The 62,131-nt window shown below is 34.0% G+C and overlaps 7 protein-coding genes across 7 annotated transcripts; 4 read left to right on the plus strand and 3 right to left on the minus strand.

The window, feature by feature from the left end:
• Nucleotides 1-756: 756 nt before the first annotated feature.
• Nucleotides 757-1,545, plus strand: LOTGIDRAFT_108170 (hypothetical protein; the record flags this gene model as incomplete). Its single annotated transcript, XM_009066913.1, has 1 exon — nt 757-1,545. A coding segment is annotated over one exon (789 nt), but the record flags the coding sequence as incomplete, so codon positions are not given.
• Nucleotides 1,546-1,550: 5 nt separating this feature from the next.
• On the minus strand, nt 1,551-3,506 carry LOTGIDRAFT_108399 (hypothetical protein; the record flags this gene model as incomplete). The annotated part of the gene is made up of 2 exons (XM_009066914.1): nt 1,551-1,873; nt 2,915-3,506. Coding segments are annotated over 2 exons (915 nt in total), but the record flags the coding sequence as incomplete, so codon positions are not given.
• Nucleotides 3,507-9,462: 5,956 nt separating this feature from the next.
• LOTGIDRAFT_155350 (hypothetical protein) lies at nt 9,463-15,824 on the plus strand (the record flags this gene model as incomplete). The annotated part of the gene is made up of 10 exons (XM_009066915.1): nt 9,463-9,514; nt 10,248-10,598; nt 11,564-11,908; nt 12,259-12,330; nt 12,713-13,045; nt 13,613-13,957; nt 14,221-14,520; nt 14,670-14,693; nt 15,183-15,288; nt 15,797-15,824. 10 exons carry the CDS (start codon nt 9,463-9,465, stop codon nt 15,822-15,824), a joined length of 1,956 nt encoding a protein of 651 aa, XP_009065163.1.
• A 981-nt stretch (nt 15,825-16,805) lies between these two features.
• LOTGIDRAFT_108465 (hypothetical protein) lies at nt 16,806-17,087 on the minus strand (the record flags this gene model as incomplete). The annotated part of the gene is made up of 1 exon (XM_009066916.1): nt 16,806-17,087. One exon carries the CDS (start codon nt 17,085-17,087, stop codon nt 16,806-16,808), a length of 282 nt encoding a protein of 93 aa, XP_009065164.1.
• A 346-nt stretch (nt 17,088-17,433) lies between these two features.
• On the minus strand, nt 17,434-17,805 carry LOTGIDRAFT_155351 (hypothetical protein; the record flags this gene model as incomplete). The annotated part of the gene is made up of 1 exon (XM_009066917.1): nt 17,434-17,805. One exon carries the CDS (start codon nt 17,803-17,805, stop codon nt 17,434-17,436), a length of 372 nt encoding a protein of 123 aa, XP_009065165.1.
• A 4,808-nt stretch (nt 17,806-22,613) lies between these two features.
• Nucleotides 22,614-40,290, plus strand: LOTGIDRAFT_229571 (hypothetical protein; the record flags this gene model as incomplete). The annotated part of the gene is made up of 23 exons (XM_009066918.1): nt 22,614-22,662; nt 23,310-23,654; nt 23,946-24,221; nt 25,489-25,794; nt 26,756-26,890; nt 27,396-27,713; nt 28,319-28,582; nt 28,811-29,110; nt 29,847-29,909; nt 30,264-30,572; nt 30,809-31,084; nt 31,654-31,941; nt 32,227-32,343; nt 32,701-33,021; nt 33,464-33,739; nt 34,096-34,395; nt 35,408-35,737; nt 35,985-36,266; nt 37,437-37,724; nt 37,977-38,522; nt 38,742-38,999; nt 39,337-39,600; nt 40,123-40,290. The coding sequence occupies 23 exons, from the start codon at nt 22,614-22,616 to the stop codon at nt 40,221-40,223; spliced, it is 6,012 nt and encodes a 2,003-aa protein (XP_009065166.1). The 3' UTR covers nt 40,224-40,290.
• Nucleotides 40,291-50,052: 9,762 nt separating this feature from the next.
• On the plus strand, nt 50,053-51,442 carry LOTGIDRAFT_155353 (hypothetical protein; the record flags this gene model as incomplete). Its single annotated transcript, XM_009066919.1, has 3 exons — nt 50,053-50,179; nt 51,110-51,283; nt 51,438-51,442. The coding sequence occupies 3 exons, from the start codon at nt 50,053-50,055 to the stop codon at nt 51,440-51,442; spliced, it is 306 nt and encodes a 101-aa protein (XP_009065167.1).
• Between the last annotated feature and the right edge of the window lie 10,689 nt (nt 51,443-62,131).

Below are 62,131 nucleotides of genomic sequence, written 5' to 3' on the forward strand. Positions count from 1 at the left end.
AAGACTATCATTTAACCGAAACGTCGTTACTAAATGGTGAACTATATATTTTAGTTCAAACGAAAACGTTGCAGTGACATAATTCCACGGTATTAACTAATTTAATAAACTGATTTGGGTTGTCTTAACATCATGTATCCTGCTACACATACCACTGCACTCCTGGTAATTGAACCAATATCAGAAAACCTAAAAAAATGAAAATAAATGAGGAAGTTCATGTCATTCACAATCAATTTTTGTTTTTTTTTGTGTTAATATGCTACAAGTAAGCCATCCGTGAAATATGCATTTAGTCCATTCAGTAGCAGTTGTCAGTTGGAAGAACTGGCTCGCTTCTCATGAACATTTTCACATCACTTTCCTTCTTAAAAAATATCAAATATCAGTCTGAACTATATAAAAGCAATGTCATTAAAAAGAGGTTTGAGTAACCATTTACCCTTAGTTTGAAATTAAAAAAGCAAATAAAAGATTTGTACTTACATGAAAGTGTTTCGTATGAATTCAAACATTGAAGGATTCTTCTTATAATCATAATCTGCTAGAAATGCTGAGTACTCCATTTTTGTGAATCGTACAGCATTGATTGTGGTATCAGCGTTTTTATCGTGGACGGGAAAAGGGCGTTCTGTAGATGACTCAATTGTTTCAAGACTTGCGGGTTTCACTCCACTCTTAGATGATACAAATTGTACGGTTCTTGTAACCTGTCTTGTTGAAAGTTGCATATCGACAATAGACCTGGCACGCCTGATGGATAAACGCTCTCTATTTTCTACAGATCTAGCACGTCTTGATGATAAACGTTCTCTATTTTCTACAGATCTAGCACGACTTGTTGATAAACGCTCTCTATTTTCTACAGATCTAGCGCGTCTTGTTGACAATTGTTCTCTATCTTCTACAGATCTAGCACGTCTTGATGATAAACGTTCTCTATTTTCTACAGATCTAGCGCGTCTTGTTGATAAACGCTCTCTATATTCTACAGATCTAGCACGTCTGTTTGATAAACGTTCCCTACCCTCTACAGATCTAGCACGTCTTGATGATAAACGTTCTCTAACTTCTACAGATCTAGCACGTCTTGATGATAAACGTTCCCTGTCCTCTGCAGATCTAGCACGTCTTGATGATAAACGTTCTCTATCTTCTACAGATCTAGCACGTCTTGATGATAAACGTTCCCTATCCTCTACAGATCTAGCGCGTCTTGTTGATAAACGTTCTCTATCTTCTACAGATCTATCACGTCTTGATGATAAACGTTCTCTATCTTCTACAATTCTAGCACGTCTTGTTGATAATCGTTCCCTATCTTCTACAGATCTATCACGTCTTGATGATAAAAGCTCTCGTTCCTCTACAGATTTAGCACGCCTTGTTGATAAACGTTCTCTATTTTCTATAGATCTATCACGTCTTAATGATAAACGTTCTCTATCTTCTACAGATCTAGCACGTCTTGATGATAAACGTTCTCTATCTTCTACAGATCTAGCACGTCTTGTTGATAATCGTTCTCTATCTTCTACAGATCTATCACGTCTTGAGAATAATCGTTCCCTATCACGTCTTGTTGATGAACGCTCCATAGCTTCTCCAGATCTTGCTAATAAACATTGCCTATCTTCTACAGATCTGGCACGTCTTGATGATAAACGTTCCATATCCTCTGCAGATCTAGCATGTCTTAATGGTAAACGTTCTCTATTTAATACAGATCTATCACGTCTTGATGATAAACGTTCTCTATCTTCTACAGATCTAGCACGTCTTGTTGATAATCGTTCCTTATCTTCTACAGATCTATCACGTCTTGATAAACGTTCTCTATCTTCTACAGATCTAGCATGCCTTGTTGACATACCTTCTCTAAATGTTTCAGATCTAGCACGCCTTGTTGACAAACGTTCTCTATCTTCCACAGATCTTTCACGTCTTGTTGACAATCGTCGTTTCTCATCTACAGATCTAGCACGGTTTGTTGACAAAGTCCTTGTTGACAATCGTTCTCTCTCATCTACAGATCTAGCACGGTTTGGTGATAATCGTTCCCTATCTTCATCAGATCTAGCACGTGTTGATAATCGTTCCCTATCTTCATCAGATCTAGCACGTCTTGTTGAAAAACGTTCCCTATCTTCACCAGATCTAGCACGACTTGTTGATAAACGTTGCCTATCTTCTACCGATCTAGCACGTCTTGTTGATAAAAGTTCTCTATTTTCTACCGATCTAGCTCGTCTTGTTGATAAACGTTCTCTATCATCTACAGATCTTGCACGTCTTGTTGATAAACGTTCTCTATCTTCTACGGACCGGACACGTCTTGTTAATAAATGTTCCAAGTTGTCTTCAGATCTAGCACGTCTTGTTGATGAACGCTCCGTAGCTTCTCCAGATCTTGCTAATAAACTTTGCCTATCTTCTACAGACCTGGCACGTCTTGATGATAAACGTTCCATGTTGTTCTCAGATCTAGCACGTCTTGTTAATAAATATTCCCTATCTTCTACAGATTTAACACGTTTTGATGACAAACGTTCCATATCCTCTGCAGATCTAGCACGCGTTGTTGATAAACGTTCCCTGTATTCTACAGATCTAGAACGACCTGTTGATAAACGGTCTCTGTCTTCTACAGATCCAGTGCGTCTTGTTGAAAAGCGTTCTCTATCTTCTACAGATCTAGCGCGTCTTGATAATAAACGTTCTCTATCGTTAACAGATCTAGCACGTCTTGTTGATAATCGTTCCGTATCTTCTACAAATCTAGCACGTCTTGTTGATAATCGTCCCCTATCTTCATCAGATCTAGCACGTCTTGTTAATAAACGTTCTCTATCGTCAACAGATCTACCACGTCTTGTTGATAATCTTTCCCTATCTTCTACAGATCTAGCACGACTTGTCGATAAAAGAACTCTATCTTCAACAGATATAGCTTGTCTTGTTGATAAACGTTGTCCGTCTTCTACAGATCTAGCACGGCTTGTTGATAAACGTTCCCTATCTGCTTCAGATCTAGCATGCCTTGTTGATAAACGATCTCTATCTTCTACAGATCTGACACGTCTTGTTGATAAACGTTCTTTATCTTCTATAGATCTAGCACGACTTGTTGATAAACGTTCTCTATGTTCTACAGATCTTTCACGTCTTGTTGATAAACGTTCTTTATCTTCTATAGATCTAGCACGACTAGGTGATAAACGTTCTCTATGTTCTACAGATCTTTCACGTCTTGTTGATAAACGTTCTTTATCTTCTATAGATCTAGCCCGACTAGGTGATAAACGTTCTCTATGTTCTACAGATCTTTCACGTCTTGTTGATAAACGTTCTTTATCTTCTATAGATCTAGCCCGACTTGGTGATAAACGTTCTCTATGTTCTACAGATCTAGCATGCCTTGTTGATAAATGTTGTCTGTCTTCTAAAGATCTAGCGCGGCTTGTTGATAATCGTGATAAATGCCCCCATGTGTGCGTATGCTGCATATGAATAGATTCCACAGTTTTTCCGTTTAATTTTGCAATGTTCTTTATTTCAGAGACAACCCCTCCTTTAGTCGGATAAGCGTAGCGCCCATCTCCCTCTTTAAGACATTGGATTTTTGCTGTTCGGCGACGTTTTCTGGTACTTCTAGAGTTTCGTGTTGCTGTTTTGAGTAAGTGGAGCCTTTCTTCCGAGTGACCATTTGTCTTGCTAGTTTTGGAAATTCTCACAAACATGGAAGCAGATGTAGTAACTCTAATATTGTCGTTGTTGTCAGATGATCCGTGGTGATATTCTGATAAAACAATGGTCAAACAAACCAGTTCCACCACTATCAGAGATCTCATCATCTTGATTACTAAAATTAATATAAAATAGTTTGTCGTTTAGAAATATTAAAACAGAACCTAAAAAGAACATGTTGTTACTCAGAGTTTCACGCTATGCGATTTTCAGACAACTGACCTAATTTTTAGCCTGTGTCTTTACTGAAGTTAGACAAGTAGAACTTATGCTCATGTCTACACTTCAAGGAAGTGTGCTTAGGGGCATTAATGATGGAAAGCTTTTCAGTTAAACACAGGTTACATCGTTTGGTTTTATTTGTGTTTTGTCAAAACCTCCGTAGTGGACAAGTCTGGTAATCAAATAGATTATTGTAATACGTATTATACATATTAGTTATTTATGGATTTTTCACACCCCAAAGATCAAAAGAAATGTCATTCTCAAAAAATACTTGAATGAAAACCAATACATTCTAACTAGAGGAATAAATATTAACATTGCAACGAATGTCTTTTTACTTATTACTTAAACCATTTTTTTTATAAAAAGCGTTTATAAAATAAACCAAATCAATACGAAACAGGAGGCAAGAGATGTCATGTCAATACTTTACTTCAGGTAAGACGAAACGCATTTTATGAACAGCTTTATAAAAACGATCAAATGAACAATCGAGAAAATATATTTACACTTACCTTAAAAATGAACGTTTTCTTCCAGAATAGAGATGTTTCTGAAGAAAGCATCCGACTAAGATTATTATATAGACCTTTGTAAGATAATTTATCAATTTATTTGATAGACACGCTTTACCATATTATGTCTCCACTCCCCCTCTAAAGAATCAATACGGACTGATTCAATTTATAATAATTTATAGCCTTATTAGACTTTTGTTATATCTGATTAAATAAATAATAGAATGATAAATTGAGTCTAGAATATAACTGTTGCACGTTTAACTTTATAGGTTTAAATATTAGGTTGGGGGCTTAATGAATGATACTTTCACGAATGGGGTAACATATAAACTATATATTTGCGTACTAAGAAGGCTTTTCCTGTACAAAAAAGTTCCATTGATGTGTCTGGAATGCCATCAAATTGAGACATAAACAATAAATTTGACTTAATCCATCTAACAAGATGACTGAATCTTCGGCCAATTTTAATTAAAGGGCATTGAAGGGTTAAATTAGACCACCTGTTTTGGGAACTTAACGACGAGTCTTTTGTCATTCAATAACGACATATTTAAAAGTCTATCACATATTTAATAACTCGTGTGATTGAGCTGCCAATCTTCTGAGTTCAAATTAGATATTTTCAGACATCCTGATATTCCAGTCAAATTTATGACAGGTAATGAGCGTAAGATAGGTAAGTAGTCGGTTCCATATCGATGAATTTTAAATGGTCTTTGAGTGATCGAAATTAAAACAAAAACATTTTTACCGAAATCAAAGACAAATATTTAAGAATTAATTTGGTAAATACAAAAATGAAATTTGGGAAGGGCTAAGATTGGTTCGACTTCAGTGGCTGCGCCAGCCACAAAGAATAGGCCGGGTACAAATAGGAGACTGACTCAATGGTGGGGTGGAGGCAACTGCCCAGGCTGAAATCAAAATGCGGTAACTGTGAAGGCGTCTTGTCGCAAGCCTCTAATGAGCGTTCTAAGAAGGTTCACCCAAGAAAATTTTTGATAAATTGAATTGATCTGTGGCATTTTGACACATATTTGTCCTGACATAAATTTGTCAAAAATCAAGTGGAGATACAATTGGGTGCAAACTTCTTTTATACGGGTGCAAATGAACTCCCCACTTTGTACCACCACTGGCCTGGCGCCGCCACTTTGGATCATTTCATTCAAGATTAACTTGGCCATAATATATCCAAATATAATAGCCAAAGCTAAACAAGCATAAACTGACAAGAATACAGGTCAATAATGAACGATTTAAAGGGAATTTCCGGTTCTTTTTACAGATCGAAAATATTTTTTGCTCTAATTTGTAAAAAATTGTACATTAAAATTTAGAGAAATGTAGGTTGATATTTTTGAAACGTCAAAAACATTTTAAAAGATTACGTAAGGTTTTTAAGTAATTTTTTTTTGGAAGCAAGATTGGTATCATGGAATGGAAATAGGGTGTATCATTTTACAGCAGGCGAAAGAGGTTGTAACAGTGTAACCAGGATGACTTACAAAAACATTGACATCAGTATTTATCGCTCCAATCGACTACCAGACAAAAAAATCTTACTGCCTTCGTGGGAAGAATGTTTTAGAACAGTCCACTGGGGGTCGGGTACGGGAAAAGTGATCGGCTAATGTTTTTAAACATCTTGCAAATAAGGACCCTCTGTATTCGGCAATCCACGGCAGTTTCCGTAAACCTAAATCTGACTCGGTAATGAATGGTGTCTTTTTGGGCGAGACTCTTTATTTCTGGTATTTAACAATTATTTGTCAAGTGATGGTTATATTGAGACCACAATATAGTCCCTAGCTTTATAGCCTTCGGGGAATAATTCTGACACAAAATTATGAGTGACTTTATTGTGACTATCCGATGATGCATTATTTTTATTATCCTTTTGGATCCACTTCCTAGGAAGGTTTTGTTTTCCTTGTCTTTGTTTACAAATATTTGTTGTCCCGAACGACTAGCCTCTGTTAAAATTACCAGTATCACGTGATCACTTTTGGACCCTCCATAGAAACGGTGCAAGGAATTTAAAGAAAATATGCCTATTGATAGTTGTGTGATAAATAGAATCTTACACGGGTGTATATGTCCTTAAAGTAATGAATCGTTTAAAGATGCGATCTCTTAGTTTCATTTATAGAAATGAAAATGCTAGTAATTGTATGAATAGAAAGTAAAGGTGTTCTAATGACTTGGAAAAACACCAGTTTGCCTCACATGTCCGTAATTAATACATAATTAGCTAAATTAGAAGAGAATTACCAGCAAAATTCTTATGAATGACCGATCAAGAAAGGTCAAAAATTCTTTTTTACATACATGGACATTTATGATTGGTTAAATTATATGCAATAAAAACATAATGATATGCTTAAGAATAATGATAATTCATTAGAAATTTATCAAATTTTTTGCTACATTTGACACTTAAAGAATAAGGAAACCCAACTTTAAGATCTTCTATTTCTCATACAATGTAATATTTCATATCAAAATAATTTAAATTGCACTTGTTTGACTTTTTTAAATGTCGTAGAAGATATTAAAATAAAAAAACGATAATGAATAAGTGCTAATACATGTTTTAATACATAAAGAACTTGTGAATAAATTAAATCTAGTAGGCCAGCGCATTGAATTGAAAAATAAAAACATTAATCCTTTTTTAGAAATGAATAAAATGGGTTATAGGCGTTACCACATTAAATTATATTGATCTTCTAGAAAAAGATAGCTTGCCAGGCAAGGTAATATACGCCCACTGGCAGCTTTGTTTTTGAATAAAAATATTTAACAGTACAGTAACAATCACCAGTATGAAATATTTAACCTTCATACACTTCTTTTGAATTCTTTAGGGCGATGCTGAATAATATTGAGTATGAGTGATTGCCCTTGTTCTTGAAACGTGTTCAATTTTTAGCTCGTGAAAACTCTTGAAGGCAAATATTCAATCTTCAGCGCGGGACTGAATAATAAAACCAAGTTTTGTCAAATCCAGCAAGAAGCATGCCTTTTTAGTGTTTAAGAGCTAAATTTGAAAGCGTTTTCAAGCTCAAGGGCAATAACTCATACTAAATATTTTTCAATTCTTCTGATATTCAATAGGGTTCATCCTTGGGCGATTACGAACATTCACACAAGTTTCATCAAAATCTGTCAAGAATTGTGCCTTCTAGAATGATTACAAGCTAAAAGCTATCCTTGGTTGATAACAAACACTCATGCCAAGTTTTGTAAAAATCCATCAAGAAATGTGCCTTCTAGAGTGTTTACGAGCTAAAAATTGAACGCGATTTTAAGAACAAGGGCAATAACACATACTAAATATTTTTTGATTCTTCTGATTTTCGATAGGGTTCATCCTTGGGTGATTACGAACTCTCATGCCAAGTTTCGTTAAAATCCGTCAAGAATTGTCCCTTTTAGAGTGTTTACGAGCTAAAAATCGAACGCGTTTTCAAGAACAAGGACAATAACTTATACTAAATATTTTTCGATTCTTCTGATTTTCAATAGATTTCATCCTTGGATGATTACGAACACTCATGCCAAGTTTTGTCAAAATCCGTCAAGAATTGTGTCTTGTAGAGTGTTTACGAGCAATTGTGGACGGACCGACGGACGGACGGACATGGTTGACGGCAATATACGCCCCCCATTTCATGTGGGCGTATAAAAATGGAAAACTATCTTGCAATCTATTGGAAATTCTTTTACATTCTTTAAGGGTCGATTGCAAAGATATTCAAAAGTCCGCTTTAAAACAGATTTTGAGTCAGTGATATGTTATATCAATGGTATTTCATTTTTTCACAAAAAGGATCATTCATTTTCCAAGAGTTTTCTTCGGTTCATTTTCATCACTTATACATGGGGAGATCGCCTAGCTGTTCCGCTTTGCGAAACCGCTTCAGGTGCGTTTTGTAGTCCGAAACATCTGCCTCTATTCCAGCCTCTGTTTGATATTTTGACAGTTGTCGGCTGGAGTAGAGTCTGAAGAAAAAGGTCCTGTCAATTGGGGATTTTCCACAGCTTTCTTTTTGTTAGTATCACTTGAGTCTGTGATCTTTGAGCTTTTGGCTGCGCACGCAGGTTTAACCGGCCGATGCGAGATCAGTTTTGTTAAAAAATTCTTCGATGGAACCGGAGCGTGACGTAGATGGTGTAAGGAGAAAATGATGGTATGACTGAACTACAAAAAAATTCATCTTCCCAAATATAATCTTGGTTTCGAGGTATCTAAATAGGTTTAAAACCTCAAATCTGCGAAGATGCGGAATGTCCTCTACATTGGCCGACATCTGTCTAAATAGCTATCAGAGGCTGAAATAGAGACAGATATTTCTAGGATTGTTGATGTTTTACACAGCATTGATACCAGCTACGTACGTAGGGCGTGCATGTGTAAGTATTTTAAGAAGGTAAATGAGCCGAGACGTTCAATAACTTCGACCACGTCCTTCACAACGGAAATGGCGTTCCTAGCTACGGACATCCTAGAACGTCTCTTGACCATTAACCCTTACATAAACCTGGACGACATGTAAACAGGTTTTCTCTCATTAAACGTTATCTAAATCTAGATATTGATCTCATGCATAGGTCATTTATTATAGGCTATGAATAAATTATATATGTACTCAACTTTTAATTAAAGATTGATATAGTATAGGTAATTCAGGCAAATACGGCGCCCTTTTTCTTCTTATGACAAAAAATGAATAGCCCTACTCGATGAGAATGGATTTTTATAACAAAAAGGTAGCCAAGTACAATAATGATCAAATCATATCTAGCCGTGTTAATAGAACAAAGAATATCATAAAAAAATGTTTTATTTCAAGTATTTATTTCGCTTACTACATATTATACTTGATGTAATAAATGTTTGCATTATGCTCATTAACGACCCGAAGTTTTCAAACGTGAGGTGATTACATTTTCAACAAATATGATCAAGGGAAATTGCTACTGGATCTTGTTTATACTGATGTATTTAGAAGGTAAGTGAACAAATTACTTCAGATCGTAAACTGAGCGATAAAATATGGAAAGATATAACAAATATTATATATTTACATTTTTTATTCTGTTTATGAAAAATAACATATTTTGACGATTACAACAATTTTAATTTTGGAATAGCTCCGATTTTTTTACGAAGAAATTTTCGTTTTTTTAAATGAATCACTAATATTTTATTTTGGATGGTTATGTTTTTAATTGTTTTTCATTTTTGTTTTCTGAATTATTACCCTTGTTTACGGTGTTACAAATTTTATTGTTCCATAACTTGTTAAATAATTCAATGGTCCACAGCGAATATAAATTTTGAAAATTGTGTTTTGTTGAAAAAAAATCAATCTGATAAACGTTTATGATAATGATCATTCAGGAATAGAAAAAATATTGGAATGAATAATAGAACATAAACAAATTCAAATTATAATTTATAAAAAAAAAAAAGAAATAGAAAAGAACACAAACCATAATTGAGATGAAATTTAAAGGTTTTCTGCATATTTTGGATTATTTATAGTGTGTTGAGATAATTTATTTAATTTGTATGTTAACTATAACGAAAATCTGACTTCTTATTTACAATCGCAATAAAAAGCGAACTACTGTAACCTGCAGAATAGTTGACTCAAATCATATTCTCATTGTAATTTTTGACGTTTTCATTTAACTGCAGATTTCAAATTCAAATCCAGATTTTAAATATTTTCATTTCAGGATCAAATTTCATTAATTGTCTTCATGTAGATACATGTTTCACATCGAACTCGTGTGGTCTTGAAACTATCACATGTCCAACAGGAACAGTGATTGTACCGGAGATAAATTACCTGTTCAAGAAGGCCACACCAAATACATGTCCAGGACCTGCTGGTGATTGTGACCATGTTTGTTGTACGTTTGATTCAGTTGATAGCGATGAAGACACAAATTTGGAGGTTCCAGATATAAATGCTATATTGCAATATGTGGTAAATTGTTTAAAACAGGAATCGTGTAACGTACAGGCGCCGTTTGACAATACCAAGGATTTCGATTATGTGCTTTATCCATATTCCTGTTTGGAGAGTAAGCATCAATACCTTTTTTTATGATATGTTGTAACTTCTGTTCCTGGTATTGTTTATTGTATAACCCGCAAACGTATAACAAATGTAACGTCAACCCAGTTTCTCTCATTGCACATTGCATGACACTGTCCGTCATAGTTAGCCGAAATAGATAAAGAAAAGTAGGACTTTAAACTCCATTCATATAATTATTGTTTAGAATATAATTTCTTCATGTTCTCCTACTCCAAAAGCCAATCTGTAACATGAATTATTGAATATAGGCGATAAACATTAATTTTGATCTTCTTTCATTCGCAAAGATCTATTCCACCAATAGAGTCAACAAAAATAGTCGTCGATCAATATTTGTTTTAACAGTTGACACCACTTTAAGGAATAATCATCTGACGTTTCGCTGTCGAAAAATAACAAGGTGCGACTAGCAGCGACGCGATGTCATGTCTGTTGCCTTAATTCTTCACATCTTGTCCTTATCAGTGGTATCTGAAAGGGGGAAAACCAATAACGGTCTGACGACCTTCGCGTATATAATTATATTGAAGTTATAATATAACTTACCGATTTTTATTGGAAGATTGTTACGATAGCTCTACCAGATAATAAAGAGTTTAGACCACTGTATACCTAAAAGGGCCAGGTTCGTCATCCGTTTGACCAATCGTACCTTACTCTCAGAAGCAGATTATTCTTTTCAGCTAATCTGTAATACACAGCTCACATCCATTGAATCCATGTGTGTCCAGAATTATCAGCGTTTAAAAGTAAAAAGACAACACATCTTTCTTGAGACTCTGCTGGCAAAAGTTGAGAAAACCTATATAGAAATAGAAAAAAATAAATTCATAGTTTGAGTTTTTTTTTTGAAGGAATAATGTGATTTTTGTACATATCAAGTACTTCTAGCACATTCTTCAAGACTAAAATGGGATTTGAGTATAACTTGTTGTTATCATATTTCAGCATCCAAGGTAGTGGAAATTGTAGACAATACTGCTACGGAAACGTTTAATGGTGATGTATCCGTATTCTATTCTGGTGCCACCGAGGCTACACCTGGTACAAACTGCTCATGTCAAGTTACCAGTACATCTCAAATGACCATCGTATCAATATACGTATATCTAGACGAACTAACATGCCCTCAAGTCAAGTTAACTACAGATGGTGGTGTCAATATTGTTTCTTGTGATGCCACTGGATACCTATCTTTGGAAGATGATTACGATCCGGGAAATCAATTTTATTTGGAACTAAGCAGTTTAAATGCGACTGAATTCAACGTTATTTGGATCAAATTTAAAACTGGTAAGCTATCCTTTTCGTTTAAAAGTGCAGAGCTAACGATCGTGAAGCAAATTTAAATAATGTAATGCAGGTCAGCAACTATTTAAGTACGTTCTATTTCAGTTTTCATTATCCTCTTTTCCTGGTAGAGGAGGAGTAGCTACGCGACCTGGAAGACATTTGTGGGGATGATTAATAATTAGTTTTTACAGAGGGCGGCTCTCAACTAAAATTTCTAACAATTTTCGCTAAAATATTCCGGAGAAAAGTGCCTGATTCAAATGTACATGTGTACAAGAACAATATGTGGAATTGGATTTAGCGACAATAGTCCACCATCAGCGAAATTATAATTGTCAATTTTGTTTTAGATCCTGCAGCAGACATCAACGTACAATGCAACGGATGTAGTCGATCATCAACTGTAGCTCCACCTGAAGCTGGTAACTCATAGTTTTTAATATTTACATTGGAATACATTTTTAAAGAAAATAAAATCATAATTCTCTAAATATTCCTCACATGCACTAAAAATTAAAACGTCATCAACACAAATACAATATGGCTTACAAAATTGACATTGTGCAGTCACAAAATTTTTGGCATTACAAAAACATAGACTTTGGAAATAAAATCATAATGGCGTAAATATAAGCTTAGGCGTTACCGATACAGACTAAACTTCGTAGACAATCCTCTTTTGAATCCCCTTTATTTTCAAATCTCAAAATCTGTCCAAAGCGGAAGTACTATCGGTTCAAAATGGAAGTAATTTTTGATTTAACCTCGATGGGTTTTAACGTTGGTAATTACGTATTGTTTCAGATGTACCGTCGGTTGTTGCTACTTGCTATACGGATTCAGGATCTTGTTCAACAGTTTCTATCGAATGTACTACTGGCAATGTTATAGCACCATCAGTACATTACTTAGTGAAAAAACAAACACCAAATTCTTGTCCCGCACCAGCTGAAGATTGCAGTAATGTTTGTTGTACATTCGACGAAGCAGATTTCAACGATGTCAATAATGAATTGGCGGATGATATATTAAGTTACGTATCTGAATGTTTAAAGCAGGACTCGTGCCTTTTTCAATCCACATACGACGCAACCTTGTCGTTCGATTACAATGCTTATTTATATTATTGTATACCAGGTAAGTTCAACCGAAAATTGTCCAATCTATGAAGAACTAAGTGTACTAAGCCTTCGCCCACATTTTAATACACTCTGTTTCTACGGATCGCGAATAAGATATGTATCGGGTTACAGTGATAGCTGCACCATTTCGGGGGTTGATTTGAGCCTTGAATATAATTATGTTAAAAGTCTTCAGAAGTTCTAGAAATGTAAGAAAAATCGCACAATTCCTTCAAATATGTCTCATACTAGGAATTTTTGTTCCTATTTCTATAGATGTCTTTTTTGTATACGTTTCGAACACTAAATCCCATTTCTGAGGCGTATCTGTCCCTTTTAAACCTTTTTCTAAAGTTTGAAGACGAGTTTGGTACTGTTTATGTGGTATTATTGTATTAAGTAGTGAATCGTGTCTGCGATTCCACTCGCATTGTACAGCACTTCAGGTTTCTATTTGACGATATACATTGACAAATAGAAAAGCATGTATCATTATTACTTTAAATCGGTTAAGAGATATAGGTTATCGCCCTTTAATCACTACGAATGTACGATCTACAAAATCAGCATATCCTTATTTTAGAGACAAGCATCGTAAAGATGAGCGATAATATTGCTACTACGACCTTTACTGGAGAAGTATCTATATACTATGCTGCAGAAGAATTACCATTTCCTGGTAACAACTGTTCATGTGTCGTCACAAGTGCTACAAGCATGACCATTAAATCATATTACGCCTTTTTGGATTTGTCCTCATGTCCAAAGGTGATTGCTACAATATCTGGTACAGCTCTATACACGTGTGCTGCAGAAGGATATTTGTCATTCGAAGAAGAGTTTGGAACAACTAATCAACTATACATCGAGATTCAAAACAATGCGAATGCTGCTACAAATAATGTAATGTGGCTTAGTGCTTCGACAGGTAAACTTCGACCAGTTATCAAGAATTTAGGATAATTAGTTATTAATATGTAAAGCACAATAAACATAAAGAATTAAATGTGTCCACTTTTAGATCACTTTATGTTATTGTGAACTGCCGAAAATACTCTTGATACTTTTGAAATCGTGTTATATGGTGTTTCTGGGCCACCAGATATATACTATTAAGACTGGAAAACAGGCTATCGCTATGGTACTCTCTTAATAATTGTCGCATGCTAAATTTATTTGACATTTGTTCAGGTACTGGTGATGACATCAGCGTTAGTTGCTCTGGTTGTGAAAATACACCTCCAACTTCATCGACTGCAACAACAACGACTACACCGACATCATCTACTTCGACAGCTACATCGGCAGCAACTACTCAAATAACCTCGACAACAACTAATCCTTCAACAACCGAAACCGGAACAACTACATTAACTACTACTTCTTCATCCACAAATACATCTCCCACTTCATCACAAGAATCCGCAGCATCTACTAGTAACGCTGATACAGATAACTCAACAGCATCTAATACGACAAACCTCCCAATAAGTAAGTCTACCTTATAGTACCACGTTCCCAATGGTGAAGACTTTGTTGAGGCACACAAATAGCATGCAAGTTGTATACGTTACATTTCCTTTTTAATGAAACATGGTACTGATTTTTTAAAATCAAATTTTGTAACATTTTAATTTTAGATTCTGGAGATGGCACAGGAAGAGGTAAGTTCATTTAATATCATCGTCAGTTTCCTCATTTGACAGCATCGACAAGATACCAAGCATACTATTAATCACTAGCATCAACAAGATTTTGGAATGCGGGTTTGCGTTTAGTCAGGAAATCGATTCGCAGCAAATTGTGATGTTGTTCTGAGCGAGTCCTGTGATATTGAAATTGTAGGCACGACAAGCTTTAGGTTAACAACCCGTGCATTCCACGTGGAAATTGTTACTTGTTTCGTTGTTTTCTAATGAACAAGTAGTGTTATTGGAGTAATTGAAGGCTATTCGAATCCTTTTTTGAAAACTTTTAATCTTTTGATTAATATGTATATATAAATATAAAAGACAGTTTTAACAGCATACAACTTTTAAAGTCAACTTGCCATGCATGGCTTTTGAAATAAAAATAATATAGTCAGTTATAAATGTCATAATATACTTACAATCAAAATCTTGTGCCGATATATTTCATTGAATATATTACAGAGGTCTCAGATAGTTCCACTGGTTTGATAATTGGAGTAAGTGCTACACTTGGTGCTCTCGTTTTGGGAGTAACTGTAACTCACGGAATTCTTTATCTTATTCATAAGTAAGTTTATTATGCGACCATATTATATGGATAAAGGTGCGAGGAGCAGCAGCATAGCAGCTCACATTTTAACAATGTCAGCTATTACAAACTTCGTACTTATACCTTGACTATAATAGTCATTTTCTTTCATGTACGTTTGTAAATGAAGCGATTTGATTGGATTGTACGCTGGCGAAAACAAAAAGCCATAATGTTGCCTTTCTGTCGAGGGCTCTGATTGGCTTTATGCGCTGGTGTACAATCCAATCAAATCGTTGCATTCCGTCATACAAGAAAGGTGACTATTGCATTCAAGGTATGGTGCGAAGTTCGTAATAGCTTGACATTATGAGGATGGCTCGTCAGTAATATATATAGGTGATGCCAAATAGCCAAAAGAAAATGCTTATCTTTCGGAGACATCCTTTGTTGTTTTCTTGAGTAAGGTTTTGATCTTGACATGGTGGAAATTTCGTAACATCTTAACATTAACCTCTTATTTAAAACTATTATATTTTTATTACAGGCATAAGAATGCAAAGGTTTCACCATAAAAGAAAACTATGTGGACATCATACTATATGCTTGAAATATTTCTTTGATTTATTCGTTTAAAATTATTCGTAGCCTCTTTATGGAAACCTTTCTGTTTGCACTATTATTATTTTCTGTCCGGCATCTGTGGTTCCTTTAATTCCTGATAAACTTAACATATGAAAAGCTTAGAAAATTGTTTTGAATCTTTTTGATCTATTGAATATTGTTTCATTTGCATCGGAAAGATTTTATGAAGTCGGCCCGTGAACCTTGCAATTTACGTGGTTGCATTACATTTTACAAAAGAGACCGTGTCTCTAAATCCAGAAATTTATCTAAATACTTGTTTTACAAAATGAAAATAGGTGCCCTCACACTATAGCGATTACAAGTTGCGAAAAATAAAAGTGGGCTTGAGTAACGAACGTAACTCACAGCTCAGTTGTATAAGAGTTACGTTCGAAACATAAAATAATATGACCGCTAATTCTTAATCGCAACCATACACAACTGATGATCACTATGGTGTGAGAGGTCAAGGCCTTTAAAAATTTCATATTTTTGAAAAAATAAATAAAAAATCTAGATATTTTCTTGCATCCCGATAAAATATTGATGTTAAGGCATTTATTGCGATATGTTTATGAACAGATAGCGGGGTTAGTCTTACCTAACCACATTTCATACAGTGTATTGTTACAAAATATCAGTGATAACATTGTGATCACAGTATAGATATACTCATGTTGATAAACTTATCAGTTGGAGGGTGATTTGTTTTATTATTGCGAAATACTTCATTATCGGGCATTTGTTGCAAGCTATTACGGAAATTATCCCCTATCAACTTAATATATATAGGACATCTTCCTAACTTTCACCCCAAATAATCTTACAATATTGTTCTATACTTATCTCAACTATATACTATAGATTGGAAACGATAGGCTTGAAAATTATTCCTTAACCTAACCTACATAGCAAAATATTCTATAATATTAGCAATAACAAAGTATAAAAATTTTTACAAAAAAGTTATAACAAAGTATCAAAATTCTTATCAAAAAGCTATAACAAAGTCTCAAAATTATAACAAAATAGCTATAACAAAGCATCAGAATTATAACAAAATAGCTATAACGAAGTATCAGAATTATTACAAAATAGCTATAACATAGCATCAGAATTATTACAAAAAAGCTATCACAAAGTATCAAAATTATTACAAAATAGCTATAACAAAGTATCAAAATTATTACAAAAAAGCTATAACAAAGCATCAAAATAATTACACAAGGTAACAAAGTATCAGAATTTAAGGGTTAATAATATAAACAGGTTCTATAATTTATGACTTCATTATCAATATTCAGAGCACTGAGCACTGTGCCTTCTTAATATGATACTTTATTAAATATTTATTTAAAAACATTCTTTTGAGAGGTAGTTTCCTAAATGTTTGTTCATATGAACCTACAGGTTGATAGCTGAACAGATAGTACAAATTATCTTCTAGTAATTAGTATGCATTACCATGTGGGTTTTAAGAGTTGCTCATAAATTTGTAACAAATTTTGCGTTGGTAATGCTTATCTGCTTCTGCTTTTTACAAAAAATGTTTCTTCTTCATATGATCACTTTATTGTGCATTTCTCTTACATGTATTTTCAAAATATATCCGGTACTCAAACACTTTTGACATTTTTCACAATGAAAGAGTTTCTCTAATGTATGAGTTAACATGTGTATTGATTGAGCGTTTCTACACGATATAACTTTAAAACATTCTGGACATGCTTTACCATTATCTATGGAAGTTGACTGTGATGATGCCTCACTATATACAGCAGTTGATTTACCACTTTCTATTATAGTTTCTGACGATGAGGCTCCTCTATATATAATAGTTTCTACATTGGAATGCTTAGATCTGGTAGCTTTTTGTACAATTTGAACACTGGAGCGTGCCATTCTGTTTTGCAATCTTCTGTTTGACATTTTGTTTCGATAACGATGTTATTGTTGATAAACTTGCGCCTTCACAATCGATCATGTTGTAATCATGGCTCCTTTGTTCATAGTGATCAATTCTTTCAATTATGGACACGTCATTAATTTCCCATTGCATACAATCTTTGTGTTCTTCAGACTTCTTACTAAGATTGTTATTTATATTAGTAATACTATTTTCATTAATGTGTACAGTACTGTTTGTAGTTTTAATTTTATTGTTTTGAGTTCCACTGACATTGTTGCGAATTTCACTAACATTGTTTGGAATTTCCCTTCCATTGTTTTGAGGTTCACTAACATTGTTTTGGATTCCACTTACATTGTTTTGATTTCCATTAATATTGCTTTGAATTCCACAACCATTGTTTGGACTTTCACCGCCAATGTTTGAACTTTCACTACCTTTGTTTTGAGTACCACAACAATGATTGTTAATCCTACTTTCGTCAGTAAATCCATCATTTGTGAACTTGAACTCTTTGTCAGATGGACTATGATCACTATCTGTATCACTACCGGTTTCACTATAATAGTCGAATTCGCTCTCATCATCACTGTAGCAAATTACATAATAGTCATTTTCAACAGTTTCCTTAACTATTTTTGATATATTCACTGCTCCCATAAACGAGTGTTTCAAATTGAGTAAAATTTCTCTGATAACACAGATTATCCACATGTACATTTTCAACACTAACCTCAACGATAATCTCTTCATTATTACTAATGTTGGATTCCCCAGTATCAAAGCCACGAACTCCGAAACTCACTTCTGTCATTTCAATAATTACAAGTAATTCCTACGTATGCCCTTTTTCGTCCCGTCATTTGGCAATATGTGAGATACGTACACTTTCTTGCTCGATGTAGACATAATTGTATTGAATGTATCCCATGAGCTATTAACAGATATGGTTGCCCATAATTATAATTAACAATTGCCTTGAGGTTGAAAGGAGGATTTATTGATTTCAGTAGATTAAGTTCTAATAAACTATTGTTTAGAATCTCTCAGGGTACTTCACACATACAGAATAAGTCTATCGTACAATTATGATTAATCATTCTCGTTACCAATAAGAAGATGGTCTCAAATTTAATAGTGATAGCAAATCGATGAAAAAAACTCACACGATCGTTTCACCAGATTTTCAGCATAGTACAAACAAACAAGGGCAATAAAGGAAGGGGAAGCTAGACCTGGGCAAGTGAACGACGGCCAACAGAAACCTTGAAATTTAGTCTCTTCAAATTTTTTGAAATTTCTTTTTTTTTATTATCATTTAAATACTCTTTGTCCCTGTGAATGTAAGGAATAGACGAGGTAATAATAATAATAATAATGTTTATTAGCATTAAGTACATACATACTTTTTAAACAATAGAAAGCAATATAAATAAATAAGTGACTGTAACATGGTGTTAGAATAAGAAATTGTAATAAGAAATCGTGATAAAATAAATAAAAAACATAAACTATAAATAAAATGATAATTTATAATATTTACAATATGTACATGATATTATTTGTTTTGAAGGTGTGTTGAAGGTAAATACACAAAGGATGCTGAATTTTTTAGCAGATACAGTGTCTTCGGTATGGTATTTGATACGAGATTATCGATAGAGTAGAAAATAGAAGATAATCTCGTCCCTTACCCCGTCTATTCACAGCAATAGAATTTCACATATCTAATTAATCAATCAACCCATTAAATTCTTTTACTGAATCATTGCAGTTCTGCAGTGGACGTATCAAAATGTATGATTTTGATTATTTTGATATTATGAGATTTTTAAAGAGAAAATGACAATTTTAGCCTAAGATAACCAAAATTAGTCGTTATTGTTGTCGTTACTGTCATTATTTCCACAGTCAAAAGAGTCCAAATTATCAAAACCACTATGGGGAGCACTAAAGAAATCTCTAAAATCCGTACTTCCTGAAAATATCCCTGCACCACCACCACCCATTCCAGTGCTTCTGATATACCAGTCATCATCGCCGTCACCAAAACCAGATGTGGCTTTATTTGCAATGCAGGAAAATACTTTCATCACCATGTTGCCAGTAAAACCCAAAGCTGAAAGATAAATAAATTTATTAACATCAAATGGGACTTCCAGGGGACTCTCGGACGACCAAATAAAACGGGCGGACGGTTTAAACCAGTAGCTGATAACTTTTTTGATTTTTTGCTACCAGACACTCGAAGGACTGGGGTGATCGCGACAGATGTAGTGCACGATAGTGCTAGCAGATTCCAGACTTTTTTTCGCAAATATCTTGCCGATCGACAGAAAATAATGATCGGTACTATCGGGACAAAATCAATCGGGTCAAACTTGGATCAGTATTTACAGAAACTACCACTCGGTTTGCACAAAAGTGCTCAAAAGTCTTTACAACACAAGATATTTTAAACAAAATTAAACCCAAATCTGAAAGCAGCAATGTTTGATCTTTTCGAATTTAATTGCATGAACATCATCTCAAGTCGTTTTTACATATCTTTGTTTTAATTTCATTTGATGTGTCATAGCTTTAACAGTTATGCTGACTTTGACACTTATCTTGCTACCAACACTAAGTTTTAAAGTCGTCGTACATGGTGTTGTTTTTTTCTTCACTTTATCTTTTCCTCTAAATCCTGGATTAATCGTTTCATATCTCGGACATTCTCTCAGTGACCAATTCAATATCATGTTACAATGTGGACACCTCTTTTTATCCTGGCAAGAGAATAGCATTACAGTTCTTGATGGTAGTGATAATCTCTCGACTGAATGAGATAACTTATGAATATATCAATAAATAGTCATTTTAAATCAACAATCGGTAGTTTTTTCCAAAATTTACAGAATGATAGTCAGTTATCGACAGAGAGAGACAGAGAGTGTGTACATTTCAGGCAGCATCTCACTAAGACAAACAATTCAGTTTTTTATATACAATTCACACATAAATAAAGTGCAGTCGCCATTATGATTTTAAAAATTTCTTTGCAGCTTAAACCAAACGAAAAAAGTTTAGTGCATAATTAAGTTTTTAGTGAGTAAAGAACATTTTTTTTGACATCATAAAATTTCAATATCAAACTATATTCTTTAATGGATTCACAAGTCAGTGAGTTATGGAGATCGTCATAACAGCTTTTGGATCTAAAACTTTAATCTTTGATGTGTTCGTTAAAAAGAGTTTTGGAAGAGACGGTCGGTTGAAATGATACGAAAATACCGTTACCCAATTTTGCATATTCAAGCCCGAATCATCAAAATGACGTCATATAAAACACATATAATTAAGTTATTATTATAGAATCAGCGCACACCTTAATATTGAATATTACCATTTAATGTAGTACAATAAAAAAAATTTCCTACCTTGATTAGAGGGCGGCACACGGGTATATACTTTTAAATATCATTGATATATTACAAAAGCGATCTAACTTGATAACGAACGAGCGTGACATAAAGATAGTGAAAATAGTAGACATATCGAATTTCCTAGTTCAAGTTCCCTTCTCCATTATCATATCGTGATTACAGATTTAAAAATAACAAGCCATCAAACTAAACACATAACATAAATGTCCTGTTTTTCTGTGCAAGAAGAACATGCGGTTGTGTAAGGACGCCAACAATATCCGTCCATCAATCGTCACACTGTATGGCAACTTTAAACTTGGTCGTAGGCAAACGTAAAGAAAACACGAGAAATATTCCTCCAAAAATTACAAATTCTAAAACATTCGCCCCTATTCCTCGACCTATGTATGATGAAGTGTCTCGGTTACCTTTGCATGGGTAGCCTTAAGGACACCTTAACAGTGTGACGGGGCTATAACAAACACATTTCGTTTACATACAAGAATCGTAACTTTCTAATTGGAATTTTATGCTCATTTCAACTAATCAACTAGAGACTGGACTTTATTCATCTTATGTTCACATATAACGCATCTAAAATAATATCTGGCTTTGTCACACCAGAAAGGCATTCTTACTTCGCTGCTACTGCGACAGAAAATGGCTCAGAGCGTGTTTAGGTTGTCATAAGCGTGGTATAGACGTGAAGGACACGCCAGACATCTTGCAATTGTTCCATTTGTCGCCACTATTTGCCGAGTTATTCGGCGTTTATTTTGAATATGTTGAGAACGCGTTGAGAGCGCCAATGGATCGAAAAGGTCGTTAGACAAACGTTGTAACATCTCCTTGAGCAGTATAAAAGCACAGTACATGCGTGGCAAAGACGCTGCAATATAGTCCGTACCTAGCAGTACGATTTCGAGTGTTTTTGTTTGTAATGTTATAAACATTTTTCTCTAGTTTTCCGCACATTTAAGTGCGACCTAGTACCTGTTCCAGTAGCCGTAAGATCGTAAAACCTTTCCTATTTAAGTCACGGTCATTCTCAATTTTTATAAACAAGGACATGAATGGTAAATGCACTTTGATTACAAATTTTATTGATATCTTAAAAAGGTATATTATAAAGAAGACAAAATAACAAAAATGTCGACCAAATTTCTATTCGACTAGTTCACTTGTTTACTTGATTATTCATTCATGTATTCATGGGTTTGTCCCACTAATATATACAAACTATATCCTGGCCCCTTTTAACATTAACGCCATTAAATTTCACTCATTGAATGTCAAATTTTATAGGGTGTGGTAATTTCTTTACAAATTTTTTTTCATATAAATCGACAGTTTACACATAATAAAACACTAAGACAAGATATTGGCGAGCATAGGTGTGTATTCATTGTAAAGCCAAGGAGATGAGAACGAAAATATGGACAACTTTATTTTTGATGCTTCTGTCATTAGGTAAGAATATTGAAAGGTGTGAAAATTGAAACCACTTTTATTTTCAAAAAATGGTTGTTCGTGCCAATCTATGTTAAAGGGACAGTATGCAAAATTTTCAAAACTAGTTTTGATACTGAGTTGGAACCTTTAGTATCCGCAGGAAACTAGAATTATTCGTTTACTTTGCTTAAATCTGTACAGTAGGTTTCTTACACTTACCAAAAACATACCGAACTTAAAAAGTTCACGTACCTATTAAATAGTTTTGGCGTTAAAAATTTAACGCAAGATTTTTTTTAGTTAAAACGTTAGCAGAGTCAAGGGACACACTTCTCTAGATTTGGTGTATAGTTCTCTTGAATTTCAGGAAACACTTATAGCCTTACAAACTTGTTGTTCCGGGGATCATTCATACACACAAAAAGGGGACGTGACGAATATTTCCGAGAAGTATGAGTGTCCGAATTTCAATAATTATGAAAATAAAAAAGTATGTTCCCATCATACGCCTAAACTAATAAGGACTTGAGGATGAAGTATTCAAATTAACTTTTAAAGAGTTCACGAAACAAAGGTTTCAATTGATACTCATAAGCGTACCGAAAACATGCCCCATAACAATTAGGCCAATATAAAAACATTTTCAATTCTTTTTGTATTTATAGAATGTACCAATGCAATGGTAATTACATCAGGAATGTCACTGACTTCCACCAACAATAATCCAGCAGTTGATTCTTCAGTAACTCTAACGTGTCACACTCCAGGTTACGATGAAATAACATGGAGCGGACCAAATGGCGTGTTTATTATTTTCGCACCAAATTGTTTTAGATTATCAGAAGCAGAATCGACCCATATCACTTATATATCTGTATCTTGTGGAGGTGGAAGCAGTGTCTTGACTATTAATAACTTTGATCCTGCTCGAGATGCAGGAGGCTGGTCATGTTCTGGATACTCTACGATGGGATCATCTGATTCAGCTTCTATTACATTAACTGCTGCGGGTAAGTTCCTCTAAGAATTTATTTTTTCATTTCAGTACCTTGTCCCTTAAAAACAGGGGTATACAACCTTTTGGACTATCGGGAATATCCGCTCACCAGGAATTTTTTAAAAACCTATTATTGTCATTCCCTTGTAAACTATGTCCCAGTTCGGAAATGCACTAAATGTATCATGAACAAAACCACACTTTTTATCGAACAAATCAATATAGTAGCTGAAATCCAGTTCAGGTACCATACAATATATTACCTTTACGAAAGGATTTAATGTCAGAATTATGTTCATTACAGCTTCTGAGGTAGAAAACATCAAGATAACAACAGATTTAGCATTTATAGATCATTATGATACAATTTCATTATTATATGGTGAAAAAGAGACGATACATTGTTCAGCTGATTGTCAGAATAGTTGTCAATTTACATGGCATCTGAATAACCAACTTGTTTCATCATCTGATGAATTAGTAATTGATCTACAGAGTACACCAGCTACACCTGGTGGTAAATATATCTGTACAGCGAGTTCTGGTGGTGATAGCATTACAAAGAACGTAACAATAAACAGTACGTAATTTTTAATTAAGTTTAATTAGAGTTTTGAATTACAACAAGATTGGCTCGATTCCCCCTCAGCTAATCATATATGATATTGCTTCGATGGAAAAAAATAATTATGCATTTTCAGAAAAATATTTAATTTGTTTCCATTCACTGGCGTCCAATTGGGAGTTTTTTTTATGCACGTCTTCGCAAGCTACTTGTGAGAGAAATGTCAGTGCCCCTTCAGAGAAATCCCGGGAATAGGATGTGAGTAGCACGTCAGTTTGCTTGTCGACCAAAGGGAAAATGATATTGTCAATGAAAATGCGTCTAGGAGTGGAATAATCAAGCGCAAGATGAAACAGAGAAAATAGAGTGTACAAGATCTGGATTGAGCAAAAAGAGACATAAAGAAAAAGGACAAAAATTAATAATTCATCTAAAATATATTTTTTAACTTCAATGAGACTAATTCATAAAATTTTGTCGTAATACTTTAAGGGTTATGTCTACTCCGACGGGAGGAAATTTGCTATACATGTACCCGACATCTCCATAGGGGTCTTCTTCTTCTTCTTGACATTGGAAACTACATCACTGAAAAGTATGAGCAAATAGTTCTGTCTGTTAAATACATTATATTATCGATTTCAATATCATTTTCATAGATTTACTAGTTAACTGAATTGTTTTGAATGGTTATTACAATTGTATAAAGATAAAGGTACATTGTCGTTAGCGTATATTCGAATTGTTTATTGATGCCCAAAGTTAATCATTCGGTAGGGATATAGGGGTTTCGTGGGTTATTTACATTGTCAACGTAAGGTAATCTGTATTGTTCACTAAGTGGAATAAACATGTAGTACAAAACCACCATGCTATTCCTTGAGAGAACTTCTCAAACGGATATTTGTATTTGGACAGTTTCTTGTAGACCTTCTTCCATTAAACAGAAAATCACTATCCACAGTTCAGATAAGTATTACATCTGCGGCAAGACGATTTATCATCGATATAATGGTAAGATGACGTGCAACTCGCACCCCATTCCCGCGAACAGCTCGCAAACGTTTTTTGTCTCCCAAGTGGAAGGGCACTCTCGTTTTTGTCTGTCGTTGATCAACTCTATGTGAGTAAGTCGCAATATACTTACTCTGAAATGGAGACAGCGATAGAATTCCTCTCGCTAGTAAGTCAAAACTCTCATGTGGACGGTTCCTATCTGATATCATTAACACTACTATACGTTTAAATACACAATCAATTTTATTGGTAAATTATATTGTAGGATGGGCAAGAGACACTATTATATTTTCACCACCTGATGATATACTAAATGTAAATGAAGGTGATAATGTTACAGTTATTTGTGATGGGACGACGAATAGTCACTACTGTTCTGGTCCAATGAACTTTGAGTGTTATACATCTTGGAACACAATGTCTGCCGGTTATACGTCATCGCCACTTGAGTTGAGTTTCTACAACATAACTCTTGACAAGACTGGAAGACATTACTGTATTCATAATGAATTTGAAGAATCTTCTAATACCCAAATTAATCTCTACAAATCAGTACAGATTAATGTTATTGGTAAGGCATTATACATCGTACATACATAATAACACATAATAATGTTCCAAATTATTATATATATATACCTTGTTTCACTTCTCCAAGGTAATACATGTTCATGATGTCACATGATTTTTAAAGGGGCAGTCTATTGTTTTTTTTGTAGGTCGAAATTCTTTTGCTCAAATTTAAGAAAACTAGACAACGAAAATTAGAGAAACATGCCCCTTAACGTATCTGAAAGTTTTAGCTAAAAAAATCCAATGCTTTTTGCTAGGTGTGAGAAATTACTGTAGGCAAAATAAACGCTTTAATGTATCTAAATATGTCTCCTACTTTTTCCTTTGGAGCCAATATAAAGTCAAGCACCAAAACTAGGTCAAACTGCTTAATTAACAATTAGTACTCTCCAATTTTAATAAACCATTTTAAAGCAAATTCAGTTTGATCAAGAAGATGCATAGATATAAATAGCATACTTTAGAATTATTTTCAGATATACTACCGTTTTTAATAATGAAAATTTTGCATACTGCCCCTTAAAACTTATAAATGCTTATGCTTCTATGGTAATTTTTATCGTCAGTTGCTTGGCAGCACAGGACTGAAACATTGAAATGAATGTTTTTACGTCATGAGGGTAATTTTCTAAGGACAGCGGCATAGCCTATTCTCTTTCGAAACATAAGTCGAATTTTTATCAGTCAAGCCAAATTGATATCGATGTGTAAATAAGAAATATTAGAAGAGACTATCATCTTTATGAATCCAATTATTTACAACAACGTCCGCAGTATCTTCAAAAACAGCAATAACAATCAACCAGACAGCCACAACTGCACAATTTTCTTGTTAAAATATATTAACAATCATCAATCAAAAAGCAATTCAGGATATCATATATTGTATTTTAGTTTTATAGTTATCTTATATTATGTAATAATACATATTTATTATAAATGAATATAATAATTTACAGACAGTTCAACGTCAGCAACACCATCAACAACAACAACAACAACACCATCAATACCATCAACAACACCATCATCAACAACATCAATAACACCAACGACACCGTCAACAACCGAACAGCCAACCACAACTACACAGGGTATCGTATGATTTTCATCAAATTATATATTGTTATTTTATATTGCATAACTTATGCTAATATACATTATATTATAAGCGGAAGTTTTACAACATAAACTTTTGTATGATATATTATGTTTTTTTTATATTTATCTTACATGAAGTCAAAGATAAATTGAGTTTTACTATGGTTTGAAAATTAATTCCTCAGTTTTTTTTTAAATTTGTTTGACCTTGACGTATGAGTTGTCTATTAAAGATTTTCACTAAAATATGGCTTTGGCATTTATAATCAAGCAAATATATTTATGCATCCGTAATCTATACCACTTCACATACCCGAGAAAGAATATGAACTACTTGTGTACTCAACTCGTGTTTGTGTTGTCATATTGGATGTGCATGCATATTTTTCCTCCAAAAAAGATCTTGACACCCACGTACAATAATTTATCCAGCTCGTCAAAGAAAAACTAAAGGCGTTTAGAGACAGTAATTATTTTCATATTCTTTTTACTTTTTAGATACACCAGGAATGTCATTGACTTCCACCAACAATAACCCAACAGTTGATTCTTCAGTAACTCTTACCTGTCAAACTCTAGGTTTCGATGAAATAACATGGAGGGGACCAAGTGGAGTGTATATATTATTTATAAATTGTTTAAGACTATCAGAAGCAGAAACAACCCGTATAACTTATATATCTGTATCTTGTGGTGGGCTCTTGACTATCAATAACTTTGATCCTGGCCGAGATGCAGGGACTTGGTCATGTTCTGGGAACTCTATAGGTATGATGGGATTATCTGATTCAGCTTCCATTACCTTAACTGCAGCGGGTAAGTTCAGCCTTGAAATATTTTTTTCGTAGTATAGTATCTTGACTATTATGAATTTAGATCCTGGTCGTGGTACAAGACCTAAGGTCAATGGTATACACCCTTGTACCAAGACTACCCGCTTCCAATGATCTAACAAGTGAACAAAAAAAAGTATTATTTATAAAAATTCATTGTTTCATTTTATTGTTAGGTATGTCCCTATTCGGAAATAAATTAATTCAGTATTTCTCAACCTTTATGATCCTTTTACAAATAAATACAAAAAACTGTAAAACTTAGCACGGTTTGACACATAAAGATCAATGGAGATGTCAAAGCCCTTCAGTCAAAAGTTTGTGCTTGGTGTTTTTGAAACGGGTATTAGCAGGTCTTCAGGCGTAGATCACCACGTCTAGACTGCCTCTTTTTCTTGGTTGATATAATTTCTACGGTGCTCAAATTTGGATAGTTTTGGATGTTATCTTTGTCAAGCCTCATGGACTGGTGCTTTTCTCCAGGTGGAAAACATTTTCAAATTAAACCAATAAAATCATTGTTGTAATTCAATTAAACGAAGATAACCACACTGAAATGATTGAATACTAGAATTATGTTCATTACAGCTTCTCACGTAAAAAACATCAAGATAACAACAGATATAGCATTTATAGATCATTATGATACAATTTCATTATTATATGGTGAAAAAGAGACGATACATTGTTCAGCTGATTGTCAGAATAGATGTCAATTTACATGGCATCTGAATAACCAACTTGTTTCATCATGTGATGAATTAGTAATTGATGTGCAGACACCTGGTGGTAAATATATGTGTACAGCGAGTTCCGGTGTTGATAGCATTACAAAGAACGTAACAATAAACAGTACGTAATCTTTAATTTCAAACAGTTATAATTAAAAACTCTGAAAGATAATTGTTTTTATTTCCTGATACACTCTCATATAATGTAACATTGCTTAAATAGAACAGAAATAATTTGTTTTTAAGCAAGGAAACTTATAATATAATAGTATTTTGATTGGTTATAGTTAAAATAATGATAATCGTTAACTCAACAATTCGTTTTAATTTATTGATAAATATATTGTAGGGATGGAAAGAGACACTATTATATTTTCACCACCTGATGATATACTAAATGTAAATGAAGGTGATAATGTAACAGTTATTTGTGGTGCGAATAGTTATTACTGTTCTAGTCAAATGAATTTTGAGTGTTATACATCTTGGAACACAATGTCTGTCGGTTATACGTCATCACCACTTGAGTTGAGTTTTTACAACATAACTCTTGACAAGACTGGAAGACATTACTGTATTCATGATGCATTTGAAGAATCTTCTAATACCCAGTTTACTATCTATAGATCAGTTCAGATTAATGTTATAGGTAAGGTGTTATCTGGTTTGTTTACTTTGGCCCTCGGTAGAAAAAACAGACCAAGCGAAACAATTTGATTAGAAAAAACGCACTAAGTTGAAATTCATAGAATCAAAAATTTTTGACTGTATTATTGAGACATTTTGTGAAACAAGCTTTTGTCTTTATCTGTCGAAGTGGTCAACCAGGACCAATCAATATGAATGAAGTCCTGTACAGTCTTAACCTTTTGTAACGTATGTTATCTCATCCCCTTTTCTGTTATTAAACATTGTACATCGACTACCTCGTGTCTTAATGGGACAGATACGCCATTCGTTCAACCAAATGTAAATTGATCAGCTAAGATCATCAGTAATAGTGTTCACAGCTCATCTTCGCACTTTGAGCCTTCAAATCCATGTGTATCCAGAATTATCCGCGTTTGAAAGTATAAAAGACGACTCGTCTATTCTTGAAACTATTCCTTATGTAGAAAAGACACATATATAACTAGAACGTTAAATTCCTAGTAAGAATTATTTTTGAAGGAACAGCATCTTGTACAACAACATCTTCTCTTAGTATTACTACGAGCCGAATTTCTTGCATCGTGTCTCTTCTAACGTCAACATGTGGTATAACACCATCAAACTATTTTAAACACATCTTTTAACTCCTGTAATCATATCCTTAACTTCTGTATAATAACACTATCAACATGTTATATTATATATATATCATTAATGATTCCAATTATTTACAGCAAATTCAACGTCTGCAACGTCACCATCAACAACAACCCAACAGCCAACCACAACTACACCAGGTAGTTTATATCATTATTATTATATTGTATGATTCATTGTAAAATATATATATATATGTAATTATATATTGTGTAATATAACTACTTGCATAAATATTCTTAGAATTTTCGTTAATGAAAATATAACAACTTGCCCTTTGTTATACTGGCACTATTTATGACAGTAATCATATGAGCTAAATTTATACGACATAACACCTGACAAATCTCTAGCCAAATATGGTAGATTGGAATTTCATACATATAATTAAAGATTAACGAACGCGCTCTACCTAAAGTAGGAAATAAATTGAAACATGATTGAAGCTGATAGAGAACGGCAATAATTTTCAGATTTCATTATTTCTTTTTTAGATCCATCAGGAATGTCACTGACCTCCACCAACAATAACCCAGCTGTTGATTCTTCGGTAACTCTTACCTGTCAAGCTCATCGCTTAGATGTCGTAACATGGAATGGGCCAAATGGAGTGTATATAAGTTTCTCGACAGGTTGTTACAGATTAATAGAAAAAGAATCAAACCATATTTCTTATATATCTGTATCTTGTGGAGGTGGAAAAAGTGTCTTGACTATCAATAACTTTGATCCTGCGCGAGATTCAGGAAGTTGGTCCTGCTCTACATATTCTGATTCAGCTTCCATAAATCTAATTGCTATTGGTTAGTAGACCTAAAATCTTTTTCTTATTATAATCTCTTTGATTTTGAATATTATAAAGTTAAGTGGACAAAACCGAGGACGGGTTTCAATTCTCATTAGTTATTTTCCTTTACGTTAACCCTACCTATTTCATTTCTGTTTTCACCGTAGCAATAATAAAAATATTGTTGCTTGACTGCATTCAAATAGATGACATTAATGAAATGATTTAATACTAAAGTTATGTTCATTACAGCTTCTCACGTAGAAAGCATAAAGATAACATCAGAAATAGCTTATATAGATTATCATGATTCAATTACATTATTAAATGGTGAAAAAGAGACGATACATTGTTCAGCTGATTGTCAGAATAGTTGTCAATTTACATGGCATTTGAATAACCAACTTGTTTCATCATGTGATGAATTAGTAATTGATCTACAGAGTACACCAGCTTCACCTGGTGGTAAATATATGTGTACAGCGAGTTCTGGTAGTGATAGCCTCTCAAAGAACGTAACATTATACAGTATGTAATATAGTTTCTATAATATAATCTGTCTCACCCGCTTGTGAGTGTATCTAGACTCGTGTTCAGTGAGGGTTGTGGAGGGGGGGGGGGGGGGGGGGGGTGTGGGTCCTTAATAAGCTTTTTTGGAATAGTCATGAAATCACTCGCCAAAATCTTTTTAAAAGGTTAAATTGTGGGATCAAAAAGAATTTTTTTGAATTGGAAACCTACTTTACAAACATGTCTGCACCCGAATGTCAACAAAAAACTACCATTAAAATTTGATGAATTTTAGTCGGAGGCAACTCTGTTTTCGTTAAGAATTTTGAAATATAAATCAATAAATGATACATTTTATGTGCCTTTCCAAAATTCCATGATGGCCGATGTCCATCATGTCGTCCTTGAATCGTTAATTTGAATACTTATGAATTTATTTGTACAGTTGTACTACAAGAGTCTAGCTACAGAACAAATATAATATTTGAAATTTGAGTCTCTTTCGGAGAGTACACAAAGTTGATAATGGTAACTGGCATTTATTAATATCCAACCCTTGACAAAAATACAACGTTGTTTTATTATAGCAAAGTCAAGAGATACGATTAAATTTTCGCCCCCTGATACTATACTAAATGTAAATGAAGGTGATAATGTAACAGTTATTTGTGACGGGATGGATGATTATAGCTGTTCTGGTTTCGAGGGGGTGGATTGCACAGATTCATGGAATACAATGTCAACATCGCATGAGCTGAAGTTTTACAACATAGAACTTGACAAGACAGGAAAATATTACTGCATCCATGAGGTGAATGAACAATCTTCTAATACGCGGTATAAATACTACAGATCAGTACAGATTAATGTTTTATGTAAGTAGCTTTTACTAAGTAAACTTTTCAGAACAGTTTTTATTACAGCTCAAAACCACGTTCTAAACTCTTATGATCATTTGCATGATTTTCTTTCGGTTTTTCGGAAACGTGTGGATATGATAGGGACGCAGGCTGAAATAGGTCAGTTGTCAGAAGATCGCATAGCTTGAAATGTTTTTTTAAGGTTCTGTTTTAAAATTTTATTTCTATATATTATATAACGGGTATCTTTTTAGTTTTATCTAATTCATATTTATTATTTATGAAAATAATTATTTACAGCAAGTTCAACGTCGACAGTATCAACAACATCAACAATACCAACAACACCATCAACAACAACAACCCCATCACTAACAACACCATCAATAACCGAACAGCCAACCACAACTACACAGGGTATCGTATGAATTTCATCAAAATATATATTGTTATTTTATATTGCATAACTTATACTAATATACATTATTTTATAAGTCGAATTTTTACGACATATATTGTGGTATAATGTATTATGATTATCATATAAGATGTACCTTATATGAAGTTAAAGATAAATTGAAAATGTTACTTTGGTATTAACACCTCGTCTGTTGTATTCAAACTTGTTTGGCCTTTGGCATATTTACTAGAGATATAGCTATTGCATTGATAATTAATCAAAGATGGTATTTTGTCCTAAGCAATCAATGAAAACTAAATGCGTTCTACTTAAATAAAGACTGCAATTATTTTCAAATACTTTTTATATTTTAGATACACCAGAAATGTCACTGACTTCCACCAACTATAACCCAACAGTTGATTCTTTAGTAACTCTTTCCTGTGTAGCTTCAAGTTACGATGAAATAACATGGACGGGACCAAGTGGAGTGTATATATTATTTTCAGGTTGTTTCAGAATATCAGAAGCAGAATCGACCCATATCACTTATATATCTGTATCTTGTGGAGGTGGAGGCAGTGACTTGACTATTAATAGCTTTGATCCTGCTCGAGATGCAGGAAGTTGGTCATGCTCTGGAAACTCTATAATGGGATTAACTGTTTCAGCTTCTATTACCTTAACTGCAACGGGTAAGTTTACCGATGAAATATTTTCTTCGAAGTATAGTATCTTGACTATTATAAATTTGGATCTTGACCTTAGGTCAATGATACACACCCTTGTACCAAGACTAGCCGCCCTCAATGATCTAAGATGTGAACCAAAGAAAAAAGAAGAATTTTTTTGATTGTTGTCATTTCAATATTAGGTTCCTAATTTCTCAATTTTCCACTATTCACAAAAGTCCCCACTTTGTGTGTAATACACTCCCAAGTCCCCCTCATTCCAAATTTCACCCCACGAATTTCGAATTAACCCCTGGGGTGCATATGAAGCACTACACTAAATGTATCATCAGCAAACCAATAATTTTCATCAAAGTAAATCAATAAAATTGTGGTTGTAATTCGGTAAAACGATCTAATATAACCACACTGAAATGATTGAATACTAGAATTATGTTCATTACAGCTTCTGAGGTAGAAAACATCAAGATAACAACAGATTTAGCGTTTATAGATCATTATGATACAATTTCATTATTATATGGTGAAAAAGAGACGATACATTGTTCAGCTGATTGTCACAATAGTTGTCAATTTACATGGCATCTGAATAACCAACTTGTTTCATCATCTGATGAATTAGTAATTGATCTACAGAGTACACCAGTTTCACCTGGTGGTAAATATATGTGTACAGCGACTTCTGGTGGTGATAGCATTACAAAGAACGTAACAATAAACAGTACGTAATCTCTAATTAAAAGAGGTGTAAATATTAAATAATTTGCAAGATACTCGCTTCTTTTACTTGATGCCCCTCGGCTAATCAATTGTAGAATTGCTAAATGAAATAGAAGCAATTTGTCTTGAAGGAAGTTAACTTGATATAATAGTATTTTCATTGATTATTGTTAAATGAACTGAACACGCTTAAATGACTTCTTTCCTTGTATCATGGACGACTGCGTACTGCACACAAAGATTCTGGTTCTAGTTGTGTATTTATTCACATTGGGTACGGACAAGACTCTAACTGTTCCTAACTGATAATTACTAACTCAACTATTCGTTTTAATTTATTGATAAAATATATTGTAGGGATGGAAAGAGACACTATTATATTTTCACCACCTGATACTATACTAAATGTAAATGAAGGTGATAATGTAACAGTTATTTGTGATGAAAATAGTTATTACTGTTCTAGTCCAACGGGTTTTGTGTGTGATATATATTGGAACACAATGTCTGTCGGTTATACGTCATCACCACTTGAGTTGAGTTTTTACAACATAACTCTTGACAAGACTGGAAGACATTACTGTATTCATGATGCATTTGCAAAATCTTCTAATACCCAAATTAATCTCTACAAATCAGTACAGATTAATGTTAAAGGTAAGGTATTATATGGTTTGGTTACATTGGCCCTCGGTAGAAAAACAGCACAAGCGAAACAATTTGAATAGAAAAACGCACAATGGAAATAACATGTTTAAGATTTAAATTTACAGAATTTAAAAATATTGACTTTATAATTAAACCATGTACTACTAACCGCAAACGAAACCCGAAATTCAAACAGCATATTGGCAAAACATTGATACCAGCAAATGAACTTTTCACATGAGGAGCTATATCAATCATAAGTGAGTAAGTATTTCATATTGCAAAGTTGTTTGAGATTTTTTTTTTTTGTAAATAAAAATTCTTTGAAATGAGCAAATCATTTGTTCAATGTGTGATTTTTAAAGACGATCGATAATGACCTCAAGGTAATAGTGGTACATTAGACTCTGATCTGATCATAACATAATATTCCGAACCGTTCATAATCCAATTGATTTTCCATCAACTGGATTTTAAGCTCTACGACCAAACTGTTCTTCTTATCTCTTATAGATTAAATATCCCCAACCACTTTAAGTGACTTTTTCTGTTACATCGTCGTCAACTTCACAGAAATGAAATTAAACCTTAAACTTCTGTTTTAACGCCAGATATATATTAAATTATTGATGGTTTATTTTGCAGCAAGATCGATTACATTTACAACACCACAAGGTAGTTCTTGTTTCTTTGTTTTTTCATAAATATTTTAATATAGTGAAATTAATCGAATAACAAATATTTTCACTGTCAAAATTTTACTCCTTATCAATTGTAGAGCGATATTTATTTATATATCTTGATATTCAATAGATTTATTTATTTCTTAATATTCACTGTTTAGAGTAATACTTTTACTAACAATATGGCTTTCATACAATGTATATTATCCTTAGTACGAAACGTGAAGAATGATGCGCAGGCTTGGCAGAGTTCACACAAATCGATTATCCTTTAAGATAATCCATATGTTAAGATGTGGTTTCACTATTTTTCAGATCCGATTATTTGTTTGTTTTAGATACACCAGGAATGTCACTGACTTCCACCAACTATAACCCAGAAGTTGATTCTTCAGTAACTCTTACCTGTCAAACTCTAGGTTTCGATGAAATAACATGGACGGGACCAAGTGGTGTGTTTATTATTTTCGCACCAAATTGTTTCAGAATATCAGAAGCAGAATCGACCCATATCACTTATATATCTGTATCTTGTGGAGGCGGAAGCAGTGTCTTGACTATTAATAACTTTGATCCTGGTCGTGATGCCGGGCGTTGGTCATGTTCTGGAAACTCTGTAGGTATGGTGGGATCATCTGATTCAGCTTCCATAATCTTAACTGCTGCGGGTAAGTTAACCTAAAATTCATTTCTTACTGTAGTATATTACTGTAGGGCTTGAATTCACATTAAGCGTGTCATTTTTAGGTCTGTCCCACCCAGATCGATATACACAAATATATTCGATTTTAATAAATGTATCATCAGCAAACCCACACCTTTCATAGAAGTTATAGAAGACTACAAGATTTGTCTTTGTTTAACATACTTTAAATAACTAACCTGAAAATAATGTCAGAATTATGTTCATTACAGCTTCTGAGGTAGAAAACATCAAGATAACAACAGATTTAGCGTTTATAGATCATTATGATACAATTTCATTATTATATGGTGAAAAAGAGACGATACATTGTTCAGCTGATTGTCAGAATAGTTGTCAATTTACATGGCATCTGAATAACCAACTTGTTTCATCATCTGATGAATTAGTATTTGATCTACAGAGTACACCAGCTACACCTACACCTGGTGGTAAATATATGTGTACAGCGAGTTCTGGTGGTGATAGTATTACAAGGAACGTAACAATAAACAGTACGTAATATAGATTATAACTATAATAGATAATACCTACAGTACATTAGCGAGCATCGTGTCCAAACCACACCCCCATTCGCCATACTTCCTCGGGGCCGTGGTATTACAAGTGAAAAAATTACGTATTCATAGCTTAATATTGTCCGATCAAAATTGGCACTACTGTATTGGTAGCAAATTTTATCCAATCAAAACAAATCACTCGTTATGACGCTTTGTTCGCGAACGTAAACGAAACGAAAGCAGTGTGCCATTATATATTTTGATGAATACGTACGGTACAAAATTGAAAAATATTTTTGTTGAAGCCGAGAGAAAACCAAACCTTACTTTAGAATATTTACTTGGAAAAAATCGTATCTCTTCAAACGGGCGGTAGAAAGCGATGTGCTTTGTTTACATGACCTCATTTCTGTTCTACCGTACTGATTGGTCAGATTTAAATGTCACCAATCTCATTTCCACGCCCCAAAATGAAGTGTAGAGGGCTTAGTTTAATACGGGTGAATAAGACTATAAGTAGCGGGTATCACAAGCTAGGTAGTATATGCTTACTATATTAAGCCATCTGATACAAGTTCTCAGTTGAGTTTGTCAAATCGCTTCTATTTCTGAGAGCTCACAGTGTTAATTTCATTCGAAAACTCCAGCTCCGTTTACTTTTTTTTTTACATTGATTTGTTCAGTTCTAGTAATATTGCGACCTTTATAATTTTAGAATTACAGGCTAATTTAAATTTTTACCAAACACTTCGTTCCGTTTTATTTGCTTTTTTTTCAAGAGGGATGTCGTTATACCCTTACTAAAGTGGCTATAAAAATAAAATCTAATAGAAAACGAACGAAAGTTTGGTCTATTTTAATAAGACTGGTAGAGTTAGAGCCAACAATGGTTATTTATGACACTTCTCGTACTTATGCTATTTAGTGGCTATTGCTTTACAAGTTTTTTTCAATGACTTTGTTTACACAAGCTTGTAGTGCTGAACGACCTGAATTCTCTAATCACGTGATCACGTGACAATCTGGACAAAGTTGTGGTAAATTATGTTTGCCGTAATGTGTTTGAGAGAGCTAGGGGTAAGTTTGTGTTAGTTTGTACAGCTGGTTTTAATTATTATCCAACTTGCAGGAAATAAATTGTCTGTAATCTTTGTTATTTTATAGTGCAGTCAAGAGAAACTATTATATTTTCGCCACCTGATGATATACTAAATGTAAATGAAGGTGATAATGTAACAGTTATTTGTGACGGGAAGACGAATGATTATGGTTGTGCTATTACCGGAATTCAATGTACAGATTCATGGTATACAATGTCAACATCACATGAGCTGAGGTTTTACAACATAGAACTTGATAAGACTGGAAAATATTACTGCATTCATGAATTCTATGAACAATCTTCTAATACGCGGTATACATACTACAGATCAGTACAGATTAATGTCATTGGTAAGTAGCTACATTGGCGTTTCTACTTTCTCATCATATTAACATTTTACATAGGGAAAGAATGGCTAAAAACGACACGAAATTCTAATTCAAATTAGACTGAATTTATGCTGCAATCAAAGACAATTTGACCACAGAAAACAGCTATTGGTCGTTTGAAGGTAAACTAGTTTCAGTCGCATTTTACCCTTTTATCTGGTATCACGTCCCAAGCTTTTATTAATATTTCTAAAACCAAACTTTCTGTTGCAGCAACAACGACTTCTGTTTTATCCTCATCAACATCTGGAACAACATCAACTATTCTTGTAACATCATCATCCACTTCTGTTTTATCCTCATCAACATCTGGAACAACATCAACTATGCCTGTAACAGCATCATCCACTTCTGTTTTATCCTCATCAACATCTGGAACAACATCAACCATGCCTGTAACAGCATCATCCACTTCTGTTTTATCCTCATCAACATCTGGAACAACATCAACTATGCCTGTAACAGCATCATCCACTTCTGTTTTATCCTCATCAACATCTGGAACAACATCAACCATGCCTGTAACAGCATCATCCACTTCTGTTTTATCCTCATCAACATCTGGAATAACATCAACCATGACCGAAACAACATCACCGACTTCTGTTTTATCCTCACCAACATCTGGAACAACATCAACTATGCCTGAAACAACATCATCAAATTCTATTACCACATCCTATACCTCAAACACCGCTTATACAGAAACATCACCAATTTCCGCTACAACGCCATCTACTTCTCCCTCAACAGCCTCAAGTAAGTGATTAACAACCGACATCATACTTATGGCTTACCAAAATTTAAAAAAAACAGATTCTAACTGATTCTTGCATTATACTCACAATCATTCACAATATAAGCTCTTTCGTGCCGATTTTGACATTTTCTTTTGGTTTAAATTATATTTTAATGTGATTTACTCCTCCCTTACGGAGTAAAAGCAAGTCATAAACCAATTGCCAAAATTCATTTTAGGTTATATTACCAGCTTAAGAGTTGATTCATCTAGCGATCCGCAGCATGTACAGGAAGGAAGTGACTTAAAATTGACCTGTTTTGCTGATTGCCAACCTGTTGATAGCTGTGTTTACACCTGGAAATTTAACGACAATATGATAGCCAATACTCATGAATGTAAAATGGACAACATAACCCGACAAGCAACGGGTACTTATACCTGTTCAGCCAGCAATGGACAGACAATGTCTAAGGCAATCGACGTGAAAGTCAACTGTAAGTACAAATTTCAAATCAATTTAGGGCAATCAATGTCACACGCAATCGACGTGAAAGTCAACTGAAAATCCATATTTTGAGCTAATTAAACATGGTTTTGGATACCTTAATCTTTATAATTTGTCCTGGACTTGCAAACTTCCTTACAATAGTCCCAATTTGAATTATTATTAAAATTCTTACAATAGTCCCAATTTGAATTATTATTATAAAATTCAATTAAGATAAGATCGGTATTGGCGGCAGTGGCCCATCCAGAAAATTCGACGTTTTTCAGTTCAACCCAGCTCACTTCCTCTCTCTATCCCCAAAACTCTCTGATTTTTTTTTCTAGATCCTCCTTCTGCCATGACAATATCACGAGTTCCAGATAAATCAGCCTACAATGTTAAGAGTAGCATAACATTAACATGTAACGTAGATTGTGTTCCTAAACCTACATTAACATGGAGAAAGGGATCTGAGGTTATACTTATATCGAACACATTCAATTACTTATCTCTGTCCAATGTTTTAACTGGAGATTCTGGAGAATATACGTGTACTGCTGATAATGGCATTGGAGATCAGACTGCAACAACCTCTATTAATATTAAATGTAAGTATTATAAGGCTTGTATAGATGAAATATCCCCTAGTTGTCAGAGTATGTATGTAACTTTCTCATACGCTGGTAATTCTTCAAACAATAAAATTCTAAGGTCTTTAATTCTTATATTTGAATATATTTCTTAATATATCTGATTATTGTATTATGTCGAATTGGTTACAGATTGGAATCCAGTTGGTTGACATATATCCTAATCCTTAATTTGGTTAAATGGGAGAATGACATGTATTAGTAAGATTAGTAAAAGTTTGTCATTATAAGGCTTTGTTTTCTTGCTTTATTTGTCAATATAAGTGTCCATGTGTCGTATATACAGCTTCAGAAAAGCTAATCTCAATAAATCACCAATAATAATATTAAATCTTACTGTTTACCAGAATGTATCAATGTATTATTCAAATTGTAAATTCTGTCTTTCGTGACTTTTACATCGGCCATTGTCATGCTTTTGCGCTTATCAATTATTATATTGTTGGCACAACCGTTCACCTGGATGGTTTTTTCTTTCAGATATACCTTCTGGATCTGGAGGTTCCGGAGCTAGTTCTATGTACTGGATGTCATCACACAAGATTCTGTTGATGATCGTCATTGTTTACATTCTTCATTAATCATTTTAAATGTTTTTAATGACCAAGAGCAATATTCATGTATATGAAATAAATATTTAACATCAAGATTACATTTTTTAGACGAATGTTGGGCCACTTTCTACGTCCCGGTTGTGGTACAGATATAAAGGAATAGGTACTCAAAGTCTTCGTACACGTATATTTATCATCAATACTTCTCGTCAGCGTTAAGGCGTCTTGTTCGACAGCAAAGAAGCGAATTTTGCCCGGGCGGAAACGCTAATGGACATGTAGATAGAGTTAATTCAGTTTATTACCTCTATCATGTTCAGATTCAGCCAGTGAATGATAACCAGGTCTCTGATAGGTGTAGTATTCAATATAGTTCTCGCACAGAGTTTATTTCATTATCAAAAGATAGCTTGCCAGGCAAGCTAATATACGCCCACTGGCAGCTTTGATTTTGAACATAAATATTTAGCAGTACAGTAGCAATCACCAGTATGAAATATTCAACCTTCAGTCATACACTTCTTTTGAACTCTTTAGAGTATGAGTTATTGTCCTAGTTCTTGAAAACGTGTTCAATCTGTAGCTCGTGAAAACTCTAGAAGGCAAATATTCAATCTTCAGGACTGAATAATAAAACCAAGTTTTGTCAAAATCCAGAAAGAATCATGCCTTTTAGTGTTTAAGTGCTAAATTTGAAAGCGGTTTCAAGAACAAGGGCAATAACTCATACTAAATATTTTTCAATTCTTTTGATTTTCAATAGGGTTCATCCTTGGGTGATTACGAACATTCACACCAAGTTTCATCAAAGTGATTACGTGCTAAAAATTGAACGCGTTTTCAATCGCAAGGGCAATAATTCATACTAAATATTTTTCGATTTTTTCTGATTTTCAATAGGATTTACCCTTGGGTAATAACAAACACTCATGCCAAATTTCGTCAAAATCCGTCAAGAATTGTTCCTTCTAGAGCGTTTACAAGCTAAAATTTTTACGCGTTTTCAAGAACAAGGGCAACAACTCATACTAAATATTTTTCGATTTTTCTGATTTTCAATAGGGTTTATCCTTGGGTGATAACAAACACTCATGCCAAGTTTCGTCAAAATCCATCAAGAATTGTCCCTTCTAGAGCGTTTACAAGCTAAAATTTTAACGCGTTTTCAAGAACAAGGGCAATAACTCATACTAAATATTTTTCAATTTTTCTGTTTTTCAATACGGTGTATCCAACCAACACTCATGCCAAGTTTCATCAAAATCCGTCAAGAATTGTGCCTTCTAGAGTGTTTACGAACTAAAAATTGAACGCGTTTTCAAGAACAAGGGCAATAACTAATACTAAATATTTGTCAATTTTTCTGATTTTCGATAGGGTTTATCCTTGGGTGATTACAAACACTCACACCAAGTTTCGTCAAAATCCATCAAGAATTGTGCCTTCTAGAGTGTTTACGAACTAAAAATTGAACGCGTTTTCAAGAACAAGGGCAATAACTAATACTAAATATTTTTCAATTTTTCTGATTTTCGATAGGGTTTATCCTTGGGTGATTACAAACACTCACACCAAGTTTCGTCAAAATCCATCAAGAATTGTGCCTTCTAGAGTGTTTACGAGCGTTTCAAGAACAAGGGCAATAACTCATAGTAAATATTTTTCGATTCGTCTGATTTTCAATAGGGTTCATCCTTGGGTGATTGCAAACAACCATACCAAGTTTCGTCGAAATCAGTCAACTTGTGCCTTGTAGAGTGTTTACGAGTAATTGTGGACGGACTGACGGACGGACGGACGGAATGAGGTGACGGCAATATACGCCCCCCATTTCATGTGGGCGTATAAAAAATCATACCTGAAAATATTTCTAAAGTATGCTATATATATCTATATATCTTCTTGATCTAACTAAATTTGTTCTAAAAGGGTTTATTAATGACGGAGAGTACATATTTTTAATTAAGCAGTTTGACCTAGTTTTGGTGTTTGGTTTTATAATGACTGTTATATTTAGATAAAATCTTTAGAAACACATTTCTCTACAACTAGGCGTTTATTTTCTTCAATTACCCAGCTTTCAAAAAGGATAACGAACTTAAAAAACCTTACTTAATGTTTTAAAATATTTTTGGTGTTTAAAAATTAAAGGCAAGATTTTTTTTGTTAAAACTTTCAGATTCGTTATAGTGCACATTTCTCTAGATTTTGGTGTATAGTTTTCATAAATTTGGTCAAATTTTCCCATGACCAGGGAAAGACTTTTTCAAATCAGCAACACTTACTCTAAGATGCTTTCATTAATTTTGATAAGCTTTTAGTGAAACCAATCACAGAGAAAACGTCATTAAAATGTAAATGCAGGCCTAAAATACTTACAGACTTGCACCGGGAGTTGAAGAAATTAAACAGTCAGTAAACATAATATTGAAGATGATATTAATTTAGCGGATTTCCCAGGCCTATTCAAATAATTAACACAGGGAACTCACGTAATTGTTGGTAGTTTACAAATACTTCCTATACATGAAATTAAAGTGAACTGCTTGAGTTTATGATTTAAGCTGAATGTGCATAATTAAAACTAAAACTGGAGTGGGATAGTCATTCATTGCAGTTAAGCGATGTGTTATTTCGAATTAAACAATCTGTAACATACGTGATTTATATTTGAGTCTACCTGATGATGACAGTATCATAAAGACCGATTCTCTATAAACCATCCTCAGGATATTTGTAAATACTAAGTCAAGGAAAGATAACACCCCCACATCTTAAGAACCTTGGATCTCGTTAGTTTAACCAATATAATAGGTACTTTAATAGTTATTTCCCTGACTATCAAATTTAAATTACTCTTTTTCTGTCTAAGGCATTTTACCGATTAAAGGGGAAATATTATTGCACACTTGATAAGGAGGAAACACACAGCTTTGATCTTGGAAGAAGCCCCTTAGACTTAACTTATGAAAGATTTTAGTATTTACCAATCAAAAATACCACGACCATTTTAATATTTTCATTTACTTCCTTGTCAGAATCCTACATGTATAGATGTAACAGTATAAGAGGACATCATACGTTAGTTACTTCTACTTTTAGTTATCTTCTTTAATAAAGCACGTTCAAAATCGTTTTCTATTGCCTTTTACCATCTACCTATGACAGAAGTAGTTGTAATGGAAACGTCTCAACGTTATGCTTTCTTGTGGGCAAGAAGTCGAGAATAGTTATGGTCGCATTCGGCTTCCATATAAAACGCCTTTTGTTGCATTCAGGTACCTTCTGGTTTAAAGAATTAGAACTAGAACGTCAGAATAAAAATTCATACGAATAGCCCTCATGCGTTTAGTTAAAATTTCAAATTTTTTGCAGTGTTTTAAATAGCAAAGGTTTTTGTTAATAAATATAGTACTGAACAATATTGTCTATGTTACTTCTCCGTGAGAAACACCGAATTGATAAACTCAGTCTCAGTGGTATCATGTGTTCCTGAAGGCTGAGCATGTCTGCATCGCTAGCGACCTCCGCCACATTACTTTTTTTTGTTGAGCTTTAAATTTGTATCTTTGCACTGGGGCTTTTAACGCATACGAAAACGAATTTAATTTCACGACCCCACATGATAGAGCAAAAATATAACACAATGTTTTCTAACTTTATTATTTGGAATGAACATTTTTTTCTCGTAGGTGTCTACCCAATCAGAAGCAATCTCCTTACATGCTATTCTGTGAAAATATAATACATACCAGGCAATCACCGATAGAATTATTTTAAACCAAACTAATAACTGCAATAGTTAGACATGTTAATTTGTTTTTTGATTGAATAACAAACATACAGACATAACTACAGGCAAAAACGGTGTTAATTCAGCCTTGATTTCCTACATATTCTTTGAGATATAATCATGATATTTGAGATGACTTCCGTAGTCTCTACTTGCTTGCAGGTAAAGAAACCGTTAATGAAAAAAAAATAGACACAAAACGAAATAATTTAATGCGAAGAAAATCAAAGCAGCAGACAAGCGATGATTAGGGACAGCATCTGTAACCTTCTGTTGAAAAGGTGTTTTATGGCAATGAATCGTGTATATTAGTCCCAAACACTCATTACTCCAGTTGTTCATTTTCGGAAGTTATAATAATATTTTTTGAATATTTCTGATGTGTTCATTTTCAAGTTTTTAAACATCCAAAAATTAATGTCCATGATCAATTTGGGTATTTGAACTCGAATCATTCAACGAGATTCCCTAATAATAAAATTGGGAGGTGTATTCCATGCAGCCAGTCAATTTGATAAAGCTGGAGAGTGTTTTTAAAATACTTGAAACAAGGTAGAATTATTACCTGAGATATTCGATACTTACTACTTTATCATCTGTGCTGCAAAAACACTGAGGTAAAGGAAATGCCAAATCTTTAAGTTAAAGATATAGAACAGATTGAATGTGTTTCTACCACACTAAACGTATAAAGATAATTTGTTTTGGTCCCTCCCAATAGCTGATATAAATCAAATTCTTTTGTTAAAAACTTGAAATAATAACTTTATCTGTTTTCATAAAATAAAATTCAAAAGACCAGAACCTGGTCGGACCATCTACTTTCTGCACCTGGTTGGGTCAATGAAGACGGCAGCGTCATGTTACATTTGCAAGGACAGTGGCATAACTACTCTCTATGTGGACCAAATAGGCGGGATTAAGACAAACCTTTTACAGACTGTCACTCGGAAAATACTTACCTTATATACCTGCTACAGCACTTTTAATGACCAAGGCTTTGCAGAAAAGAAATTTCGTTGTATTTCACTTCCGAAAAAAGGTAAGTCGTATTTCTCGAAAGTTTAAAAAACTTGCCATTTTCTGTTTTCGACTGAAATACACACAGGGCATACTGATTTTTCACCTGATACGAAAATGATACCTCATCGTGGAGTAGGTCTAAATCAGCATTGTTCAGTCTAGCTAATCAAGCCAGGATTGAGACCAAAACTTTGAAAAGTATGCCTAGTGGTAATGAAATGGCCGTAATGATGTGGACAAATTTATTGTCCTGCTTGAGGATCTCTACATAGAGATTGCTGGTGGTTGGTTGGACTGGTGGTGGAAGCAGGAATAGCTTCTTCTGTAGGATAATAAGACAAATGCACCAAGTTAAAGCTTGTTATCTGTACTATGGAATTTGTAGTATTCTAAATGGTCAGATCTTTCAAAGAAACATGCATGCACTTCTTTTCTGCCAATAACAATGCAATCTACATAAGATAATGCTATCGTTGGATTCCAGTGTCAGGGAATTGTCTTGTCCTTGTCCTTCAAAGACTTCCAAGACTTATTAGGAACATTCTATTTTGATGTCTTTGGACGTCATGTATGACACAGAAACCCCAGAGAAGACTGAGCCTTTAGGATTCTAACATGGTAATATCCTAGTACTAGACACTTTTACAATATGCTGTTCATGTATGTCTTTATCGGCTGTCTTGTATGAATTTTTCGTGGCAAAGACAAGAACATTACAGGTTTGTTATCAAATTGTATGAAAAGAACATACAAAGATGACAGAGCAAGACTGGACTTGTTACATGGAAAACAAAATAATATCACATGATGCAATCCCACCAACAAATGCATCACTCATTCAGCATGTTAAAGAGTTTCATCTATCTGCTTCAATAAGATCAGGGATTAGACCCAAACTTTGCCAGGCTGTCGCTCCAAGACAATCCAAGATATAAGCTGCAATTTGAACAACATTTGCAGTTGTAATGTTTCAAATTTTAACCTCGACACAATAACAGAGCCTGTTCTAGCTAAATTTTGTTTGTGAAAAAAAGTAACGAATATTTAGATCCTTTTCTTCCATAAATTGTGTATTTGGGACACTTATTGGCTGGGGTATCACCTTTGACAAACATCATCAACAACGTGATTTGATTTATCATTTAACATAGTAAAAGAATAGCCGGTGACATCTCTAGAAAATTTAATGGTCCCCTGCTTGGCCGCCTCGCCTAATGTTTTCTAAAAACGCCACTGCATAGTCATTTATACTTAAGCTATTCAAATGACCCGATAAAGATTTCAACTCTGGGTGCTTCGACACCTGCCGGTTTGTGTCATTTACGAGGCCTATTGGGGTTCTGTCACTATAGTATTACGTTCCTTTTCTAATTACCGGAAACTGGCTTTTGTCAAGAAGGACATTATGAATGGTCCTGTCTGTATTTCCAGGTGGATATTCGTTGAACTGATCATCTTGCATGTCTACTCTGTAGCAAGATTTTTTCAATTTTTTTTCTTAAATCTTATCGTATTCCCTTCCCCGAAATCTATTGATCATGAAATCTATCCCATTTATATGTTCTATAGCAAACATTTGATCGGTAAGTGATATTAGTGAAATAGAATTCCTTCATGATTCCTATTCATCTGCGGTAATAGACTCATATAAATACCGAAAACCATCACAGGAATGCCTCGAGAAGCCTCTTGGAAAATAAGTATAAAGTACCGTTTTCAGCGGATGACATATTTTTCAAAACAAAACTTAATAATAATAACTTCTTTTGGTGGACAAAGGTTATAAGGGACCTCAAAACTGCAAGAAGAAAAACAAATCCTAAAAGATCAGAATTTATGGTTCTAGATAATTATGTGTTTAACGAGACAGTTACAACGTTTGTAAATATATTGATTCCAAGCTTTACTGACAACTGATGTACACCACGTCATTAATATGTGATTTATATTTCCTATAACAATGTTTGTTCGATTTAGAATACAATTTTAAAAATCTATTTAATATTTGATATAAAATTGGTGTTTTTTACACAATAAAATATTAATATTATTTTAAAATAACTGAATTTGGTTACATTATCAGAAATTATTTATGTGCCTGGACTCTAAAATTGTTTTCTAGAGAAATTCCCATGAAAGACCCAATATGACGAAGGCCCAGATTACAAATGATAGGAAATTACAATGCTGAAGAATTAAGCGACAAGTGAGAATATTATCATGAAATTGGAGTTTCTGCCCAAAATGCCACAGTACATCGATAGAAATCTAGAATATTTAAAAAGATAGAAAAAGCGCAGAAATTCGGAACTTAAAAAATACATTTTATTAGGTTACAAAAAGCAACAAAAGAAACACTTCAATAAAAATAACAAAAGAAGAATAATTTGAAACATTCCTATTGCGAAAACTTGTTAATTAAGTTAAAAACTTAACCAATTCTTATTACTTTTTATACGCCCACATGAATATGTGGTCGTATATTGTCGTCGCCCCTGTCCGTCGGTCCGTCCGTCAACATTTCTTGTGAGCACTATAGAGACTACAGTTTTTATCTGATTTTGATAAAACTTGGTATGATGCTTTAGATTGATAAGATCTCGGTCAAGTTCGAATTTGACATATTTTCGATGAACGGTTTTTGAGATATTGCCCTTGACTTAGAACGCCTTGAAATTTGTTAAAAATTGTTCGTGAGCAGGATTGAAGCTACAGTTTTCATCCGATTCTGATGAAACTTGGTGTGATCATTGGAATTCATAAGATCTCGGACAAGTTCTAACTTGACGCATTTTCGATGAACGGTTTTTGAGTTATTGCCTTGACTTTGTTAAAACGCTTCGAAATTTGTTAAAAATAGTTCGTGAGCAGGATTGAAGCTACAGTTTTCATTGGATTCTGATGAAACTTGGCTAATCATTGGAATTGATAAGATATCGGACAAGTTCTAACTTGACGCATTTGCGATGAATGGTTTTTGAGTTATTGCCCTTGACTTTGTGAAAACGCCTCGAAATTTGTTAAAAATAGTTCGTGAGCAGGATTGAAGCTACAGTTCTCAACCGATTCTGATGAAACTTGGTGTGATCATTGGAATTCATAAGATCTCGGACAAATTCTAACTTGACGCATTTTCGATGAACAGTTTTTGAGTTATTGCCTTTGACTTTGTTAAAACGCGTCAAAATTTGTAAAAAATAGTTCGTGAGCAGGATTGAAGCTACAGTTTTCAACAGATTCTGATGAAACTTGGTGTGATCTTTGGAATTGATAAGATCTCGGACAGGTTCTAACTTGACGCATTTTCGATGAACGGTTTTTGAGTTATTGCCTTTGACTTTGTTAAAACGCGTCGAAATTTGTTAAAAATAGTTCGTGAGCAGGATTGAAGCTACAGTTGTCAACCGATTCTGATGAAACTTGGTGTGATCTTTGGAATTGATAAGATCTCGGACAGGTTCTAACTTGACGCATTTTCGATGAACTGTTTTTGAGTTATTGCCCTTGACTTTTTTAAAACGCGTCGAAATTTGTTAAAAATAGTTCGTGAGCAGGATTGAAGCTACAGTTTTCATCGGATTCTGATGAAACTTGGCATAATCATTGGAATTGATAAGATATCGGACAAGTTCTAACTTGACGCATTTGCGATGAATGGTTTTTGCCCTTGACTTTGTTAAAACGCTTCGAAATTTGTTAAAAATAGTTCGTGAGCAGGATTGAAGCTACAGTTCTCAACCGATTCTGATGAAACTTGGTGTGATCATTGGAATTGATAAGATCTCGGACAAATTCTAACTTGACGCATTTTCGATGAACGGTTTTTGAGTTATTGCCCTTGACTTTGTAAAACGCTTCAAAATTTGTTTGTGAGCACAATAGAAGCTACAGTTTTCAACCGATTTTGATTAAAATTGGTGTGATCAATGGAATTGATGAGATCTCGGACAAGTTCTAACTTGACGCATTTTCGATGAACTTTTTTTGAGTTATTGCCCTTGACTTTGTTAAAACGCGTCTAAATTTGTTAAAAATAGTTCGCGAGCCGGATTGAAGCTACAGTTTTCATCGGATTCTGATGAAACTTGGCATAATCATTGGAATTGATAATATATCGGACAAGTTCAAACTTGACGCATTTGCGATGAATGGTTCTTGAGTTATTGCCCTTGACTTTGTTAAAACGCTTCGAAATTTGTTAAAAATAGTTCGTGAGCAGGATTGAAGCTACAGTTCTCAACCGATTTTGATGGAACTTGGTGTGATCATTGGAATTCATAAGATCTCGGACAAATTCTAACTTGACGCATTTTCGATGAACGGTTTTTGAGTTATTGCCCTTGACTTTGTAAAACGCTTCAAAATTTTTTGTGAGCAGGATTGAAGCTACAGTTTTCAACCGATTTTGATGAAAATTGGTGTGATCAATGGAATTGATGAGATCTTGGACAAGTTCTAACTTGACGCATTTTCGATGAACTTTTTTTGAGTTATCGCCCTTGACTTTGTAAACACGCGTCAAAAGTTGTTTTTTGCCCTTGATTAGAGCTGTGTGATTTAATTGTTTGTTGTATTTGGGTTATTGATATTGAATTTAAAAAATTTTGTGGAATTATTCAGCATAAATAACTGGCATATATATGTAATTGAATTCAAAGTAATAAAATTTCTTCAATATGAGAAGATTCGCACTTTAGTCACTAAAGACTGTTTTATCATTTCTGACAGTATGTTACCTTGCCTCGCAAGCTATCTTTTAAAAAATAATTTGCATCGTGAGATACACATTTCTTGCAATTATGATGACAATTATGCCAAACTTGTTTTTGGATATGTTTCTAAAATTTCTGAATCAGCACATGAAAGTTATAACTGTGTCGTGTGCAAAAATATGCCATGATGACGTTCATGATACACAGATGTTGAAATTATTCATGTTCTTGTTTTATATATTTTTAAAACATCCGGTTAAATTAGTATAAATACCAGCAATATGGTTCATAATTTCATATTAGATTAGATAATAAAATTATACTAATCATGTTGTCACTTCGATTACTCGTCGTTGTCGCGGCTCTCCTGGTTTTATTACAAGTTGTTGACTCTTCTCCCAATGGTCCGAGACGTCCTGACCGTAGACGTTTCCCCTATAAATATCATGACAGGAGTAAGTATGTCTTGTTTTATCACTCTAATATTATCAGTAATGTCACTTAATGGATCATTGTTACACTTAAACCCTTCAAGAAACCCGTCAAATTTGTTATTCTGAAAGTTCAAAATGTACGTCATTGATTAACATTGTTTGATGAAGGTACTAAAATCTAGTTTTCGCTTACGAATCAAGTTTTCCTGCAACCTCAGTTTTCAGGCGATTCGAAATTTGCATCATAGACTTACTGCCTAACACCCATTTCACCAGGGTTGTTTTGTCCAATCGGCTAGATTTGTACCTGATTGTCCCCGATGATTAATGGTTTGATCGGCCCGATTGTCGTCTTAAATCGGATCAAATCGTTCCCTTTTTTCACCCGATTGAGTTCCGACCACGATCGATTTTGCGTTCGTACACGGCAATTGCCTGGTAGAGACCCGCTTCTCACCACAAGTTGTTCAATCGGTAGTGGCCGAATGTAGGCGTAGGTTGACTAAGGAAGCCATTGAAACCAAAATAAAGGACCTTTCCAAAGAATGTTTTGGCCCGACCATTTTTTGGTCGATCGGCCGTATTTTTGGGCAAAAAGTCGGGATTCTGTGAGCACTCTCAAGCACTCCGAGGGTATCGAAAAAGAGACCGGCTACTGTTTATAAACATGTTGAAAAAAAGAAACGATTGGAGGCGATTTGGGACGATGACAGGAGTTTCAGGACGACGATCGAGCTGATAAAAAAATTAAATTAATCTGGTATAATCTGGTATAATCTGGTCCATTCCGAGACGACTGTACCCTATCCTCAGAGTCCATCGCTCCAGAGCTTGCAGGTTCACGACTTTTTTGCCAAACTGAGGCCGATCGACCACAGATTAGATCGGGTTCTTACAGGACCAGGGTATAATGGGTCTCTGACATGTTTCTAAGATTTTTTTCTATTTTAGTTTGTGATGATTATCACCTTCCTGCCCACGCCGAATGGGTTATTACTGAAGACTGTGACAAGTATAATAGACCATTCAAATGTTCTGACGGCTATCATCTGAAAGTTACCACAGTATGTCACTATGGGAAATGGAAGTTGGAATACGCCTGTGTAGAAGAAAGTCCATGGTCGGGTAAGATAGAAATTTCTTTCTTGAATGATGTTTTACTTACTTACTTTCTGTACTTGATAAGGCGAATGAAAACAGGCAATGTTATGATGAAGCAAATAGAAAGATAATCTATGTACCATTTATTTTGTAACTTTAATATTTTATTTTATTTCAGGGTAAACAACAAATCACCGGTTAAGCTTTGATGACCTACTGGTAATAAAATATTAGAATAGGAATACAGATATGTGTTATTTCATATTGCGTTTCCAAACACAGCCTACATGAAGGGATTACATTGAAAGGACCACTCAAGGTGTGAATAGATTGGATATAGTAGGGCTATAATAATAATAATAATTTTTTGCATTTCGCCCAACTTATATACATACAAACATAATAAATAAACAACAATTATATAAGTAATATAAAATTTAGAAAGATTTATAATATCAAATTTACTCAAAAGAACTGGAAACTGCAGGTACTATTTCATTTATCGCATTCGAACAGAGCACTGATCTGGACACCATACCTCGCTCTTTCTACCTTTTACATGTTGTTACCCTTATGTATACCTCAATAACAACCATATAAGGAAATTAATAGAAACATTTTTCTCCCACAAGATCTCTTAGATCTCTCTCTCTCTATAAAGACACTTCAAAACACAGCATATGTCTTCCATCAAGAAATGAACCTTTTTCAAGACCACTGCCCTGCCATTTCCATTTGCCAATTAAAGCAATAAAGTTCACTGTATGTCATGGGTAATTATAGTTTCTTACAGATTTTCAGAACGCTTTGGGAGGGGAATTTCAAATCCTCTTTTTTTGAGTTAAATTATACATTTGTCCCGTGGCTGTATAACCGATTCAACACAAAGCATGAATCCCACGAATCGCCACGATTTGTTATTATAAGGATTCTTGAGGATTCGTGGAAGTCTAACATATACGTTGGTTCACTTTGCGAGGCTCTATGATCTAGTTACGATACAGGTACAATAGAGTTACGAATATTCGTGGGATTGGGCTGGATTAGCATGAATATTATCAAGAATTCACTACGATTTTCAAAAAGCTTTTACGAATACTGCACGAATGTTAAGAAACTGTAACGAATCGACTAAGAATAGGCCGAACGCAAGTACGAATTAGGTACGAATAAAAATGAATTCCCCCAACATAGCTATAAAAATGTCCATGCTTGGACATAACAGAATAGCTAAGAATGCTTACGAATTGATTACTTTGAACAGCTCAAAACTTTTGCCACGAATTTCCGATAGTTCTAGAATTGTAAGGACTAAATACGAATATATACGAATCAGTTAAGAATTTCACCAACTAATTATGATTCAATTGAGAATCCTAAAGTTTATCAATTCGTTACCTCTGTGGAAGAGTAGCATTAGGGGTCAGAGTATGTATGTAACTTTCTCATACGCTGGTAATTCTTCAAACAATAAAATTCTAAGGTCTTTAATTCTTATTTTTGAATATATTTCTTAATATATCTGATTATTGTATTATGTCGAATTGGTTACAGATTGGAATCCAGTTGGTTGACAAATATCCTAATCCTTAATTTGGTTAAAAGGGAGAATGACATGTATTAGTAAGATTAGTAAAAGTTTGTCATTTTAAGGCTTTGTTTGCTTTCTTTATTTTACACGATTGCATCTTAGATTTTTAGGAAACATTAAATTATTTCAAGGGTGCAGAATCTCTAATGCATCGAATCCATCAATCGTTTTTGACGGTGTTAATAGAAAATTGTGATAGATCAGATCATCATTCAAGAATCGTATGCCCTACAACACAGCTTTAACCCCCCGTGATTTCTCAATTTCAATGATGTAGATCTGAAAGAACGGTAAAAGAGAATACCGGTTGTTATTTGGATGTGGAAGTGAACCAAGGCCCCGTTACGCAGCTGTGATAAAGAATCACTTGATATAAAAAAAAGTAGTTTATATAGCTAGCCTTAAAAAAATTTCCCATTGCTAACTTGTTGGGATTGGCAGTCCTCATTGGTTTATAGGGGGAGTAAACTCCATCTCACAACATGCCCTTCCTGATATTTCACACAGGATATTATTCACTGTCAATAATAATAATAAATCTTACTGTTTACCAGAATGTATCAATGTATTATTCAAATTGTAAATTCTGTCTTTCGTGACTTTTACATCGGCCATTGTCATGCTTTTTATCAATTATTATATTGTTGGCGCAACCGTTCACCTGGATGGTTTTCTCTTTCAGATATACTTTCTGGATCTGGAGGTTCCGGGGCTAGTTCTATGTACTGGATGTCATTACACAAGATTCTGTTGATGAACGTCATTGTTTACATTCTTCATTAATCATTTTAAATGTTTTTAATGACCAAGAGCAATATTCATGTATATGAAATAAATATTTAACATCAAGATTACATTTTTTAGACAAATGTTGTTGGGCCACTTTCTAAGTCCCGGTTGTGGTACAGATATAAAGGAATAGGTACTCAAAGTCTTCGTACACGTATATTTATCATCAATACTTCTCGTCAGCGTTAAGGCATCTTGTTCGACAGCAAAGAAGCGAATTTTGCCCGGGCGGAAACGCTCATGGACATGTAGATAGAGGTAAATCAGTTTATTACCTCTATCATGTTCAGATTGAGGAGAAATCTAATATGATGGATTGATGGAACCTTTACAAATCAGAAATTGACACTGGACAGTCATTATAATATTTGTGTGTTGGGATCTGGGATATCAGGTTTGCTGTAATATCTTCGAACTTGGGTCTTAATTTAACAGAAACGTGTGTTATCTCCCATTTTCTATATTTGCCTCATCAAAATCTCAAATTAGTGTTCGTCGATGAATCCGATAAAGCAATATTTCTAATCCTTCAGCCAGTGAATGATAACCAGGTCTTTGATAGGTGTAGTATTCAATATAGTTCTCGAACAGAGTTTATTTCATTATCAAAAACGTCGTAAATTATATCTGAAAATATTTTTAAAGTATGCTGTATATATCTATGTATCTTCTTGTTCTAAAAGGGTTTATTAATGATGGAGAGTACTTATTGTTAATTAAGCAGTTTGACCTAGTTTTGGTGTTTGGCTTTATAATGACTCGTTATATTTAGATAAAATCTTTCAGATACGTTAAAGGGCACATTTCTATAGATTTTGGTGTAAAGTTTTCATAAATTTGGTCAAATTTTCTTATGACCAGGGAAAGACTTTTTCAAATCAGCAACACTTGCTCTAAGATATTTTCATTAATTTTGATAAACTTTTAGTGAATCCAATCACAGAGAAAACGTCATTAAAATGTAAATACACAGGGAGTTTAAGAAATTAAACCATGAGTAAACATAATATTGAAGATAATATTAATTTGGCGGACTTCCTAGGCCTATTCAAATAATAAACACAGGGATAATTGTTGGTAGTTTAGTAAAGAACACTTTAAGTGTTTCAAATACTATAAAAATGTGCATAATTAAAACTAAAACTGGAGTGGGATAGTCATTCATTGCAGTTAAGCGATGTGTTATTTCGAATTTGACAATCTGTAACATACGTGATTTATATTTGAGTCTACCTGATGATGACAGTATCATAAAGACCGATTCTCTATAAACCACCCTCAGGATATTTGTAAATACTAAGTCAAGGAAAGATAACACCCCCACATCTTAAGAACCTTGGATCTCGTTAGTTTAACCAATAGAATAGGTACTTTAATAGTTATTTCCCTGACTATCAAATTTAAATTACTCTTTTTCTGCCTAAGGCATTTTACCGATTAAAAGGGAAATATTATTGCACACTTGATAAGGAGGAAACACACAGCTTTGATCTTGGAAGAAGCCCCTTAGACTTAACTTATGAAAGATTTTAGTATTAACCAATCAAAAATACCACGACCATTTTAATATTTTCATTTACTTCCTTGTCAGAATCCTACATGTATAGATGTAACAGTATAAGAGGACATCATACGTTAGTTACTTCTACTTTTAGTTATCTTCTTTAATAAAACACGTTCAAAATCGTTTTCTATTGCCTTTTACCATCTACCTATGACAGAAGTAGTTGTAATGGAGACGTCTCAACGTTATGCTTTCTTGTGGGCAAGAAGTCGAGAATAGTTATGGTCGCATTCGGCTTCCATATAAAACGCCTTTTGTTGCATTCAGGTACCTTCTGGTTTAGAGAATTAGAATTAGAACGTCAGAATAAAAATTCATACGAATAGCCCTCATGCGTTTAGTTTAAATTTCAAATTTTTTGCATTGTTTTAAATAGCAAAGGTTTTTGTTAATAAATATAGTACTGAACAATATTGTCTATGTTACCTCTCCGTGAGAAACATCGAATTGATAAACTCAGTCTCAGTGGTATCATGTGTTCCTGAAGGCTGAGCATGTCTGCATCGCTAGCGACCTCCGCCACATTACTTTTTTTTGTTGAGCTTTAAATTTGTATCTTTGCACTCGGGCTTTTAACGAGTTACGAAAACGGATTTAATTTCACGACCCCACATGATAGAGCAAAAATATAACACTTTTTTTTTTAACTTTATTATTTGGAATGAACATTATTTTCTCGTAGGTGTCTATCCAATCAGAAGCAATCTTCTTACATGCTATTCTGTGAAAATATAATACATACCAGGCAATCACCGATAGAATTATTTTAAACCAAACTAATAACTGCAATAGTTAGACATGTTGATTTGTTTTTTGATTGAATAAGAAACATACAGACATAACTGCAGGCAAAAAACGGTGTTAATTCAGCCTTGATTTCCTACATATTCTTTGAGATATAATCATGATATTTGAAATGACTTCCGTAGTCTCTACTTGCTTGCAGGTAAAGAAACCGATAATGAAAAAAAAATAGACACCAAACGAAATAATTTAATGCGAAGAATATCATGAGTTCAAAATCAAAGCAGCAGACAAGCGATGATTAGGGACAACATCTGTAATCTTCTGTTGAAAAGGTGTTTCATGGCAATGAATCGTGTATATTAGTCCCAAACACTCATTTCTCCAGTTGTTCATTTTCGGGAGCTATAATAACATTTTTTGAATATTTCTGGTGTGTTCATTTTCAAATTTTTAAACATCCAAAGATTAATGTCGATGATCACTTTGGGTATCTGACCTCGAATCATTCAACGAAGTATAGAAACTTAAATTAACCAAGACAATCTTAACATTATCAATATTCATTGATCTTGACTATCTTCATGCTTGGATAGCGCCAGACAGTGCCATCTCTAAGAAGAGAGTACATGTACGTTTTTTTTTTAACTCAATTAATCAGCACAGCATGTTGATAATTACATGAATTTATGAGTTGCCTTCCTCAAAGGTTTTATCTATAAATTATCATTTTTATTCTAGAGATTCCCCAATAATAAAATTGACAGGTGTATTCCATGCAGCCAGTCAATTTGATAAAGCTGGAGAGTGTTTTTAAAATACTTGAAACAAAGTAGAATTATTACCTGAGATATTCGATACTTACTACTTTATCATCTGTGCTGCAAAAAAACTGAGGTAAAGGAAATGCCAAATCTTTAAGTTAAAGATATAGAACAGATTGAATGTGTTTCTACCACACTAAACGTATAAAGATAATTTGTTTTGGTCCCACCCAATAGCTGATATAAATCAAATTCTTTTGTTAAAAACTTGAAATAATAACTTTTATCTGTTTTCCTGACCATCTACTTTCTGCACCTGGTTGGGCCAATGAAGACGGCAGTGTCATGTTACATTTGCAAGGACAGTGGCATAACCACTCTCTATGTGGACCGAATATTGTGGAGGAAGCCTATACAGTTCGGTTCTTTGTCTCAACCGCACTACCGTAAAATTTTTCCTGGTTAGACCCCCCTCCCGAATTGGAAAATCAAAAAGTCATTCTCGGCCTATCCTTGGATTAAAAACTAAACCTCCAGGGTATCGGCTACTTAATCATTGCGGTTCAGAGCAGGTTGGGAAGGTTGTAATGCTTCTAAGAAATTGATTTTTGAATTTGAAAAATGTGCTACTTCAACTACATTCTAGAATGGATATATTTGAAAAGTGATCTTCTATCTTTTGAGACTCGAAATTATGCGCACCAATATCTACTTTCAATGTTAATGATTTCCCATATCTGATTGTTGTCGTTATTCTCGTTTCCCATAGTTAGCGTTCTTAATTACACCTATTATAATTAATAAGCTAACGAAGAATAGGTCAGCAGTGCACTCATTTTGTACTACATTCGCTTTTATCTGCTCTTAAATGCCACTGTAACTAACTTTTATCTAGTAAATTGTGAGATTTAGCGAAAACAAGGTTAGATATTCTTACAAGACATACATAAATATTGTTAAAATTCTATAAAACTAGACAAGATTTAGTAATTCATTTATTGAGCTGGTGATAAATAGTCCATAAATAAAGTATATATACTTTAAGCTGCATGTTTCATATCAGGTACATACATTGTAGATTCTTTGTTTAAAGTTGCCTATAAGAATGATTTTTAACATAACATATAGTCATTTAAAGACGCTTTAACCAGGTTTGCAATTCATGCATGTATGCCTATGATCTCAGTCATCCGCAAACAAAATCACCCTTCATTAAAATTGCTTTAGCGATACAATAAAGCCGTGGACCTTCACAAACAAATAAACCACCCTTTGTGACTATTGTGCCACTATTCTCTTCTTATTGCCTCTATGTTATTAATATTGATAGCAAAAAAGAGCTTTGGTTAAGACCATCTTCTAAATCCACCAAGAAATGTAAGATTTTAGAAGAATCTTCCGAAATCACCAGTAGAGAGATTTTTAATGTCTATGGTATTATCACTGAAAATGTAATCAACCCCTCTCCATTTGCGAAATTATCAAAACCAACAGTATGCATTAATAGGCAAAGTCTGCCTGCTACAACACTATGTGTTCATACCTTTCAAGTTCTCTCTCGAATCCGGGTAAAACTTCCTCAAAAGTTTAATATTAGTCCGAAATAGACGCAAGGTATATCCAACTATACAAATATTACACCAAAAGTTGCATCTATTTTCGTTTTCGGGGTAGGTCTGAATCAGCTTTGTTAGGTCTAGCTCAACAAGGCGGGATTAAGACAAACCTTTGACAGACTGTCACTCGGAAAGTTCTTACCTTATATACCTGCTACAGCACTTTTAATGACCAAGACCTTGCAGAAAAGAAATTTCGTTGTATTTTACTTCCGAAAGAAAGGTAAGTCGAATTCTCGAAAGTTTAAAAAACTTGCCATTTTCTGTTTTCGACTGAAATACACACAGGGCATACTGATTTTTCACCTGATACCAAAATGATACCTCATCGTGGAGTAGGTCTGAATCAGCATTGTTCAGTCTAGCTAATCAAGCCAGGATTGAGACCAAAACTTTGAAAAACATGCCTAGTGGTAATGACCTGGCCATAATGATGAGGACAAATTTATTGTCCTGCTTGAGGATCTCTACATAGAGATTGCTGGTGGTTGGTTGGACTGGTGGTGGAAGCAGGAATAGCTTCTTCTGTAGGATAATAAGACAAATGCACCAAGTTAAAGCTTGTTATCTGTACTATGGAATTTGTAGTATTTTAATTAGTCAGATCTTTCAAAGAAACATGCATGCACTTCTTTTCTGCCAATAACAATGCAATCCACCTAAGATAATGCTATCGTTGGATTCCAGTGTCATGAGAATTGTTGTGAGTTCCCTGTTTTCAAAGACTTCCAAGACTTACTAGGAACATTCTGTTTAAGATGTTCATGTAGTTCCCAGGATACAAATCATTCTAATTAAGATATAAGTGGACAGACATGTCTTTTGATGTTTACTACTGGACGTCCTGTATGACACAGAAACCCCAGACAAGACTGGGCCTTAGGACTGTTTGTAAAAGAACATACAAAGATGACAGGGCAAGACTGGATTGTTACATGGAAAACAAATATCACATGATGCAATCCCACCAACAAATGCATCACTCATTCAACATGTAAAAAAATTTGTTTTGTGGGGCTAGGCGATTGTGCAAAATACGTAAGCTAAAAGCTCTTCCTGTTGACGGTGACAGAAATGGAAGCCTGGAGAGTTCCTAATCAAAGCTCAATGCAATTACCACGCAATAAACAAATTGTGGATGAAAAATTGACTGCCGAAGAAGATGCGAATGTTGTCGCTTTGGTCTCAAACGCTAACAGTAATGCGGTTCCTGCAGGATTGAGAATTTAGAAAACAACTCCTCAAACAGCTAATCGTGTATAGCTAATCAAAATGTTGTTAGGTGAGTTTTTATTTTATCGAACTAGATAATATAGAACAGAAAGAAAATACTCAACAGTTCCAGAGCAATTATTTCCATTTCTAAATGAAATATTTGTTCAATCCTTGGACTGTACATTTAGAAGAATCAAACCCTCGCTTCCCCAAAATGTAAAATCATTTCGATTGGTGGACACATTGAGAAATGGTTTTCCTGGTCACCATACATACATGTCGACATTATTATCACTCAAATATTTCGTTTCCTTGACAATCTGGGACAATCTTAAACAACGGCGGCTGTTGTATTTTTTCCCACCCAGATAGCGACCTCTTCAGAAAGAGAAGGAACCTCTGTCCCAAATTCGGTGCTAGTGCAAGTAAAAGATTATTTCATCTATATGCTTCAATAAGGTCAGGGATTAGACCCAAACTTTGCCAGGCTGCCGCTCCAAGACAATCCAAGATATAGGCTGCAATTTGAACAGCATTTTAATGTTTCAAATTTTAACCTCGGCACTATAACAGAGCCTGTTCAGGTTCTCTAGCTAAATTTTGTTTGTGAAAAAAGTAACGAATATTTATTTTCTTCTATAAATTGTGTATTTGGGACACTTATTGGCTGGGGTATCATCTTTGACAAACATCATCAACAACGTGATTTGATTATCATTGTAACATAGTAAAAGAATAGGAAATTTAATGGCCCCCTGCTTGGCCGCCTCGCCTAATGTTTTCTAAAAACGTCACTGCATAGTCATTTCAACTTTGGCTATTCAAATGACCCGATAAAGATTTCAACCCTGGGTGCTTCGACACCTGCCGGTTTGTGTCATTTACGAGGCCTATTGGGGTTCTGTCACTATAGTATTACGTTCCTTTTCTAATTACCGGAAACTGGCTTTTCAGAAGATAAACATCCTTTTAGTGGATTGTCAAGAAGGACATTATGAATGGTCCTGTCTGTATTTCAAGGTGGACGTTCGTTGAACTGATCATCTTGCATGTCTATTCTGTAGCAAGATATCTTCTATTTTTTTTCTTAAATCTTATCGTATTCCCTTCCCCGAAATCTATTGATCATGAAATCTATCCCATTTATATGTTCTATAGCAAACATTTGATCGGTAAGTGATATTAGTGAAATAGAATTCCTTCATGATTTCTATTCATCTGCGGTAATAGACTCAGATAGATACCTAAAACCATCACAGGAATGCCCAGAGAAGCCTCTTGGAAAATAAGTATAAAGTACCGTTATCAGCGAATGACATATTTTTCAAACTTTAATAATAATAACTTCTTTTGGTGGACACAGGTTATAAGGGACCTCAAAACTGCAAAATAGAAAAACAAATCCCAAAAGATCAGAAATCATGGTTTTAGATAATTATGTGTTTAACGAGACAGTTATAACATTTGTAAATATATTGATTCCAAGCTTTACTGACAACTGATGTACACCACATCATTAATATGTGATTTATATTTCCTATAACAACGTTTGTTAGATTTAGAATACAATTTTAAAAATCTATTTAATATTTGATATAAAATTGGTGTTTTTTACACAATAAAATATTATTTTAAAATAACTGAATTTGGTTACATTATCAGAAATTATTTATGTGCCTGGACTCTAAAATTGTTTTCTAGAGAAATTTCCATGAAAGACCCAATATGACGGAGGCCCAGATTACAAATGATAGGAGATTACAATGCTGAAGAATTAAGCGACAAGTGAGAATATTATCATGGAAATCTAGAATATTTAAAAAGATAGAAAAAGTGCAGAAATTCGGAACTTAAAAAATACATTTTATTAGGTTAGAAAAAGCAACCAAAGAAACACTTCAATAAAAATAACAAAAGAATAATATTTTGAAAAATGCCAATTGCGAAAACTTGTTAATTAAGTTAAAAACTTAACCAATTCTTATTACTTTTTTAAAAACTAGTTAGATACACATTTCTTGCATTTATGCCAAACTTGTTTTTGGATGTGTTTCATGATGTCCTATAACTCTATTCATTTGAGTTATTGCCCTTGACCACGCGTCAAAAGTTGTTTTTTTCCCCTTGATTAGAGCTGTGTGATTTAATTGTTTGTTGTATTTGGGTTATTGATATTGATTTTAATAATTTTTGTGGAATTATTCAGCATAAATAACTGGCATATATATGTAATTGAATTCAAAGTAATAAAATTTCTTCAATATGAGAAGATTCGCACTTTAGTCACTTAAGACCGTTTTATCATTTCTGACAGCTGCCAGTGGGCGTATGTCACCTTGCCTCGCAAGCTATCTTTTAAAAACTAATTTGCATCGTGAGATACACATTTCTTGCAATTATGATGGCAATTATGCCAAACTTGTTTTTGGATATGTTTCTAAAATTTCTGAATCAGTACATGAAAGTTATAAGAGTGTCGTGTGCAAAATATGCCATGATGACGTTCATGATACACAGATGTTGAGATTATTGTGGGACTTTGCTTTCAGCAAAGTCCCAGTTTGTTATCGAAATGTCAATTCTTTTTTT

The sequence above is a fragment of the Lottia gigantea genome (assembly GCF_000327385.1).
Source record: "Lottia gigantea unplaced genomic scaffold LOTGIsca_8, whole genome shotgun sequence".
Lineage (NCBI taxonomy): Eukaryota > Metazoa > Mollusca > Gastropoda > Lottiidae > Lottia > Lottia gigantea.